Source organism: Bos grunniens, chromosome 4 (genome assembly GCF_055505025.1).
Source record: "Bos grunniens cultivar Pamir isolate PY7600 chromosome 4, Bosgru_T2T1.0, whole genome shotgun sequence".
Taxonomy (NCBI): Eukaryota; Metazoa; Chordata; class Mammalia; order Artiodactyla; family Bovidae; genus Bos; species Bos grunniens.
Window position 1 is genome coordinate 22232020 of NC_141168.1, and position 72089 is coordinate 22304108.

Below are 72089 nucleotides of genomic sequence, written 5' to 3' on the forward strand. Positions count from 1 at the left end.
TTGTTGAACCTTGAGGACATTATGCTAAGTGAAATAAGCCACTCAGGTCATCTCAGGAGGCAGAACTTCAGAAAACTAAGATCATGACATCCAGCCCCATCACTTCATGCAAATAGATGGGGAAACAATGGAAACATTGAGAGACTTTATTGTTGGGGGCTCCAAAATCACTGCAGATGGTGACTGCAGCCATGAAATTAAAAGATGCTTACTCCTTGGAAGAAAAGCTATGACCAACCTAGACAGCATATTAAAAAGCAGAGACATTACTTTGCCAACAAAAGGCCATCTAGTCAAAGCTATGGTTTTTCCAGTAGTCACGTATAGATGTGAGAGTTGGACTATAAAGAAAGCTGAATGCTAAAGAATTGATGCTTTTGAACTGTGGTGTTGGAGAAGACTCTTGAGAGTCTCTTGGACTGCAAGGAGATCCAACCAGTCCATCCTAAAGGAAATCAGTCCTGAATATTCATTGGAAGGACTGATGCTGAAGCTGAAACTCCAATAATTTGGCCACCTGATGTGAAGAACTGACTCAATGAAAAAGACCCTGATGCTGGAAAAAATTGAAGGCGGGAGGAGAAGGGGATGACAGAGGATGAGATGGTTGGATGGCATCACCAACTCTATGGACATGAGTTTGAGCAAGCTCTGGGAGTTGGTGATGGACAGGAAAGCCTGGCATGCTGCAGTCCATGGGGACGCAAAGAATCAGACATGACTGAGCAACTGAACTGAACTGAACTGAACTAAGGCAGTCACAAAATGACAAATACTGCATGTTTCTATTTCAATGAAGTATTTAGAGTAGTCAAATTCACAGAAGCAGAAACTAGAATGGTGGTTTCCAGGGGCTGCAGGGAAGGAGGGAAGGTTGAATGGTTGTTTAATGGGTACAGAGTTTCAGTTTTGCAAGATGAAAAAGGTTCTGAGAATGGATGGTGGTGATGAAAAGGTATTTAATACCACAGAACTGTGCACTTAAAAAGTGTTGAGATGGTAAATTGTGTGTGAAATACGTGTTACCACAATTAAAAATAAAATTAAAAAAATTTTAATTTGAATGTACCCAGAAACAGTTTACACCTTCCGATTCCCCCCAAAACTCAATACATTTTGGAGTTTCACACATTTACCTTGAAAATCAGTTTCACATTGACTTCACCTGTCTGGCCCCACATGCATTGAAATTTGTGAGCCCTAGCAAATGTATTTAAACTTTTTGACCCTCAGATTTTTTTGTAGGAATAATAATCCCTATCTCCCTCACGTAATTGATGGAGGGATAGGTGGGCATTTAGAGGCATTTAGAAACTGAACTGGTCACTGTGATGTGCTATGTTCATCGCAGGGAGGAGCTTATCAAAGTGTTCCACCAGGGGGGTTAGTAACATAGCTTAATGCCTGAGCCAGAGAAAAGGTCACAGAACCAGAGTAGGAAAATCAAAATGAAATGAGTCCATCGGTTTGTTTTATTCCCTTAAAATACTATCAGTTATCATCTAGGGGTGAGGGAAGGTGGAAGCATAGTAAGTAACTTAGAGACAAATCACATTTGATGCAAACAAGCATGATTGATTCTCTGACATCATTCTTTTCCTAAAAATGGTTTAAGAGTATCTTTTCCTCCACAGTCAGTGTCTCCCATCAGGAAGCTTCCATAAGCCTCTTATCCTTATCCATCAAAGGGCGGACAGAATTTAAACCACAATCACAGAAAACTAATCAAACTGATTACATGGACCACAGCCTTGTCTAATTCAATGAAACTATGACCCATGCCCTGATGAGTCATGGTGGAGAGTTCTGACAAAACGTGGTCCACTGGAGAAGGAAATGGCAAACCACTTCAGTATTCTTGCCTTGAGAACCTCATGAACAGTATGAAAAGGCAAAAAGATATGACACTGAAATATGAACTCCCCAGTCAATATGTGCCCGATATGCTACTGGAGAAGAGTGGAGAAATAACTCCAGAAAGAATGAAGAGACAGAGCCAAAGCAAAAACAATGCCCAGTTGTGGATGTGACTGGCGATGGAAGTAAAGTCCAATGCTGTAAAGAGCAATATTGCATAGGAACCTGGAATGTTAGGCCCATGAATCAAGGTAAATTAGAAGTGGTCAAACAGGAGATGGCAAGAGTGAACATTGACATTTTAGGAATCAGTGAACTAAAATGGAATGGAATTTAATTCAGGTAACTGTTATATCTACTACTGTGGGCAAGAATCCAGAAGAAGAAAAGGAGTAGCCGTCAATAGTCAACAAAAAGAATCCGAAATGCAGTACTTGGGTGCAATCTCAAAAATGACAGAATGATCTCTGTTTCCAAGGCAAACCATTCAATGTCACAGTAATTCAAGTCTATGCCCCAACCAGTAATGCTGAAGAAGCTGAAACTGAATGGTTCTATGAAGACCTACAAATGTTCTAGAACTAACATCCAAAAAAAAGATGTCCTTTTCATCATAGGGGACTGGAATGCAAAAGGAAGTCAAGAGATACTGGGAGTAACAGGCAAATTTGACCTTGAAGTACAAAATGAAGCATGGCAAAGGCTAACGAAGTTTTTCCAAGAAAATGCACTGGTCATAGCAAACACCCTCTTCCAACAACACAAGAGAAGACTCTACACATGGACATCACCAGATGGTCAATACCGAAATCAGATTGATTATATTCTTTGCAGTCAAAGATGGAGAAGCTCTATACAGTCAGCAAAAACAAGACCAGGCACTGACTGTGGCTCAGATCATGAACTCCTTATTGCCAACTTCAGACTTAAATTGAAGAAAGTAGGGAAAACCACTAGACCATTCAGTTCAGTTCAGTACAGTTCAGTCCAGTCACTCAGTTGTGTCCGACTCTTTGCAATCCCATGAACCACAGCATGCCAGGCCTCCCTGTCTGTCACCAACTCCTGGAGTTCACCCAAATTCATGTCCATTGAGTTGGTGATGCCATCCAACCATCTCATCCTCTGTCGTCCCCTTCTCCTCCTGCCCTCAATCTTTCCCAGCATCAGGGTCTTTTCAAATGAGTCAGTTCTTCACATCAGGTGGCCAAAATATTGGAGTTTCAGCTTCAACATCAGTCCTTCCAATGAACACCCAGAATTGATCTCCTTTCAGGTGGACTGGTTGGATCTCCTTGCAATCCAAGGGACTCTAAAGAGTCTTCTCCAACACCACAGTTCAAAAACATCAATTCTTCAGCGCTCATCTTTCTTTATAGTCCAACTCTCACATCCATACATGACCACTGGAAAAACCATAGCCTTGACTATGTGGACCTTTGTCGGCAAAGTAATGTCTCTGCTTTTTAATATGCTGTCTAGGTTGGTCATAATTTTCCTTCCAAGGAGTAAGCGTCTTTTAATTTTATGGCTGCAATCACCATCTGCAGTGATTTTGGAGCCCAGAAAAATAAAGTCAGCCACTGTTTCCCCATCTATTTGCCATGAAGTGATGGGACCGGTTCAGGTATGACCTAAATCAAATCCCTTACGATCAAATCCCTTACTGTATAAGTGGAAGTGACAAATAGATTCAAGGGATTAGATCTGATAGAGTGCCTGAAGAACTATGGACAGAGGTTTGTGACATTGTACAGGAGGCAGTGATCAAGACCATCCCCAAGAAAAAGAAATGCAAAAAGGCAAAATGGTTATCGGAGGAGGCCTTAAAAATAGCTGAGAAAAGAAGAGAAGCTAAAGGCAAAGGAGAAAGGAAAGATATACCCATTTGAATGCAGAGTTCCAAAGAATAGCAAGGAGATAAAGCCTTCCTCAGTGATCAGTGCAAAAAAACGGAGGAAAATAATAGAATGGGAAAGACTAGAGGTCTCTTCAGGAATATTAGAGATATCAAGGGTACATTTCATGCAAAGATGGGCTCAATAAAGGACAGAAATGGTATGGACATAACAGAAGCAGAAGATATTAAGAAGAGGTGGCAAGAATACACAGATGAACTATACAAAAAAGATCCTCATGACCCAGATAACCACAATGATGTGGTCACTCACCTAGACCCAGACATCCTTGAATGCGAAGTCAAGTGGGCCTTCGGAAGCATCTCCAAGAACAAAGCTAGTTGAGGTGATGGAATTCCATTTGAGCTATTTCAAATACTAAAAGATGATGGTGTGAAAGTGCTGCACGCAATATGACAGCAAATTTGGAAAACTCAGCAGTGGCCACAGGATTGGGAATGGTCAGTTTTCATTCCAATTCCAAAGAAAGGCAATGCCAAAGAATGCTCAAACTACCACACTATTGCACTCATCTCACATGCTAGCAAAGTAATGCTCAAAATTCTCCAAGCCAGGCTTCAACAGTATGTGAACCATGAAACTTCCAGATGGTCAAGCTGGATTTAGAAAAGGCAGAGGAATGAGAGATCAAATTGCCAACATTATTGGATCATCGAAAAAGCAAGAGAGTTCCATAAAAACATCTACTTCTGCTTTATTGATTATGCCAAACCCTTTGACTGTGTAGATCACAATAAAATGTGGAAAATTCTTAAAGAGATGGGAATACCAGACCATCTTACCTGCCTCCTGAGAAATCTGTATGCAGGTCAGGAAGCAACAGTTAAAACTGGACATGGAACAACAGACTGGTTCCAAATAGGAAAAGGAGTACGTCAAGGCTGTATATTGTCACCCTGCTTATTTAACTTATATGCAGAGTACATCATGCGAAATGCCAGGATGGATGAAGCACAAGCTGGAACCCAGATTGCCGGGAGAAATATCAATAACCTCAGATACACAGATGACACCACCCTTATGGCAGAAAGTGAAGAGGAACTAAAAAGAGCCTCTTGATGAAAATGAAAGAGGAGTGGGAAAAGTTGGCTTAAAACTCAACATTCAGAAAACTAAGATCATGGCATCTGGTCCCATCATTTCATGCAAATAGATGGGGAAACAATGGAAACATTGAGAGACTTTATTTTCTTGGGCTCCAAAATCACTGCAGATGGTGACTGCAGCCATGAAATTAAAAGACACTTGCTCCTTGGAAGAAAAGCTATGACCAACCTGGACAGCATATTAAAAAGCAGAGATATTACTTTGCCAACAAAGGTCCGTCTTGTCAAGGCTATGGTTTTTCCAGTAGTCATGTATGGATGTAAGAGTTGGACTGTAAAGAAAGCTGAGTGCTGAAGAATTTATGCTTCTGAACTATGCTGTTGAAGAAGACTCTTGAGAGTCCCTTGGACTGCAAGGAGTTCCAATCAGTCCATCCTAAAGGAAATGAGTCCTGAATATTCATTGGAAGGACTGATGCTGAAGCTGAACTCCGATACTTTGGCCACCTGATGTGAAGAACTGACTTATTTGAAAAGACCCTGATGCTGGAAAAGATTGAAGGCAGGAGGAAGAGGAGACGACAGAGGATGAGATGGTTGGATGGCATCACCAACTCGATGGACATGAGTTTGAGCAAGCTCTGGGAGTTGGTGATGGACAGGAAAGCCTGGCATGCTGCAGTCCATGGGGTCGCAAAGATTCAGACACAATTCAGATTGAGCCACTGAACTGAACTTTCCTGGTAGTGAGACCTACCATCTCAATTCAATAATATAATTTAATAAACATCAGTTCAGTAATAATGAAGAGGATTACTGGGAGGCACACAGATCAAAGAGACATAGTTTCTGACATCAGGAGCTCGCCCATAGCCCCTAGCAGGCAGGACTGTTTCTTCAGGCATTTAGCCTGATTTGTAGTTTCTACTATAGCCAGTACCATTTTCAACCCTTCCTCTGTTTTGTATCTAAGAGTTTTGTAAATAGGAGCTGGTTTTTCCAAAGGTCCTTCATTACTTCCTCCCTCCCTTTCTCCCCTCACTCTGTCCCTCCATTCCTTCCTTCCTTTCTACCTCCATCCATACGCATTGAGCATCTGCTATGAGCCAAACGCCATTGAGATATGGAAGGTATCATGATTGATAAGACAAAATCCTTAACTTATGCCACTAACACTCTGATTGAGAAAGTTTCCTTCCTCGCCAAAACTCTGTAGTACTCTGAAAAAGGTCATCTGTCTTTGAATAATGTCCTTGAAGAAGCTAGATGACATCAATGTATCAACACATTGGGCACTGCTTGACTCTGACCTATGAAACAAGTAACAAAAATATTTGACTTTATAAATAATACTGTACATATATTTATAGTGTGACTTTCCCATGCACAGCTCCAAGTGTCTCCGGATTTATGTAATGGAGGAGAAAATCATCCTCATATGAAAGATATGAAAACAGGTTTAAAAAAAAAACTCAAGTGACAGATCTCTGTAGGATTGTCAACTTGAGGACACTTGTCGAGGAGTATCCCACAGGAGTCATCTTACTTAATTTTTTGTCAACAAGTTGGTTAAGTGGTTTTAATAAATGATTCAAAATATGTCTGAGTGGCTGGAGCTAGAAGCACAAATGGCTTTTAAGACAACTTTGACAGCCTTTTCCTGCTGACACCCCAGGGGCAAAGATGATGAACATTCCCAAAACAATAGGTCCTCCTTGTAAGCGAAGTGGTTGGCATGAGGGTTTGAATACACTGAGCCCCGCTGCTGTCTAAGATGTTGCTATTCATTCAAAGATGCTAGAATTTGGAATGGAATGTAGAAAGGAGCCTGGGAGATGAAGCCTTGTTTGCACTTCATAACTTTGGTTTTATGATGAAACCATTAAAATACTGAAGTTGACATGACACCTAACAAAGTCGCAGGGTGTCCCAGGTGTTGACTTAGAGCCTCCCGGCTCCAAAGACTCCTCTCATGTTTCCTCTTGTGATTCTGGAGGTGGATCCTCTGGCTGTTTATCCTCTGCCAAGTGGCACACTGTGGACCTCAGTCACAATGGTGCTGTAGGAGCACCGCAGGAGGAAGGGCCTTGTCTTCCTGGATCTGGGGCTTTTTCCTCTCTGCTTGTTTCTACAGCACATGGGACATCCCGTGGCAGTGAATTCAGTGGTTCCATTTCAGGTGGTCACCAGGAAGTTGTCCAGAGCCCCAGCCTGGGTCTGGGTACTTTCTGGAAAGTACACCCCCACAGCAACTTCCCATGACTTAGCCAGTGCCCCAGCCAAACCCTAGAGGGTGGTTCATAGCTAGTTTCATCAGGACCTTAGAGAACCTCTCTGCTAGCCAGAGGGCTATATAGCCATGCCCTCTTCAGGAAAGCCTGAGTCTCAGTTTTCAGGAGAGAAGGCCCTCTCTTCTAGATTTGTTCCTTCCTTGGCGGGTCTGCTCCTGTCCTAGGTCGTACTTGTTATTCCTATAATCTTGGGAGTTTCTTAACCCCTTAAGGTAACGAATCCTCTGTTACTAGTTAATACTCTTGTATATTAAACTTTTCCTAAAGACCTTGATTAATTCACTGATACCCAACAGAAATGTGTGTTTATGTTCACCAAAAGTTATGTACAAGAAATTTCATAGTTGCACTTTCCATAGTGGCCAAAATGTCCATCACCAAGAAACTGTAGTACGTTAATACAAGGGAATGCTATCCAGCAATGAGAGTAAATGAACCACAAGTACATGCAACGGCACAGATGAACTGACGAACGATGTTAGGTGAAAGAAGCAGAAACAAAAGAAAATATTCTGTATGATTCCATTTATGTCAAGTCCCAAACCAGGCAAAACTAATCTCCAGTGCTAAAAAGTAAGAAACGTGGTTATTCCTGGAGGGGACAAATGATTCAAAGGAGGCACAGGGATCTTTGGGGGTGCTGGTAATGTTCTGTTTCCTGGCCAGGGTATTGGTTATATATCGTTTATGCAAATTCATTGAGTAGTGCATTTTTGACGTTTGTATTTTAGAAATGTTTCAAGCTGAAATGTATGATGTAGTTATTGAAATTATAAAGTGTGACTTATTTGACTCAAATAATGATAGTTCAGTTGGTAAAGAATCCGCCTGCAATGCAGGAGACCCCAGTTTGATTCCTGGGTTGGGAAGATCCGCTGGAGAAGGGATAGGCTACCGACTCCAGTGTACTTGGGCTTCTCTTGTGACTCAGCTGATAAAGAATCCACCTGCAACGTGGGAGACCTGGGTTTGATCCCTGGGTTGGGAAGATCCCCTGGAGAAGGGAAAGGCTACCCATGCCAGTATTCTGGCCTGGAAAATTCCGTGGACTGTATAGTCCGTGGGGTCACAAAGAGTTGGACATGACTGAGTGACTTTCACTTTCACTTCCCAATGAAGTCAAACTCATTCATTCAACAAAAAGTATATGTATGTATTACATACCAGTCACTGTCTATAATGCTAAGGATCTAGAGATGAATTAGTTATTGTGGTTCCTGTTCATAAAGGGGCATAGTATAAAGGAGGAGACTGACATGAACATGTAAACTACAGTGCAACATGATTCACGGGTTGGTTCGGGTATGTATGGGGTGCTAGAGATATAGAGGAGGAAGCTGTGAATGGCGCACTGAAAAACTACACACAGAAAGGTGATGTTTCAGCAGGGGACTTCCCCCCATGCACAGTGAAGTACCTACTCACTCCTCTGTCCTCCATTGCCATAAAGGGATGAGCAGGAGTTGGCCAAAGTGAAAAGGGTGTTCTGAGCAGGCCAAACAGCATGTGGAGATGTGAACTTTGAGTCTCCATAAACTCAGAGAACAGTGTTTAATGTGGCAGGAATCCAGGTAGTCCTGGAAAGAATGGCAGGAGAGGAAATTCCAAATGTAAACTGAGGCTTTGGTAGGAGAGGAAATTTCAAATGTAAACTGAGGCTTGATGGTGATACGTCTGTATGCCTTCTACAGAGTGTGAATTTCACACAAGGAGCCAAAAAACAACGTATAATTAGTCTTCAAAGGTGCCTCTCTACCCACACATAGCTGATGCTTTTGCTAGTCCCTTCTCATAATGAATCTGAGAATCATTCTTGGCCAGTGGAACCAATAGAATTTGGTGCAAGTGATATCTGAGACCACTTCAGCTTCTCTGACTTGATTTCCTGGAATGCTTGTTCTAGGGGGAGCTAGTTGTCTTGTAGGAAGTCTGGCTATTTTGAGTTCACCTTATTGTGAGGAAGCACAACCTAAGAGAGGCCATGAGGAGAGACCCTTCACCAGCCAAGACTTCAGATGACTCCCCCGTAGCTGACATCTGGCCACAACTGCATCCAAAACCCCAGTGGAGAATGGACTAGCCATGTGTCGGACGTTGTCAACATACAGAACTGTGAGTGAGAGACAATATTTTTGTTCTGTGCTGTCTTTTTAAATATTTATTTCTTTTGGCTGTGTTGGGTCTTCGTTGCTCTGCACCCAGGCTTTCTGTAGTTGTGGAGAGCGGGGGCTATTGTCTACTTCTGGCATGTGGGCTTATTGTGGCTTCTCGGCTTTTCTCATTGTGGAGCATGGGCTCTAGGCTTCTCAGGCTTCAGTGAGGATCTAGAGATGAATTAGTTGGGTTGCACAGGCTTAGTTGCTCCATGGCACGTGGGATCTTCCCAGACCAGGGATCGAACTGTGTCTCCTGTATTGGCAGGTGGATTCTTAACCACTGGACCACCAGGGAAGCCCTATACTATGTTTTCAGTCGCCATATTTTGGGGTGGTTTGTTACAAAGTAGTAGCAATTGGAAGACTTGTTGGAATAGCATTGTGACATAAAGAGTCTATTTTTGGGAGCAGTGTGGAGACAGCATGGAGGATGGGCTGAAGCTACCAAGAATGTGTTAGGAGGGGAAGTGTGCATGGATGTAAACAGAAAGCAAAGGCTGGAATCTAGAGATACTTGTCAGGTAGAAGTGTTGTGAAAAGAAGACTATGAATATCTTTCAGCTTTTTGCCCAAAGAGAACAGGTGGTGGATAATGTCCTTAATAGAAATAAGGGCCCTATTTGAGAGGGTAGATAATGAACTGTGTATATGTTGATGTTGAGGGGGTTACAAGGATTCATTGGTGAAAATGTCTGATAAGCAATTGGAAACTTTAAGGCACACAGGAGATTGGGGCTGCACGTGTACATTCATGTACCATCTCAATTAACAAACAGTGATGGCTGAAGTTATGGAGGCGAGGTCATCAATAGAAAGTATACACAGCAACAGGAAGAGGGACAGATAGTAGAGGTTTGTTAGGAGAATTCAGTGGACAGAGCAGGAAAAAACCAAATAAAAACTGAAAACAGATTAAGTCAGAGAAGTAGAAAATTCATGTCATACAAGCAGAAGGACAAGAGAATGTCAAGAGCATTGAGCTCTCATTATCAAAAGTCGTTGCAAGATTGAGTAAGGTGAGCTTGTGGTATTTGGTTTTGACAATTAAGCGGTCACTAGGTTTCTTAAATAAGACTGCTTTCAATAGGCTGGCTTCAGTTAGAGTAAAATGAAGAAACCACGAATATAGATTATTCTTTAAAGATATTTGGCGTTAAAGTGAAGGAGAAAGACATGGTAGCTTATTTGAGCATGATTGTAGGCCATGAGGGAAAAAGGAGCCTGGCTGGCCACCTGGAAGTGAAAGTCGCCCAGTCATGTCTGACTGTTTGCAACCCATGGCCTATACAGTCCATGGAATTCTCCAGGCCAGAATACTGGAGTGGGTAGCCTTTCCCTTCTCCAGGAGATCTTCCCAACCCAGGGATGGAACCAGGTCTCCCGCATTGCAGGTGGACTCTTTACCAGCTGAGCCACAAGGGGCACTAAATCCCTGAGCCAATGGAAGGGGTGGGATAAAAAGGTCTACAGAGTCAACTAGTTAATAGTCATCTAGGGGGAAAATCCCATAGACAGAAGAGCCTTTCAGGCTACAGTCTGTGGGGTTGCAAAGAGTTGGACACGACTGAACAACAGCACACACACTTCAAAGTGTGGTGGATGGATCTGTAGCATCACCACCGCCTGGGAACTTGCTGGAAATGCAGACCCTCAGGATCTGCACTTTCACAAGATCCCCAGATGATCATAGCTTTTAATCCTTACAACCACCAGGTAAGATGGGCATTGCTGTGTTCTGTGCTTAGTTACTTCTGCTGCTGCTGCTGCTAAGTCACCAGTCGTGTCTGACTCTGTGCAACCCTATGGACAGCAGCCCACCAGCTCCTCTGTCCACAGGATTCTCTAGGCAAAAATACTGGAGTGGGTTGCCATTTCCTTCTCCAGTACTGGGATGTGGGAGACCTAAAAGAGAAGGGCAACACATGTGGGGAACCAGAATCGTAGAGTAGAGTGTGGCCTGGTCAGGGTACAAGGAGGGATTGCTTGGACTCAGTTTTTTATGGTCTGTAAAATTGAGGGAGTTGAGTGATAGCCCCTTCCAGTGCTGATATAATGTACTGTTGTGTGTTAGTTGCTCAGTCATGTCCGACTCCTTGCAATCCATGGACTGCAGCCCACCAGGCTCCTCTGTCCATGGAATTCTCCAGGCGAATACTGGTGGCTTCAGTCGTGTCCAATTCTTGGTGACCCCCTGGACAGTAGCCCACCAGGCTCCTTCGTCCATGGGGATTCTCCAGGCAAGAATACTGGAGTGGTTTGTCATGCCTTCTTCCAGAGGATCTTCCCAACCCATGGACTGAACCCAGGGCTCCCGAATTGCCGGCGGATTCTTTACCATCTAAGTCACAAGGGAAGCAAGATGGGCATTACTGTTCCCATCTTTACGTATAATAAGAAACCGGTTGCCTTAGCTGAGCTGATTAGTGGCTAAGCCAAGATTGAGTACTAGAACTTCCTGAGTCCAAGTTCCGTTCAGTCTCTCAGTCGTGTCCGACACTTCGCGACCCCATGGACCGCAGCACACCAGGCCTGCCTTCCATCACCAACTCCCTGAGTCCAAAGTTCTTCTCAAAAGGTAGAGAAGGAAGTTCAGAAAATTTGCACTTTCTCCCAATTCAGGAGAATTGTCAGATCCTGCTGTTGCTGCTGCTAATTCGCTTCAGTCGTGTCCAACTCTGTGCGACCCCATAGATGGCAGCCCACTAGGCCCCGCCGTCCCGGGGATTCTCCAGGCAAGAACACTGGAGTGGGCTGCCATTTCCTCCTCCAATGCATGAAAGTGAAAAGTGAAAGTGAAGTCGCTCAGTCGTATCCGACTCTTTGTGACCCCATGGACTGCAGCCTACCAGGCTCCTCCGTCCATGGGATTTTCCAGGCAAGAGTACTGGAGTGGGTTGCCATTGCCTTCTCCGTGTTAGATCCTAGAACACTTCTAATTATCAGTCAATCACAGGTGTGTTGTTCTAGTGCCCTCAGCTGTGAGTTTGCCCTGAAAACGATGGACGAATCCTTTTCGTAGCCTTTGGCTGCCTCACGGGAAACAACATTGACAGCGTTGGAACTTCACTTCCCAGCAAGCCTCGCGGCTCGCTACGGCGCGAGGCATGACGGGCACCTCGCCTCTCTCTTCGATTGAGCTGCCCAGCAGAAGCGGAATACATTGCAGCTTGACGTACGGGCGCGCGGCATTCTGGGAAGTGTAGTCTAGCCCGGACTCGGACGACCCCTCGTATGAATGGGGCTCCGGTTGACGGCGAACTACAGCTCCTTGACCGGCAGCGTTGGTGGCAGCCGCTGAGAAAAGGGAGACCGTCACGGACCCGGGAGAGCGGCGCTCCAGGACCGTGGTGATGTTCAGTGCCACGGCGAGGCGGTAGCCGGGCTTCCTGGGGTAGTGGTCTAGTTGGGCGCTTCCTCTGCGCTCTCGCTCCCCTTCCCCTGTCTTGGCCATGCGCCCGGCCTTCGCGGTGGGCCTGGTTTTCGCAGGCTGCTGCAGTAACGTGATCTTCTTAGAGCTCCTGGCCCGGTGAGTGACCCCCGTCGGTCGCACAAAAGAAGCGGGAGGAGGGGCACCCCCGAACGCTGCAGCTCGGCGTCCCCCCCGCGCCCGCGCCCCGTCTTGTTGCCGTTCCCTCCTTACCCCGAGGCGCGCGCGGGCCGGGATGGAATCGCCTCCGCCCGGGTCTGCTCTGGACTACCTGGGACCTCTTTGAGTTGGCTGGTCCGTCATCCTATGCACCGTCAGCTCTCCTGCCCAACAGTTTCTCAGCATCCCTCTAGGGGAACCCTCGGGGTGTATGCTATCGTCACCCGCCCGTTTCATACCCTGGAGGATTGAAGTCTGTAGAGTTTCCACCCCGCAGGGTCGAAGGTAACTCGTGGCAGAAGCCAAGATTCCCCCCAGCTCTTCTCGATCCTGCTAATGCCTCTTGTATGACTTGAGCAAAGCTTGGACTTAAAAAGCAGTCTGACTTGGTTTACACTGCAAAGAAAGTTTCAGTTGTATTAAAGTAGGCTGCAGAACATTTGTTTTATTGGCCTTAGAGATGGTTATGATACTTCACCCAGCATACCTCTTGGGGATGTAGTAGAACGAATTCTTAGGCAGAAAGTTGTCTAATTGACCGGAGATAGATTTTCCAGCATTAAGATACTATTCAATAAATTAGGAAGCTTGCAATTTGAGGCGTAAACTTTATAAATTAAGAATGGTTATGACACTTTCCCAAAGGACACTAAGGTAGCTTTATTGAGGTGGCACACAAACAGTATTAAGTAACAATGTGCAAAGGTCATTGAGCACAAACTGTTACAGAAAAGGCGACAAGTGGACTGGAAAAGCTCAAGACTGAAAATCTCATGAGTTTCAGCCTTTGGCTCTGTCATTTGCCTGGCTGTGTGACATTTTCAAGTTATTTAGCCTCTCTGGGCTTCCTTTTTCCAGCTATAAAATAATATCTGTGCTGTTTAACACCTTGTTTTTAAATCTGCACAATTATCTCCATTGCCCATCACAACAATCTTATGTACAAGATAGGTCAACAATTATATTCTCTGTTTTACTGAAAGTGAAACACGTCCCAAGAAATTAGGTTCTCTTTTATCACTTGTAAGTGGCGGAACCAGAACTGGAACCCAAGAATCTAAACTCTTAGTCGAGTATCTTTTTCAGCCTTCCTGTTATTTTTAAACTGGAGTAGCCCATAGTTTTGGTCACCCAGTTCCTCGTGTGGTGCTTATTAGACTTGTATTTTATTTTCATGACACTATTGATTAAGTTATTCAGAAGCAACCAGTTTACTTAAGGGAATTCTTTGGGGTTAATTTTTGCAATTACAGAGCTTGAAATTTTATTATGCAAAAAGTGTTGATAAAGATCTGTCATTTGTCATTCTTGGGACTAAGTGGTGAGGGATATGAAAATAAAAGGAAAAGATGCACCCAGCTGTCAGCTGGTACACTTCAAAGGAAGGTCACTTTGGAAATTGGTTTAAAAATATAAAAATGTGATGAAATCAGGTCAGCCATGGAAATGAAGGTCAGAGAATAATAGTGTGTTTATGTTGAATATGCCATTAAATTAAATCTTGCCAAAGGCTGTATGACATCAGAATATGCTAGCAACTGAGAGCCTTTTTTTTTTAACCAGTTGTGAGCCCTTAGCTAAATTACTTGGTCTTTCTGAGTCTGTTCCTGAGCTGTGAAAGGGTGGCGATAGCTCTGCCAGCCTCACAGGGTTTTGAAGGATTAAATGAAATTCATGTGCAAAGCCTGAAGCTCATATTTGGTTCGTTCCCCTTTTAACAACTTTTGTTTCAGTATTTGTATACCCGTTTTATTGGGCTTCCCAGGTGGCTCAGTGGTAAAGTATCCGCCGGCAATGCAGGAGATGAGAGTTTGATCCCTTGGTCAGGAAGATGCCCTGGAGGAGTGCATGGCAACCTACTCCAGTATTCTTGCCTGGAGAATCCCATGGACAGAGGAGGCTGGTGGGCTACAGTCCATGGGGTTGCAAAGAGTTGGACATGATTTAGTGATAAACAACAACTCTGTTTTATTAACTGTTCCTGAAAAGTTATAGGTAAATATGACTGTACAGAATGTTTTTCTGCATTATTCATCTGAATGTTTGCATACAGTGGTAAGGGGTACATTTGCTAATTTAATGAGTGGTACCCCAGACTGAATAGTAGTTTTTTCCTAATTTTCTTGGGCAACTCCAACTTAATCATGTTTCAGATTGAGAAAGTAAGAACTGGTTGGACTAGATAGTCTTCAAGGTTCTTTGTAGATTTGGCTTCCCATAATTTGTAACTCTTGTCTTGGGACATCATGCTGCTGCTAAGTCGCTTCAGTCGTGTCCGACTCTGTGCGACCCCATAGATGGCCGCCCACCAGGCTCTGCTGTCCCTGGGATTCTCCAGGCAAGAACACCGGAGTGGGTGGCCATTTCCATCTCCAATGCAGGAAACTGAAAAGTGAAAGTGAAGTCACTCAGTTGTGTCCGACTCTTCATGACCGCATGGACTGCAGCCTACCAGGCTCCTCCATCCATGGGATTTTCCAGGCAAGAGTACTGGAGTGGGGTGCCATCGCCTTCTCCATAGTGGAAAGCTAATAAAATTTTGTAGAGCAGGTACTGTGCTTCTTCTGTGGTTTTCTTGAAATCATTAGGTATGGAACACCAAGTATGAATGGAAATACTAAAGTGACTTGTAAAATGAGCATTTTTAATCATTCTCTTCCAAATTGGAAAACAAATTTAGGTTTTTCTTTCTGATTTCATACCTATGATTGGGACCTATAATAAAATACAAAGCACCCATGCAGTGCATAGGGCAAGCATGAAGTATTGAATGAGTGCTTTGATCTTCCTTCTGAGAGAGTTCACCTTCTACTTCGGAATCAAGATATACATCAGTTCCCTGTCTAGGCAAAGTGTCTTAGATCAGGAAAACAATCTGAAACATTTTCTTTTCGGCATTTTATTTTTTAATCAAGTGCCTAATGTTAAATAAGGACATTTTCTAAAAGTAAAACTTTGGATTCTTGCCAAAGAGAATTGAAACAGAAATGATTTGCAGTTAGTGATTATAATTCCTGAGGAATAAAGTTCAAGAAAATAAGTGATTTAGGAGAAAAAGATCTAGGTTTGTACTCTGATGTTTTCAAATGAATTATTCAAGTTAAATTGTTCCATTGGTAGCTATACAGCATTGTGTTCTTAAAAAGTTCGGTAAATTGATTTCTTAAAAATTGAATTATGTGGGCACATTAGGGAGATATAAAAATCCTATGGAAATAGAGACAAAGTAGATTAGATTGTCAAGAGGAGGGGGACATGGGGACTGATTCCTAATGGGTATGGGATTTCTTTTGGAATGTCTTAAAATTAAATAATGGAAATGACTGCACAACTCTACATATACTAAAAATCACTGAATTAAAAAGGGACCTCCTTGGCAGTGCAGTGGTTAAGACTCAGCGCTTCCAGTGCAGGGGCACGAGTCAATCCCTGGTGGGGGAACTAAGATCCCACATGCTACGTGACAAAAAAGAAAAAAATAATAATAACAATGATAATAATAAATAGAATAATAATAAAATGGAAACACCATTTATTTGCCAGGTAGCCCTGAGAGACTTACCTAACTCAGTGTCATATGGCCCTCAGTGTCTTTAGCAATGAAATGGGCATAATAATACCTACTATGGAGACAGGTATTGTTATAAAATAACACCACGAAGCCATCATAATCAAGGTAATAAACATATCCATCACCTCCAAAATTTTCTTGTGTTCTATTTTGTGATAAGAACACTGATCATAAGATGTACCCTCTTAACAAATTCTAAAGTGTACAATATGGAATTGTTAACCATATGTACTTCAGTGCACAGGTATCTTTTGAACTTATTTGCTTTGTATAACTGAAAGCTTACACCCATTAAACAACAGGTCCCCGTTTTCCCTTCCCCCTTGACCTTGGTGGTCTCCATCTGTTGTCTGCTTCTGTAAGATTGATTTTAGATGCTTCATGTAAGAGGAGTCATGCAGTATTTCCCCTTTTGTGACTGACTTCATTTAGCATGTCTTCCACGTCGTTGCAAATGATATCATTTCCTTCTTTTTTAAGGTTAATAGTATTGTATGTTTATACCACATTTTCTGTATCTATTCACCTGTCCATGGACATTTCAGTTGTTTCTGTATCATCACCAGGTATTGCAAATAGTGCTGCAGTGAATACGGGGGTACAGCTATGCTTTCAAGATCTTGATTTCAGTCAGTTATTTTTAACATTTAAAAAACTTGAAATATAGTTGATTTCTAATGTGCCAATCTCTGCTATACAGCAAAGTGACTCAGTTATACACATACATAAATTTTTGTGGGGGTGGGGGAGTGCGTCCCTTGTAGCTTAGTAGGTTAAGAATGTTAACCTGCCTGCAATGCAGGAGACCTGGGTTTGATTCTTGGGTTGGAAAGATCCCCTGGAGAAGGAAATGGCTACCCACTCCAGTATTCTTGCCTGAGAATCCCATGGACAGAGGAGCCTGGCAGGCTACAGTCCATGGGGTTGCAAAAGTCGGACATCACTTAGCGACTAAACCACCAACCACCACCACATACATGTTTTTAAATATTCTTTTCCATTATGGTATATGGTGTATCCCAGGAGACTGCATAGTTCCCTGTGCTATAATAGTTTGCATCTGCTAACCCCAAACTCCCCAGTCCATCGCTCTCCTCCCCTCCCCCTTAGCAATCACAAATCTGACCTCTATGTCTGTGGTTCTATTTCCGTTTTATAGATGGGTTCATTTTTGCCATTTTTAGATTCCACATATAAATGATGTCATATGGTCTTTCTCTCTCTGACTTCACTTAGCATGATATTCTCTAGTTGCATCCATGTTGCTGCAAATGGCATTATTTTGTTTGTTTGTTTTTTTATGGCCGAATAATGTTCCGTGGTATGTATGTACTATATCTTCTTTATCCGTTCATCTGTTGATGGACGTTTGAGTTGTATCCATGTCTTAGCTATTGTGAATAGTGCTGCTTTGAACACTGGCGTATGTGTATCTTTTTGAGTTAGAGTTATCTCTGGATGTATGCACAGGAATGGGTTTGCTGGAACATAAGATAAGTCTGTGTTTAATCTTCTGAGGAACCTCCATACTGTTTTGCATAGTGGCTGCACCAATTTATATTCCCACCAACAGATAGGAGAGTTCCCTTTTCTCCACATCCTCTTCAGCATTTGTTGTTTGTAGACTTTTTAATGATGGGTCATTCTGACTGGTGTGAGGTGGTACCTCATTGTAGTTTTGATTTGCATTTCTCTAATACAGTGATGTTGAATATCTTTTCATGGGCCATCTGTATGTCTTCTTTGGAGAATTGTCTATTAAGGTCTTCTGATTGGGTTGTTTTTTTTGTTGTTGGGTTGTATGAGCTGTTTGTATGTTTTGGAGATTAAGCCCTTGTATGGCGCATCATTTGCAAATGATGCTACGGCTTTCATTCTATAGATTTTTTTTTTTTTTTTTTATGGTTTCCTTTGACTTCCCTGGTGGCTCACACGGTAAAGTGTCTGTCTACAATGCGGGAGACCTGGGTTCAAGCCCTGGGTCGGGAAGATCCCCTGGAGAAGGAAATGGCAATCCACTCCAGTACTGTTGCCTGGAAAATCCCATGGACAGAGGAGCCTGGTAGGCTACAGTCTATGGGGTCGCAAAGAGTCGGACACGACTGAGTGACTTCATGTGCTCTGCCAAAGCTTGTAAGGTCACAGTTGTTTATTTTTATTTCTGTTGCCTTGGGATATTGACCTAAGAAAACATTGGTATGATTTATGTCAGAAAATGTTTTGCCTATGTTCTCTTCTAAGAATTTTATAGTATCATGTCTTATGTTTAAGATTTTAAGGCATTTTGAGTTTATTTTTGTGCATGGTATGAGGTTGTGTTCTAACTTCATTGATTTATATGCAGCTGTTCAACTTTCCCAATACCACTTGCTGAAGAGACTGTCTTTTGCCCATTTTATATTCTTGTCTCCCTTGTCAAAGATTAATTGACTGTAGGTGTGTGGGTTTATTCTGGGTTCTCTGTTCTGTTCCATTGATCTGTACATGTGTTTTTGTACCAATACCACATTGTTTTGATTACTCTGTGTGTGTGTTAGTCGCTCAGTTGTGTCTGACTCTTTGTGACCCCACGGACTGTAGCCCGCCAGGCTCCTCTGTCCGTGGAATTCTCCAGGCAAGAATACTGGAGTGGGTTGCCAATGCCCTCCTGCAGGGTTTGATTACTGTAGTTTTTTATTAACAGTATTGTCTGAAGTCTGGAAGAGTTATGTCTCTTGCTCCCCCCACCCCACTTAGGTTTGCTTTGGCAATTCTGGGTCTTTTATGGTTCCATATACATTTTGGGGTTATTTCTTCTAGTTCTGTGAAAAATATCATGGGTAATTTTTTAGGGATCGCATTAAATCTGTAGATTGCTTTTGACAGTATTGCCATTTTAACAATATTAATTCTTCCAAATCAAGAGCATGGGATATTCTCCCATTTCTTTGAATCCTACTTGATTTCCTTTATTAGTGTTTTATAGTTCTCAGCATATAAGTCTTTTACCTCCTTGGTCAGATTTATTCCTATTTTTTTGTTTTGTTTTCTGGTGTGATTTTTTTTAAGTTTTTTTTTTCCCTACATTCTCTTTCTGTTATTTCATTGTTTGTGTAAAGAAATGCAACTAATTTCTGAATGTTAATCTTGTATCCTGCACTTTGCTGAATTCATTTATTAGATCTAGTAGCTTTTATGTGGAGACCTTAGAGTTTTGTATATATAGTTTCATGTCATCTGCATATAGTGACAATTTTATCTTTCCTTCTGATTTGGATACTTTTTTATTTCTTGTCTGATTGCTGTGGCTAGAACTTCCAATACAGTGTTAAATAAAAGTGGTGAGAGTGGGCATCCTGTCTTATTCCAGATTTTAGCAAGAAGGCTTTCTTGCTAAAAGTATTATATTGAGTGCTGCTGCTGCTGCTGCTAAGTCGCATCAGTTGTGGCTGGCTCTGTGCGACGGCAGCCCACCAGGCTCCTCTGTCCCTGGGATTCTCCAGGCAAGAACGCTGGAGTGGGTTGCCATTTCCTTCTCCAATGCATGAAAGTGAAAAGTGAAAGTGAAGTCGCTCAGTCGTGCCAGACTCTTAGCAACCCCATGGACTGCAGCCTACCAGGCTCCTCTGTCCATGGGATTTTCCAGGCAAGAGTACTGGAGTGGGTTGCCAGTGCCTTCTCTGATTATATTGAGTATTGAGTATTAAAATGGCTATGGGTTTGTCATAAATGACTTCTATTATGTTGAGATATGTTCCCTGTATACCCACTTTGGTAAGAGTTTTTCTTTTTTTTAATCACAAATGGATGTTGAATTTTGTCAAATGCTTTTTCTGCATCTATTGAGATGATCATGTGGTTTTTTACTTTTCTTTTGTTAACGTGTATTACACTGATTTTGCATATGTTGAACCATCCTTGTGAATTTGGGGTGAATCCCACTTGGTCATGGTGTATGATCTTTTCTAAATGTTGTTGGATTTGATTTGCTAATATTTTGTTAAGGGTTTTTGCATCTATATTCCTCAGAGATATTGGCCTGTAATTTTATTTTTTGGTGGTATCTTCGTCTGATTTTGACATCAGGGTGATGGTGGCTTTGTAAAATGTCTTTGGGAGTATTCCCTCCTCTTCAAGAAGAATCAGTATAAGTTCTTTTGTGTGTGTTTGGTAGAATTTACCTGTGAAGCTGTCTGGTCCTGAAATTTTGTTTATAGGGTGTTTTGTTTGTTTTTGTTTTTTTTTGTTACAGATTCTATTTCACTTCTAGTGACTGGTCTCTTCAAATTATCTACTTCTTGATTCAGTTTTGGTGGGCTATATGTTTGTAGAAAGTTGTCTGTTTCTTCTGGGTTGTTAACTGTGTTGGCATGTAATTGTTTATAGTATTCTATTAAGGTTTTTATGTATTTGTGTGTTATCAGTTGTGGTTTCTCCCTTTTCATTTCTTACTTGTTCTCTTCTCTCTTTTCTTCTTGGTGATCCTGGCCAGAAGTTTGTCAGTTTTGTTCACCCTTTCAAAGAACCAGCTCTTGGTTTTATTGACTTATTTTTTCTGTTGCCCTTTTAATTTCTATTTTATTTATTCCCTCACTAATCTTCCATGGTGGCTCAGATGGCAGAGAATCTGCCTGCAGTAGGGAGACCTGGGATCAATGCCTGGGTTGGGAAGATCCCCTGAGGAAGGGAATGGCTACTTATGCCAGTAGAATTTCTTGGAGAATTCCATAGACAGAGAAGCCTGGCAGGCTACCGTCCATGGGGTCTCAAAGAGTCAGACACAACTGAGCAACTTTCACACATAATCTTTATTATTTCCTTCCTTCTTCTGGCTTTAGATTTTGTTTGTTCTTCTTTTTCTAATTATTTTAGGTGGTAGGTTATTATTTCAGATTTTTCTAATATTTTGAGGAAAGCCTGTATCACTGGGAATGTCCCTCTAAGAACTACTTTTACTACATCCTATAGATTTTTGTATGGTTGTATTTTCATTGTCATTTGTTTCAAGGTATTTTTTAATTTCCTTTTTGATTTCCTCATTGACCCATTGGTTTTTTGTACGTTGTTTAGTTCCCATATAATCTTTTTTTTTTTCCCCTCATTTCTTATCCTGTATTTGATCTATAGTTTCATGCTGTTGTGGTCAGAGAAGATGCTTGAAGTAATTTTTTTTTCCCGAACAAAATTCTTTATTTCACTAGAAATAGCTTTATTGATGAAATCACCAGGAATTTTCAACACAAGATTTAACATCTTAATATCCACCAAGGCCTGGGCTCTGAGGTTTGCTCTGCTTCTCCCAGTCCTTAAAGGGATTTAGAGAGAGACATTGTTAGCAGAGATCAAGTAAGGTGGTTGGAGGTCCCCTTTCCCAGTCATTGGACAAGCTGCTCAATTCTGGTCCAGAGTAGGAAAGAGCCAGTATTTCAGAGTAGTCCAATAAGAATTTGACATTGCATTTTAATCTCTCATAACAGTTTCAGTTTATCAACAGTATTGGTCCAAACTTATTTGCTTCTGATCTAAGTGTTTTTCATTTTGCAATCTATTTTTGGTGTCTATGTAATTTTAATAAATAACCTCACTCCTTGTGAAAAAAATCAATTAACCCTGTGCTAAGAAAAGTATCTCAAACCTGAATAATCTCATCTTGCTCTTAGAAAGAGGAAATGGGGTTTCCTGCTCTTTTTCCACTCAAGAGATGAACAAATCTACCCCTTGGAAGTCCAAAAATGTTACTTCTGGCCTTGGAATCTGCAGTTTTTGATGGGCTGATTCAAATTACCTAGGAAGAGTAGCTGGAAGTACTAACCGGGCAGCCTTCTTTGGAAATTTCTTCCTAAAATCAACTGTAGAGAATGGTCCATGCTTGTGTACAACTTCTGCTGTTCCATCTCACAAGCCAGGCTCAGAGGAGGCACTGGTGTTCTCAGGAGCAAGAGCAGTACCAGTGGCCCCACAAGGCAGGACCTCAATAACGTGAGGCTTGTCAATGATCCAGGCTGTCTGGTTTCCCTTTTCAAGAATACTGACAATCCGGGCTTGACGACCCTCTCCATACTTTGAAGATTTGATTTCTGAACAAAAGTGAACTGTCTGTTCTCTTGGCAGACAAATCAGTAGCCCTCCAGAAGTTTCTGCTGAGGTTCCTTGCAGGAAACCAGAGCACCTGCTGGCCTGGCTGATGGCAGCCATCTTGGCAATGCTGGGCAGATTACAAATGACAAAGGACACTTCATTTCTCTGTTCTATATCAATAACCTCAGATATGCATATGACACCACCCTTATGGCAGAAAGTGAAGAGGAACTCAAAAGCCTCTTGATGAAAGTGAAAGTGGAGAGTGAAAAAGTTGGCTTAAAGCTCAACATTCAGAAAACGAAAATGATGGCATCTGGTCCCATCACTTCATGGGAAATAGATGGGGAAACAGTGGAAACAGTGTCAGACTTTATTTTTCTGGGCTCCAAAATCACTGCAGATGGTGACTGCAGCCATGAAATTAAAAGATGCTTACTCCTTGGAAGGAAAGTTATGACCAACCTAGATAGCATATTGAAAAGCAGAGACATTACTTTGCCAACAAAGGTCCGTCTAGTCAAGGCTATGGTTTTTCCTGTGGTCATGTATGGATGTGAGAGTTGGACTGTGAAGAAGGCTGAGCGCCGAAGAATTGATGCTTTTGAACTGTGGTGTTGAAGAAGACTCTTGAGAGTCCCTTGGACTGCAAGGAGATCCAACCAGTCCATTCTGAAGGAGATCAGCCCTGGGATTTCTTTGGAAGGAATGATGCTGAAGCTGAAACTCCAGTACTTTGGCCACCTCATGTGAAGAGTTGACTCATTGGAAAAGACTCTGATGCTGGGAGGGATTGGGGGCAGGAGGAGAAGGGGACGACAGAGGATGAGATGGCTGGATGGCATCACTGACTCGATGGACGTGAGTCTGGGTGAACTCCAGGAGTTGGTGTTGGACAGGGAAGCCTGGCATGCTGCGATTCATGGGGTCACAAAGAGTCGGACACGACTGAGTGACTGATCTGATCTGATCTGAGAGTGACCCAGAATGCCAAAGCCAGTGATATCTGTGGCTGCATGGGCATTAAAACGTGGGCTTTAGTCTGGCAGGTTCTTTGGAAGGAATGATGCTAAAGCTGAAAACTCCAATACTTTGGCCACCTCATGCAAAGAGTTGACTCATTGGAAAAGACTCTGATGCTGGGAGGGATTGGGGGCAGGAGGAAAAGGGGACGACAGAGGATGAGATGGCTGGATGGCATCACTGACTCGAAGGACGTGGGTTTGAGTGAACTTCGGGAGATGGTGATGGACAGGGAGGCCTGGTGTGCTGGGATTCATGGGGTCGCAAAGAGTCCGACACGACTGAGCGACTGAACTGAACTGAATTCTATCGAGGGTAGCCATGTTGAACATAGCTTCCTGATAGCCCAGTTCTACCTCTTCTCTGAAGAACACCATCTTTATCTTATTCCATCCTTCAGGATTATCCAGCCATTGGTGGGCATTGACAGGCAACTTGGGTTCCTAAGGGTTTAGTTAACACAAGCACATCCCCAACTGCCCCGCTGTCAGGCAGGATGAATTCATTTGGTTGGTATACCACAGTCGCAACTCCACCGATGATAATACCACCGTTTGCCCACCAGTCACTGCAGTCCCTCCTTCCTCGGCAGCATCCCGAAAGCCTTTGATCATGAGTGGTGTGATCTTTTCTCACTCCTCCTCAGGCATGCTCTGGCTGACGCTGATTAGCATCAACATGTTGTCACACTCAGTAATGCCCATGGCATAGCGGTCACTCAGCACGTTGGTGCATGTGATGGGCCCCATCACTGTAGGGATCTTCCACCGAGGGGTAAAAGAGGTCGGTGGTCTGCACCAAGGACAGGCCCCCTGTGCCTCAGGGGTATGATGCGGGAATCCATCCCAATGCCGAGGCTGGGGAAGGGCGGGCTGGGCTCTGCCCTCACCAGGCAGATCGGCTTCCTGGGCCATCTCTTCAAGGCCTCCGACCAGGCTCCGGCCCAGTGCCAGTCGCACTTCTGGTTGCGTCAGTCCCGCCTGGAGTTTGAGCAGCGTCTCCTGGGGGGCCTTGCAGGCTCAGCCTTGCATGCCGAAGCCAGTGAGCCGCCAGCTCCGGCTGCGACCCAACGCCTGGGGCTCGAAGGGCCTGTTCGACAGGGCCCGGCTTCGAGGCAAGCCTGCTGGGCCTGAGGAACCTTCTCCCCCGCGGCCACCTCAGCCATAGCCTCTCGCTGGCACCTGTCACTGCGGCTTGTGCCATCATGCCCGCCCGGCAGAGAGAGAAAAAAGAAGATGGAGGAGGAGAGGTCCTTTTTACTTTCCACTCCAGTTAGCAAGGCGTAACAGATATTACCGAAGAGTCTCTCTGGCACAACTCGCGCAGCCCAACTGCCACCACACCACACGCTCCAGGGCCTCCTTCTATACTCTTATATTTGTTGAAGTTAGTTTGTGCCCTAGTGTGTGGTCAATCCTAGAGAGTGTTCCATGTGCACTTGAAAAGAATGTGTTTTCTTTTTCGGGGAAGAAGGCGGTTATAATGTCCTGAAAAACGTCAATTCTATTGTATTATTTAGGATCTCTGTTGCCTTATTGATTTTCTGTCTAGAAGGTCTGTCCATTGATGTGAGTGAGAAGCTAAAGTCTCCTACTATTATATGCTCATCAATTTCTCCTTTTATGTCAGTGTTTGTTGTGTGTATTCGAGTGCTCCTCTATTAGGTGCATATATGTGGATGAGTGTAAAATACTTTTCTTGTATTGATCCTTTAATCATTATATAGTGTTCTTCATCTTTGTTTATAGCCTTTGCTTTAAGGTCTATTTTGTCTGATATGAGTACTGCAACTCCTTTCTTGTCATTTCCATTTGTATGAAATATGTTTTTTCCATTCCCTCACTTTCAGCCCATGTGTGTCCTTTGCCCTAAGGTGGGTCTCATACTGTAGGCAGCATATTGTAGGCTCTTGTTTTTAAATCCAGTCTGCCACTTTGTTCTTTTGATTGGAGCATTCAGTTCATTGACATTTAAGGTAATTATTGATACATATGTATTTATTAGAGAAGGCAATGGCAACCCACTCCAGTACTCTTGCCTGGAAAATCCCATGGACGGAGGAGCCTGGTAGGCTGCAGTCCATGGGGTTGCTAAGAGTCTGGCACGACTGAGTGACTTCACTTTCACTTTTCACTTTCATGCATTGGAGAAGGAAATGGCAACCCACTCCAGGGTTCTTGCCTGGATAATCCCAGGGATGGGGGAGCCTGGTGGGCTGCCGTTTATGGGGTTGCACAGAGTCGGACATGACTGAAGCAACTTAGCAGCAGCAGCAGCATGTATTTATTGTCATTTTAAACTTTGTTTTCCAGTTGATTCTTCTGTTTCTTTTTGTGGTTTGATATATTTTATGCTTGTGTTCTCTTCTTTTTGGTTTTTGAGAATCAATGTTTTCGATTTGTGGTAGCCCACCTTTTTTTCCCCAATTGTGTTAACCCCTTCATATTGCTTTAGATTGCTTCAGACTATAGGCTCAAACACTTTTTTTTTTTTTAAATCTGTATTTTCTTACTGTCCTTCCCTCTGATTTTGGTGTCTTTTTTTACATTTTCATGTTTATCTTTTTCTTGTTCCTTGTGTTGATCATCACTTTCACAAGTAGGTTGTTTTTTTTTTTAATCTGTGTACTGGCCAATTTAAATGATTTACTTTCCAATTGTGATTTCCTCCTTCCTATATGGTCTTGCTTTTTTTCTATTTGGAGAAGCCCTTTCAATATTTCTTTTGGGATAGTTTTTAAAGTTGCTCTATTTGTTTAGTTTTTGCTTGTCTAAGAAATTCTTTATTTCTTCTGAATGATGATCTTGCTGGGTAGAGTAATCTAAGCTCCATATTTTTCCCTTCCAAGACTTTGAATATGTTTTGCCACTCCCTTCTGACCTTCAGTGTTTCTGTGGAGAAATCAGCTCATAGCCTTATGGGGGTTTCCCTTATACTTAACTCATTTTAAAAAGTAATTTTATTTACTTATTTTTGGCTTTGCTGGGTCTTTGTTGCTGTGCGGGCTCTCTCTAGCTGCAGCGAGCAGGGGCTTCTCTCTAGTTGCGGTGCACAGGCTTCTCATTGTGCTGGCTTCTCTTGTTGCAGAGTGCAGGCCCTGAAGTGCGGGCTTCAGTCGTTGTGACCCTCAGGGTCTAGAGCACAGACTCAGTAGTTGTGGTACATGGGCTTAGTTGCTCTGCATCACGTGTGGGATCTTCCTGGATCAGTTGTTTATCACTGAGCCACCAGGGAAGCCCTATAGTTGACTGTTTGTTTTTCTTTCTGTCTTTAGAAATCTCTCTTTAGCTTTAGCCATTTTTATTAAAATATGTCTTGGCATAGGTCTGTTTGGGTTTATCTTGTTAGGTACTCTCTGTGCTTCCTGAATCTGGATATCTGTTTCCGTCTTTAGGTTTGGAAAGTTTTCAGCCATAATTTCTCCAAATACATTTTCAATCCCTCTTCTCCTTCTAGAATACCTATTATATATAGATTGGCATGCTTTATATTATCTCACAAGTCTTTTATATTGCTTTCATTCTTTTTTTTTTCCATTTGGCTTCCTGTCTGCTATTTTGATTGGGTAATTTCCATTATTCTGTCTTTCAGGTCACTTATTCTTTCTTCTGCATTATTCATCCTGCTGTCCATTGCCTTTAGCTCTACTTTTGTCTTGGCAAGTGAATTAAAAAATTTTTCTTGCCTCTTTATGTTTCTAGTTCTTTTTTACAGTAATTTGCATTTCTGTCAATAGCCTTTCTTAATTTCTTCAGTATTTTCATTACCTCCTTTTTGAACTTGGTGTCTTTTAGACTGAGGAGATCTATGTCATTGTTCCTTCAGGGGAATCTTCTTGGTCTTTTAATTGGGAGTATTTCCTCTGCTTCTTCATTTTGCTTATATCCCTCTTACTCTATGAGTTTTGAAAAAACAACTATCTACTGTAGTCTTGGAGGGCTATTTGTATGTGGGAGCATCCCTGCATAGCTTGTGTGAGTTTAATATTTTTTGGCATGAGGGCTGTTTTAGGTTTGGATGGTGTCTCTTTCCTTGGGACTCCTCGAGTTCAAGTAGCCTGTGCCCTGCCTCCTGAGAGTGTACTCAGAGAAGAAAGCTCCTATGGTGGGCCCACCACCTCCTCACGCACCCCGCAACAATGGCCTTGCTTCGCTGGTGGGCCCAAGCATCTTCCCATACTCCCTTGCCTGTGGCACACCACATCCTAGCCAGCCCTCTCAGGCTGTCTGCATGCAGCCAACCCCAGTCCTCTCCCCAGAGTCTGAGCTCTGAAACCCGAGCCTCAGTACCCAGCCCCCACCCACCCCAGTAGAGAAGCATCTCAGTCTGGGGAGAGCTGGGCAGCACTGACCGTCTATGCGGGTCTTTCTCTTTTCCTTTCACAGATGAGTTGCTGTGCTCTCCTCCAGGACTCCAAAGCTCCCTCTCTGTCCTGGCTGATCTCCCTACTAGAGAGGGCCATTCCCAGGGGCAGGAACCTTTCCTCCTTCACAGCTCCCTTTCGGGGGGTCAGGTTCCCATCTCGATTCCTTTCTCTTTTCTCTTTTTGTCCCACCCAGTTACATGGAGATTTCCTTGCCCTTTTGAAAGTCTGAGGTCTTCTGCCAGTGTTCAGTAGGTGTTCCATGAGAATCGTTTCACACGTAGATGTATTTTTGATGTATTTGTGGGAGAAAGTGAGCTCCACGTTCTACTCCTCTGCCATCTTGATCCAATCCTGTTATGATGCACTTTAAAATGTCCTGGATAGGATAGGAAGAATATACTTTTAAAGGGAATCCTTTTTTTTTTTTTTGAAGTAGTTTCTTTTTAACTTTCATACAATCCTAATATTCTAGGTCATGTTTGCTTCAGTTGCTTGAGTGAAGGCCAGACTCAGTGCCCAGAGACTGGAAGCATGAAGATGAACAGGACACCCTTTAACCATCCAGGAAGAAGGATCAGGGCACTGGGTTCCTTCTGCCTCTTACTCCATCCATGCTTGGCAGGGATCATGTCTCATTTCAGTTGGCAGCTCCCTCACAGCCAGCACTTAACTGCACATGCAGAATGTTCTCAATAATTATTCATTAGTTGAATTGGCCTAAGCCATTGATAAAGAGAAAATGGAAGGGAAAGCAAAAAGTATCATGAGCCCTTCTTGGACCGAGTCCTGTGATTGTTGATTTCTCATTGAATCCTCACTATGACATTAAAAATACATCACTTCTGTTTTACAGGTGAGAAAACCTGGTCAGTATAAATGTCTTTAAAAGAGTTACTATACTTAGGTTGGAGGCATCCTAGTGTTCTGCTCTTTGCCTTTTCCCTCCGTCAGGTGCATTTCAGGGACTGGCTTATTTACTCAAGGAGATGGGCACTAGTACTGTTCCCACTTTAAAGATAAGGGAACTAAACTTAGGGTAATTAACTTCCGCCGTCATCGGGTAAGTGGCAGAGCTGGATCCTGCATGTCACTGTGTGCTTCTAAGCCGTAGGGTCACAAAGAGTCAGATGTGACTGCAGCAACTTGGCATGCACAAGTTCTGTGGAGCACACGGACTCTCAGCCCCATGGCAGCCCTTAAGACTTGTGCGTCTTATACACACACACACTCCTAGACCTCCCAGACCTACCCTAGTGCTTCTCAGCTCTGGGTGCACATTAGGATCTAGTGGGAAGCTTTCAAAGTACACATTCCAGGGCCCAACCCCACAGAGGAGGGTGAGGCTTCTCAGGCTTACAGGTTTTTAAAGAGCAGCCTAGCCTGAGTCCCTTGTGGCTCAGCTGGTAAAGAATCTGCCTGCAATGCAGGAGATCTCGGTTTGATTCCTGGATCTGGAAGATCTACTGAAGAAGGGATAGGGGCTACCCACTCCAGTATTCTTGGGGTTCCGTTGCGGTTCAGCTAGTGAAGGTGAAGAATCTGCCTGCAATGCAGGAGACCTGGGTTAGGAAGATCCCCTGGAGAAAGGAAAGGTTACCCACTCCAGTATTGTGGCCTGGAGAATTCCATGGACTGTGTAGTCCATGGGGTCGCAAAGAGTCGGACAGGACTGAGCAACTTTCACTTTCATTTCAGCTGGAGTTGAAGAGAGCTGTGCTAAAGCTAAAGTTCCCTCTCCTGTCATTTATATTTAGGGTCATAGTCTTGATTAGTTCCTTGAATGAGGGAAATGACTTATATGATTATGTGTGAATTCCTGCAATGTTTCGCCCTGTCCCTCAAACATAAGGAGTGCCAAAATAGATTGTTGAATACAGAGCAGTAGTTTTCAAGGAAGCCTTCATAAGCAGTAGAGCCTAGAGAGGAGCAACAGTTCCGCTTCAGATGGAAAGCACAGCTCCATACAGGAATGGCTTATGCTTGGCATAGTTATTTTTATTTAGTGAGTTTAAGAATGAGATCCTTGGGATTGCTATTTTAATATTAATACCACCAATAGGGGCTTCCCTGGTGGCTCAGCAGAAAAGAATTCACCTGCAATGCAGTAGGTGCAGGAGATGTGGGTTCAGTCCCTGTGTCAGGAAGATCCCCTGGAGGAGGGCATGGCAACCCACGCCAGTATTCTTGCCTGGAGAATCCCATGGACAGAGGAGCCTGGCGGGCTGCAGTCCATAGGGGGTCAGAGAGTAGGACACGATTGAGTAACTGAGCGCACACACCACCGATAGAGAATGGAGTTGTTAATAAATAACGTTATTTTAATATATAATAATTGTTAAATCCCTCTAATCACTAGGCTTGAGTAAATGTCTTTGGTTAAGATGTGGATATAGAATTGGGAGGCTCTGTTTCATAATATGGGAATAATGGTAATGTGAGGACTGTGCAAGATTCAGGAAAACAAAGACAGCTGCTCACTTTGTCTTCCAGTGATGGGGCAGCACTACATGATGCTAAATGAAGCTGAAAACAAACCACACATATTGAGTAACTAACTTTCACAAAGTGCCTCAAGAGGAATGTCAGAGAATTTTACTACCTTGTAGATTTGTTCCTAAGCGTCACTATGGAAGATTCCGCAACCCTTGCATAGATGACTGAAGAGGTTCCAGTGAATTCCAGGATGTATGTTGAGTGCCTAGCACATTTGTGTTAAGGATGGTGGAGACTGGTAGACTGTAGCAGTGCTCCTCAGTCTTGTCTTCATCATTGCCCCTCCCCCAGTGCCCACAAAAGACCCTTTGTGGGCATATTTTTTCCCCTAGTCATCCCTCTGCAGATACACTATAAATGGACTTACATGCTGTATGTTTATCCTGTGCTTTATACTTAGAAAAAGAGTAAGATTCCGCGTCCCTGTCCCCCCAACCAGTTGTTGCCCGCATCGGGTCTCTGTCTAAGGTAGTGTTCTTGTGGTCAACATTGGACAGGAGTCTTTGATTGACAACAGTTTTGGAGATTCCTGGTCGGGAGGATATGTAAACATTACAGGTCAAAATGAAAGTGGCTCAGTCATGTCACTTTGTGACCCCATGGACTATACAGTCCATGGAATTCTCCAGGCCAGAATACTGGAGTGGGTAGCCTTTCCTTTCTCCAGGAGATCTTCCCAAACTAGGGATTGAACCCAGGTCTCCCGCATTACAAGTGGACTCTTTACCAGCTGAGCCACAAGGGAAGCTAAAACAGTACAGGAGACCTGAGCATATTTCTGTCCCTGGACTTTGTGTCCAAGCTGACAAGGATCTGGACTAAAGCCCTCTTGGTTAAGTGAGGATACCACTGAGAGCCTATGACTAACTTCCTACAGTTCACTGGGAAAGTTGTATCATAGTTCTCCGAATGAGCATTATCAGAGTGGTTCTTCCTCCTGGCCTGCTGCACCCTCGGAAGAGTGAAGGAAGAAAGCTGACGTTCTTCTCTGTGGGTCTGTTGCTGTGTTTGTGAGATCCATGGGATATGAAAACGCAGATAAAGATGGACAGTGGGTAATAGAAATCCATCTTCCCTGTTATTCTGAACTACCAGTAAAACAAGTCTCACTGCCCTTTAGCTCAGTTTTCTGTGCTTTTTTTTTTCTTTCTGTTATCCACTCCACAGGAAACACCCAGGATGTGGGAACATTGTGACATTTGCACAGTTTTTATTTATCGCTGTGGAAGGCTTCCTCTTTGAGGCTGATTTGGGAAGGAAGCGTCCGGCTATCCCAATAAGGTATGGCACGTTGAAGTCTTCTTTTAGCCCTTTTAAAAAACTTAACAGCTATTCTTCTCGTAACCATATAAAAGGAATGTGAGGCATCCTTTTTATAAGATTTATATCAAAGATATCAGTAGAATAATTCATTTTCTGAATTTAATATGTGGTGAAACTCCAGGGAGCCTGTTTTTAGAATACAGTTCCTGCCACAACACTTAAAGTAACTCGTGTGTGTGTGTGTGTCTGTGTATCTTCTGTGTCTGGCATATGGTCAGTTAAAGGCCTAGTGTGGTAGCCAGTTTTTAAGTACTTATGTGTGTTATCCTCGTGATGGTAACCAAATATGGTAAGAGTCGTACTGTTGTTACTTTTAAAAAAAACTAATGGCTTTTGGAGATGGGGGTGGTAGTTAACATAGGTACATAACATTGTAATATATTGGGTTGGTTTTTCTGTAACCCGAACAAACTTTTTGGTCAACATAATACTAAATACCACTGAATTGTTCACTGTAAAATGGTTGGTTTCCTGTTATGTGAATTTCGCCTCAATCAAAACAAAATGAATGGCAAGTTAAGGTAAGATTCTTATTTCCAGACCTCCATCCATGAGTCCAAATTTGTGTAATTATACTCATGGGGCCAAATACAAACAAGGCAGATCTTATAATAAACAATGTATTGAAAAACAGCATTCTTGCTATGAGATACTTGAAATCAAAGTGTATTTATTATTTTTTTAATTTGATTTTTATTTTATATTGGGGTGGCATTGATTAACAATGTATTTGTTTCAGGTGTACAGCAAAGTGATTCCGTTATACATATACATATATCTATTCTTTTTCAGATTCTTTTCCTGTATAGGCTATTACAGAATATTGAGTAGAGTTCCCTGTATACATTAGGTCCTGTTGTTCAATTAAATTAAAAAAAAAAAAAAGATACATGCACACAAAAACAAAGTGTAATCCATTCAGTTGTGAGTATTTAGTAGGATAAATACCCCCGTCCCCCAGTGGCTTTAGTATCTGTATGAAACTTTCTCATTCCAAGACCAACATTTACATCAGAGTAGGCGCCCCAACCTTTTTTTTATTCCTCTGGTCCTTCTTCTCCTCCTCCTTCCACTATTTCTTTCTACTCTGGCAGCCAGTAGCATACCTCAAGAACATTTTCACTCTTGCCTTAACTTTTATACTAATAGCCTAGCAGGCTGACCTCCTGCCCATCACCTGTTCATCCCTCCATGTCAGCTTCCTACCATTGTATCATAGCACCCACTCTCACAAGTGCTCAGAGTTCACCACTGGACTCAGAGTGAAGCCCAAACTCCCTAACCTGCCTTTGGAGGCTCCTCATGAACTTGCCCTAACAGCCGTGCTCCCATGTGTGCAGTTTGTGCTGGCTATTTTATTTTCTATCTGTGAAGAAGGCATCATCAAAATCTTGCTCATGTCATTCATCCCCACAAGCAATTTCTAGGCAGTGCAATATGTAGGCAGTGATGTGGAATGGTTGGAATTAATTATCCTGAAAGAACTTGATGAACTCTATCTCCAAATGGCATCTTTTCAAGACAGGACAAGGGAAATTGGACAAAAAAGCTTGTAAAATCACTAACAGTTTATTATTCAGAAGCTGTAAAATTGCTCTTAGCAGTAACTTTGTATGTCTGTATTACTGGGTTCTGCGTTCATTGTAAAGCTCTTCAAACTTCCCAGACTGGGTTAATGTTGCACTGGCATGGCTGCCTATGAGGGCAGAGAGCCCTCTACCTCACCAGGAACACAAAACTGGTTCTTGTTAGGGAAGGTAACTTGAGACTCAGTGTGTCCATTCTCCAGATGTGCAAAAGGGTAAAAGGATGGGATTCTGTGCTCAAACACGTCCAACACTTCCTGAAGAATATGGAACCACTTGTTCATGTTTGCCCTGAATTCTTTAGCTCTGCTTTGGGTTGGTTGTAAAGTTCATTCAGGTTTTTCTGTAACATCTTGCAAAAAAACCCCAAACAAACTTTTTGGCCAATCCAATACTTCAAATATGAACAAAGCTAGTGGAGGTGATGGAATTCCAGTTGAGCTATTTCAAATACTAAAAGATGATTGTGTGAAAGTGCTGCACTCAATATACCAGCAAATTTGGAAAACTCAGCAGTGGCCACAGGACTGGAAAAGGTCCGTTTTCATTCCAATCCCAAAGAAAGGCAATGCCAAAGAATGTTCAAACAACCACACAATTGCACTCATCTCACATGCTAGTGAAGTAATGCTCAAAATTCTCCAAGCCAGGCTTCAACAGTACATGAACCAAGAACATCCAGGTGTTCAGACTGGGTTTAGAAAAGGCAGAAGAACCAGAGATCAAATTGCCAACATTCACTGGATCACAGAAAAAGCAAGAGAGTTCCAGAAAAACATCTACTTCTGCTTTGTTGATATGCCAAAACTTTGACTGTGTGGATTACAACAAATTGTGGAAAATTCTTAAAGAGATGGGAATACCAGACCACCTTACTTGCCTCCTGAGAAATCTGTATGCAGGTCAAGAAGCAACAGTTAAAACCAGACATGGAACAACAGACTGGTTCCAATTTGGGAAAGGAATATGTGAAGACTGTATATTGTCACCCTGCTTATTAAACTTATACGTGGAGTACATCATGCAAAATGCCGGGCTGAATGAAACACAAGCTGGAATCAAGATTGCTGCGAGAAATATCAATAACCTTAGATACGCAGATGACACCAACCTTATGGCAGAAAGCGAAGAAAAACTAAAAAGCCTCTTCATGAAAGTGAAAGAGGAGAGTGAAAAAGTTGGCTTAAAACCCAACATTCAAAAAATTAGGATCATGGCATCTGGTCCCATCACTTCATGGGAAATAGATGGGGAAACAATGGAAACAGTGACAGACCTTATTTTCTTGGACTCCAAAATCACTGCAGATGGTGATTGCAGCCATGAAATTGAAAGACGCTTGCTCCTTGGAAGAAAAGCTATGACCAACCTAGACAGCATCTTCAAAGGCAGAGACATTACTTTGCCAAGAAAGGTCCATCTAGTCAAAGCTATGGTTTTTCCAGTAGTCATGTATGGATGTGAGAGTTGGACTATAAAGAAAACTGAGCCCTGAAGAACTGATGCTTTTGAACTGTGGTGTTGGAGAAGACTCTTGAGAGTCCCTTGGACTGCAAGGAGATCCAACAAGTCAATCCTAAAGGAGATCAGTCCTGAATATTCATTGGAAGGACTGATGCTGAAGCTGAAACTCCAATACTTTGGCCACCTGATGTGAAGACCTGATTCATTGGAAAAGATCCTGATGCTGGGAAAGATTGAAGGCAGGAGGAGAAGGGGATGACAGAGGATGTGATGGTTGGATGGCATCACCAACTCGATGGACATGAGTTTGAGCACTGTCTAGGAGTTGGTGATGGACAGAGAAGCCTGGCATGCTATGGACAGGGAAGCTTGGCCTGCTGTAGTTAGTTCTTGGAGTCACAAAGAGTCAGACACAACTGAGCGACTGAATTGATACTTCAAATACAGTTTTTCTCATTTTGAATATATTAGGTTGAATTGTATGACATTGCTGATGTTTAGCCTACCGAAAGAGAAAAGCATTTTTTAAAAAAATAAAAAATAAAAATAAATTAAAAAAAAAGCATTTTAAATGGCTTAAGCTGATTTATATGAAAGTCATCTTAAGTATTTTCTAGCTCAAAATGGGGGCATACAAATATAAAATTTTTTCATTTGTATTTATGCCTTTATCTAAGTGATTAGAGTCCCTAAATTTTTTTGTTGTTTTTTTATCATTATGGAAGAATATTAAAATAGTGTCACATTCAATAGTTCAAACTTTTTCTGTGTTAGTGTAGCTTTGTGAAGTATTTTCACATATACTTGGTATTTGACTTAAGGTGGTAGTGATACCGTCTTTTAACATAGAGAAGATAAGCACAATACTTGTAAAATCAAAAATATGTGTTTCCTAGTCTACTTGATTTTCCTGAAATTGTGGACCCTGTGTGACGATGAACTGCTGTCTCTGCCTCTCAGGTACTACGCCGTAATGGTGACCATGTTCTTCACCGTCAGCGTGGTGAACAACTATGCCCTGAATCTCAACATTGCCATGCCCCTGCACATGATATTTAGATCTGTAAGTCTCAGACTCACATGCATATGTTCCTCTGGAAAATGAAGTTCAGTGGGTCCATTAAATTCAAAGGTCCTATAGGAAGTAAAGTCTAGGGTGTAAGACTAGGTCTCATGGATGAATGAAAAGAGACTGAATTTCATCTGAGATGGAAGGCAAAAAGACAGAAATGTGAAGGTGGATGGTTTACTTTCATTTATCAGAGGGCTTATTGGCAGTTAATAAAAGAAAAGTTAAAATTTCCCCAGATAACAGATCTTGCCTTTAATTTTCTGGTTGGTTTTATATTCAGTCTTGCTATGAATGTTGTTTAACTATGTTCTCATCACTTTTTGTTTCTTCTGTAAAATTATATTTACTTCTAGTATGTGGTATAGATTACTTCTTTTTTCTGCTGGTTTTTGAAAGCAGAGACTTGAGATAATTAGCTGAAGGGATATTCTTGAGGAAGGTAGGGTTTCTCCTTAAGCAGCAGAGGTTTTCGTCTTTGCCTCAGGCATGGTGGGAGAGCTTCGTTTAGTCTGTGTATAAATAAGGACAGAGTGTTTCCGGAAGAACCAGAGAGAAACTCAAAGGGGAATGTAGTTAGGCTTGTAGAGGAATGCAAAATGGGTGAAAATTGGAATAATAACTTTTTTGTGTGGCCTGAGATTTTTGTGAGATGAAATGTGAGATTTCCCTAAAGGAACTTTCCAGAGCGGATTATAATAACTAAGATGACCTTCAGAGCATTGCGCACAGAGTAGACTTTCAATAAACACTTGCTGGCTGACTGATGCCTTTTGAGAGGACAGAGAGGTCCCTGCACAACTTCATTCAGTCAAATAGCTCAGGAGAAGCTTATTTAAGGCTCCTGTGAATTATATGGGTGTCCCAGGTGCCTCAGTAGGAAAGAGTCCTCCTGTCATGCAGGAGATCTGGGTTCAGTCCCTGGGTGGGGAAGATACCCTGCAGGAGAATGGCAACCCACTCCAGTATTCTTGCCTGGAGAATTCCATGCACAGAGGAGCCTGATGGGTTACAGTCCATGGGGCTGCAAAAGAGTTGGACATGAGTTAGCAAATAAAGAACAAACAACAACAATTAATTAGAAAATCTGCCAAAAATAAGTCTGTAATATTCCTGCTAGCCCTCGCTTCACCTGTGACCATGTTGGGAACTGATCGTTTTTATTCTTAATGTCATCTTTAAAAGGTGTTGTTATTTTCTGAGGTAGATTTTTATAGTTTGTCCTTTTTGCTGTCCTAAGAACAAGTGATTCTCACTAGTTATTAATCCTAACCTCCATCTTTGCAGTTGTTTCTCCCCCTTGTCTATGTTCATGTTTGTCTTGAATTACATTATTTTCTTTCCCTCATGCACTAAAACTGTTGTCTCTCTTTACAGGGTTCTCTAATTGCCAACATGATTCTAGGAATTATCATTTTGAAAAAAAGGTAAGCAGTGCTCTTTTATTTTGTATATAGGAAGGTTCACCTGAGCCCCAATTTTGTCTGGATCCCTTTTCTCATAGAGGTGATAAGTTTGCTCTTGGCCATCTGCCTTGCTTCTTGGTTCTGTCTGTGACAGTGAGGCCCACTCCTGAGGCAGTGGGTCAGGGAAGAGGCCCCGTCTGTGTCTTTGGAGCAGCATTTTCTCTGTGTAGAATTAACAGACTCTTGTCATTAAATCTTTAGTACCATACTAACGTGTGAAGCCAGGCTTCCCTGGTGGCTCAGTGGTAAAGAAATCTGTCTGCCAATGCAAGAGCCCTAGGTTTGATCCCTGGGTTGGGAAGATCCCCTGGAGAAGGGAAGGGCAACTCACTCCAGGCTTCTTGTCTGGGAAATCCCATGGACAGAGGAGCCTGGCAAGCTATAGTCCACAGAGAATCAGACACAACTTCGCAACTAGATAACAACAGTAACTTATGAAGCGAATTGATCTAGAACTTCACTGTCCCATGTGGTCATCACTGGCTACATGTGACTATTTATACTTAAATTTAAATATTAAGAAGTAAATAAAATAAAATATATACTTTCTCCACCTCTCTAGTCACATTTTAAATGTTCAGTAGCCATGTGTGACTAGTGGTGACCATATTGGAGAGCCCAGATGTGGAACATTTCCAGATTTACCAAAGTTCTGTGGGACAGTGCTCTTCTAGGAAGCATACAACATAGTGAACTAAGGAATAATCATACGCATTACAAAGAAGATTCCTAACAAAGGCCCAAGTGGCCAAGAAGAGGCAAGGAAAAGTTTTAGGACTGATCTTTGTGACTATCATGAGCAGCTCTCTCTGGGTACAGTTGGGAAGTATCAGAAGTACATGAGGGACTTTCCTGAATGTCCAGTGGTTAAGACTTTGCCTTCTAATTCGGGCAGTGTGGGTTCCATCCCTGGTTGAGCTAAGATCCCACATGACCCCAAAGCATAAAATAGAAGCAATATTGTAACAAATGCAATAAACACTTTAAAAATGGTCTACATCAAAAAACAATCTTTAAAAAAAAAAGTAGCAGTACCTGGGATGCTGTTTCCAGGGATTTGTGTCTCACCTTCATTCAGAACCTCACCCCTCACATCCAAGGAGGAGGGGCAAGGGGCAGAGACAGCACATACAGGTTGGAACATTTCTTAGGGAAAGTTCAGCCTCACTGTTAGGACCAAAAATGTGAGTTGGTGCCAGCTTTTCAATGTAGTCCATACCCAATCCCAGTACTGGAACTCTGTACCAGCTTGGAAAGTAGCTGTCAATTCAGCATGGGAACCTATGCTGAAAAGGACTGGGTCATGAAAAGGGTAATTGTCCTGTCCTGCTGGCTCCTGGTGATGAGCTCTTTATCTCCCGAGGCTCATATATTCCCCAGATGAGAGCACCCTTGTAGTGATTACTTTTTCAGGCTCTTCTGTTCAAGCATACAGAGATAATGCTCAAGGCTCATTACCTTTGAAGTGCCCCCTGTGCTTCTTGGTAGTGTAAAATTCACATTGGGACAGACCTGTGGTCTTCATAACCTTTGGTTTTGGTGCATAGCAGGGATACAGAAGAACTTACTATAAAAGGAATGCGTTAATATTCTGACATACCCCAAATGTCAGGGGCCTTTATCAAACATCTAATTTTTCCTTAAGAACCTGTTCTGAGTCTGTCATCTCTCTCTCTCTGTTTTTGACTCTGTCCAGTGGGTCTTACCCAGAGAGCAGAAACTTCTCTAAGCTAACTATCTATATCATGGATTAGTCATTTATCATCTCCTTTTGCTTATTTTGAGTAGCACCCCTTCAAGTTTATAGTGTGTTCCCCATTCCAGGATTTGAAAACCAAACCTCTCTTCACCTTAACTGTGTTCTTCATGATTGTTCAGACCTGAATTTTAGACCTCTCTCTGATCATTGCAGACTGAAGAGCTCCCGTCTGTTTATACATCTGCGGCAGCAGTGCCTGTCTCCTCACCCACCCCTCTTCTCTAGAGTTGTGCTTTTGGCTCCTTGCCCCACCCCTTAGCCAGTTCTTAGTCACCCCTTGGCCTTTTTCTGACATGCTGTGACCAGAACTATACAAAATATTTGAGTAGAAAATTTCAGATGTAAGGTTTTAATGTCTCTTTATTGTCGCCGGAGGCTTTTTGCTTCATCACCAAGAGCCTGAGAGGGATGTTAATTGATACTATTTTAGTTAATGTGAAATGCCACCATTATTCCTGCTAATAGTCCTATTGGTTTAGTATTACTCGCTTTATCCAACTATGCCAACATTTAAAAACAATATTTAAGTCATTAAGAGACATTAAGACAACACCCTCCCCTGAAAAGGGACAGTTGAATTCTTTTTTGAGTGTGGAATCCTGCTGCTTGTCCTGGTAGTCCTTCTGTCCTGTCCTTCCTCTGCAGGCTATGTCTCCTCACACTAGGTTTGGGCCCCAGAAACCAGGAAAAGCAACAGGAATTCTATATTAAGATCTGTCAGGCTTTCATTTAGACGCAAGAGCAGAATGGGCTGTCGTGCCTAATATGCCTTTTTTTGTTTTCTGATGAAACAGTCTACTGGTGTACCAAGTCTTGGACACCACCAGAAAGGGTGTGGTCTAGAAATGAGTAGTATCCTGATTTTTTCACGCACAGACTTAGGTGGACTGTGCTGAAAAGTGATCCCCTTGATCATGTCTTGGTGATCTGTACTTTCGTGAACCATCTTACTGTCAGCATCATGTGGAAATTCATATCTGTGCTCTTTTTATTATTTTTGCAGATACAGTATCTTCAAATATACCTCCATTGCCCTGGTGTCTGTGGGGATATTTGTTTGCACTTTCATGTCAGCAAAGCAGGTGGTAAGAGTCTGTTCACAAATGATTTCTATTCACTCCTCACCAGGGGTGCCCAGGTACTTATTAATGATACAATAAATGTAAGTGCTCATGTAATATAAGGATTTACATCTTCGAAAGAGAATTATGGAAGGAAATGGGTAACATAAATATTTTCCTTGTATCAAGGCCCCTTGCCTGTAGTTCTGGTCTCTGTACCTCATATGTTTTTTTATTTCCTAGACTTCCCAGTCCAGCTCAACTGAGAATGATGGATTCCAGGCATTTGCGTGGTGGTTGCTAGGCAAGTACAGTAATTACAGTAAAGCTAATTGCCTCTGCAGTTCTGTTTTCAGAGTTTTCTCCTAAGGGATATGTTTCTTGGCAAGAAGCTTCAACTCAACAGATTATGCCATGGAAGAGAGAGGCACCTGGAACTATATATCTCTGAATCTTAGGGTTGAAGAAACTAAAATGAAAATGTCTGTGTTCATGGTAGCGTGTTCTACAACATGGATGTTTTCCTGGTTGCCACTAGTATAGACAGAAAAGCCTGTGTCTAGTTGCCCATCACACTCTGTGGGAGCAATGGGAGTGTCATCCATTTCTTTATGATCTGTCTGCTGAGCAGAAGCTTCTACAAAAGGAGGGCACATTACAGCAGTTGACTCTTCAAATTTCTGTAGGACCCATTTCTAAATCTTAGATTTCTTTTCTTCATAAGCTCTTCCACATGGCAATGTTCCCAAACCTGACTGGTCATCAGAATCCTGGGTGATTTTTAAAAATACAGATATCTCTTTGTTTAATGAAACAACTCCTATAGAGCTTTGCCCTTGCTGTATCTTACAGGGAAGGGAGAGTCAGTGATAGCAATAAGAGATGGAGACTGACCAACTGGAAGAAAAGTGGCAGTGAAAGAACTGGATTCTCCTTGCTTCTTGACTTTGCAGCTTTATCCCTTTAGGTTGCTATTCTTAACGTAGGAAGATCTTTATGAGTATTAGGAAGATGCTTTCTCCAATAAGAATGAAAGACTTTAACACACAATTCATGGGCACAGAATTAATATTCAATAAACTTATGTTCAGCCTCACTGGTTTACTAAACAAAGAAATGCAAACTGAAACCAAAATGCAGTACCTTTTTGTTTTGGCCTATTATACTGGCTAGATATTGATTATTCTCACTGATGCTGAGGGTGCAGTAAGGCAGCCATATTCATATAGATTGTTTATGGTAAATTGACACAGACTCTCTGGGCAAAAAATTATGTATTTGAGCTTTTTAAATGTCTACAACCTTTGTCTCAGTAATCCCCCTTATAAGAGTTTCTCCTAAGGGAATAATCAACATTTTGTTTATTATTATTGTTTGGGATATATGTTTGGGAGTTTCTCCTAAGGGAATAATCAACATTTTGTTTATTATTATTGTTTGGGATATATGTTGATTTTAATGATGAAATAATTAGAAGTAATCTAACCATTCTTCTCTTGTAAGACATTTAAGTATGGTACAGTCCACATGATAGAACAGTATGCCGTTTTTAAATCATACTTTTGAAAACATTTTTAATGTAATGACTTGAAGGAAAATCCAGGAAAAAGATCATGTATAAAAAGATATGAAATTACATACTCATTATGATCCCATCTCAGCATAAAGTATCTATTGGGTTGGCCAAAAATCTCCTTTGAGCATTCTGTAAGATCTTAGAAAATCCCGAATGAACTTTTAGTTAACCCAATATCTAACATATATCTATCTAAGTAACATATACAGGGAAAGATAGCAAACTATTTAGGACTGGATGGTAATATGGTGGTTGATTTTTATTTCTTTTTAAATTTTGTGCATGGTCCATGTTTAATTTAGTGTGTAATATTTGTAGAACTGAATAAATGTTTTTTTTTTTTAAGAAAAGAATAAATGTTTTTTGAGAAGTTAGTTAGTATGGGCGTTTGTAATTCCATGTTTGCTTTTCAGGCATTGGGGCACTGACTTTCGCTCTTCTGATGTCCGCAAGGATGGGTATTTTCCAAGAGACTCTGTACAAACAATTCGGGAAACACTCCAAGGAGGCTTTATTTTATAATGTAAGCGATTTCTTGAACCTGGGGAAAAGGAAAATTACTGAGTTGTTTTTGTAGTATATTAGTTCAAGTATGATATACCATCTTTCTGATATAGTTGAAGGATCAATTTATTATCCAGTAAACTGCTTTGGGGCCCACTGACTTTGGCACTTTTAATAGCCTGCATGATTCTCTACAAGAAATGATTGTTATTAGTCAGTGTGAACAGAATGTGTCTGCCAGGAACAACCATTCCCTTCTAGGAACCCAATGTTCCTAAAGATGAAATCAAGTTAAAACCAATATGGAAACCTGGAAAGGGAACAGAAGTTCCAAAAGCCCTATGCCAAGGAAAAGATGTGCAGGCAGGAGTTGGGGAGAACTGGGGGGGTTTGAGGAGTAAGCCGCTCAGACAGGCTTTATTCCTTTGAGAGAGAGCTTAATTAGCTAATTATTTGCCCTTTTGCCTCTTGTTTGAAATTGCTGATCTAGAGCCACCTTCTCTAGCTTTCTTCTTTCTCCCCACTCTTTTCTGTTGCGATAACGCCCAACTCCTCAAGGTCTCAGGGATAACGTTGCCTCCAGGTTCAGTAACCTCAGGGAGTCCTTCCCTGGGAACCTTTTGAACTGAAGTTGCAAACAAGCAATTTGAGATATTTAATCTCAAGCTACAGTATGTGGCTGGGAGTTTAAAAAATAAAGGAGCATTCTGTTTGGTTCCCATGTTTCTTTTAGCACAGTACCTGGCAGATAGTAAACTGCTTGGTAAATGTTTCCTGTGATTCCTTAGTAAATGTTTACTGTGGTGGTGGTGGTGGTGGTGGTGGGTGGGTGGGTGTCAGGCACCTTAATATTTGCTTACCTATCGTTTCCGCTTCCTCTCCACTCTCTCTCTCTCCGTCTTCATTTCTTTTCCCCGACTTCATATTGTCCTCTAGTGTCTCTCCCATTAGTTTCACGAACTCCCTAAAATCTGCCTTCACGTTCTGTATAATTTTTAAATCCGTTATATTGTTTAACCAGTCTCAAAAATAGTAAGATGTAGGCAGATCCTTTGGGCAGAATGACTGTGTTTCAATTTCTCATTCCCTTTTGTTGAGGAAAGGATGCTAGCTCTATTGTTTTGTAATGACCATCAGCTTCTATGGGGCAAGAACTGTAATTCGCAGGTTGATATCATGCCATACAATGTCAAGACTTATTAAAAGTATCCAGTGCTTTAAAAGGCACTGCGTATGTGCCCAGTCGCTTAAGTTGTGTCTGACTCTTCGCGACCCCATGGACTGTAGCCTACCAGGCTCCTCAGTCCATGGATTCTCCAGGCAAGAGTACTGGAGTAGGTTGCCATTCTCTTCTCCAGTGGATCTTCCCAACCTAGGGAATGAACCCATGTCTCTTACATCTCCTGCACTGACAGGCAGGTTCTTTACCATTGGTGCCACCTGGGAGGCTATTAAAAGCACTGGATACTTTTAACAAGTCTGACTTGTTTATCTTGATATTGCTTGTTACACAACTTGTAAAACTTTCAATCATTGTAAAAAATACTCTATATTTCTGTAATGTTTTTGCATTTAAATTTACATGAAATGTTTCTTCCTGTAGCATGCCCTTCCACTTCCTGGTTTCATCTTCTTGGCTTCTGACATTTATGACCATGCAGTTCTGTTCAATAATTCTGGTGAGTTTGGGGTTATCCAGTAGAATTACCTGACAGTTTCAGAGGCAGCATCTCAGTTTTCCTCGTGACTTCACCTCTGCAGTTTCTGTCATATCCAGATCACCCATCCCCATGCCACCTTCCTGAAATATAGTGCCATTAATCAGTGGTTGCAGAAACAAAAGCTTTTGCAGGCACTTCTCAATTATTTGCCAATGAAGTAAGACAATATCTTCAAATTTTCTGTTTTGCTTTGGAATTTGTGTGCTGTTTGCATTTGAATAGGGATGTATGATCTGAGAATGCAAACAAACAGTAATAATACTGCAGTGACTGGAGCCATGAGAAGTTGGACAGCACTCCAGCTTCTTTCCTCCTGTTCCTCCCTCTGCTAGGAAAGGCACATCTCACAGATACAGGCTGAGCTGCCTCCAAGCAAGGAGGCACAGAAATGACAACAGGGTAGATAGGCTGCAAGAATAAGCAAAATCAGTTCAGGTGGCTACAGTGCGAGCTGGCTATTACTTTTTACAGTGGCCGTTTAGTACATTAGCTAATAATTGCTAGTTAACTTAAAAGAAATTACCAATGTTAGGTTGGCCCCAAAATTCCTTTGGGTTTTCCCATAAGATGTAATGAAAAATTTGAACAAACTTTTTAGTCAACCCAGTATAATCTCATTATCTACTAAAAGACAGAGCATGTTATACAGACAAATGAATACACAGGGAACAAATATTTTTAAAATTAAGGCTTTATGTTGCTCGGACCTATAAAATGGTAAGTATGTTTTGCAGAATGACAGTAGGGGCTCAGTAAACATTTGTTTGCTATCTGGTCACAAGTTGTGAAGTTTGACTGTTCTCTGAGTCTGCAAAGTTGTATCTCCCATTTGCCTACAAAAAAGTGTGTGATGATGGCATGTAAGAAAGTTTTTAAGGCTCTGAATTATTCAATTGGTTCTGACTTTTTAAAAAAATTGAGATATAATTGACATATAGATGATTTTTAACGCAGTGTTTTCTAAGGTCTCTTAAGAGGCTCCATATAGCAGAGGGCTATTGAAATAAATACATTATCAAGTTCCTTGAGATTGATACTGATTTAGTTACTTGAATGCTCCTTCTAGAAGTTACAGGGATGGGTATTTTTATAAAAAAATCTTTTAAGGTCTGCCTTCAACTTCTTTAAAACCATTCCTGAGTATACATTTTTTCGTCTCAGATGAACTTGTTATTTGCAAGGAAACTGAACATCCGTCTAAATACTGTACATCATATGGATTGTCTTTCCCCAGCAAGCTGATACAGTGAATCTCTTGAGTTATTATACAGTAGTAACATTTGTTGACTTTCTTTTCATTTCAGTACTTGCTAAGTATTTCAAAGACAATAGAACACTAAATTATTGGGATTTCCCACTAGTCCAGATGTAGAATTTCAGAAATTATTTATATGTATATAAATTTTTATTTTTTGCAAAAGAAAATTAATGTTCATGTACTAACCATGTTTCAGCATCACTTTGTTAGACTTCACTCAGTTATGCTGTATAATTCAAGTGAAAGTTTTAGTGGCTCAGTCATGTCTGACTCTTTGTGACCCCATGGACAGACACCTCTGTCCATGGCATTCTCCAGGCAAGAGTACTGGAGTGGGTAGCCTTTCCTTTCTCCAGAGGATCTTTCCTGACCCAGGGATTGAATTCGAGTCTCTCACATTGCAGGTAGATTCTTTATTGTCTGAGCCACCAGGGAAGCCCGTATAATTCAAGCCTTCCACACAATTTAACAATATAAAAAGACTGATCCTTCAAGGATTACTATGTCCTTATTCTCTTTGATCTTGAATATTTTATTTCCTCCCACATATTTGCTGTGCAAGCCTCATTATATAAAACTAAACATAAGAATGTATTTCAAGGAAGGAAAGTTACAGTTCTGTTGCCCTACACATGAGCTAATTTCGTTTTACCAGTTTCCATCCTGACACTGTTTACATATATTGTCACACAGTCATAATCCTTGTGTAAATATAATTTTACACTTTCTTTTTCACTTTTGTTCTGCGTTTTTTATGTGACTATATATAATCTATGTGATTTTTTTTTTTTTTTTAAATCAAGTGTATAATGTCACATCTAGTTAAAGTACCTTTGCTTACATAGTCCTTGCTGTTATCACTGGGCGTTGTGACTGATTTAGTTTTTCCTTTATTGTAAACACCACCACAATGTATGTTGAATTTGTTTTTCTTTTGAATTAACTAGGACTAATTCCTGAGAATAAGAATCAATGCCTTTAGGACCACTTAATACCTATTGTGAAATTGATTTTGAAAACACCAATTTATACTACCACCCACTGAATGACTGCTAGTTCTGCCACCACCTTGCCAGATCAGGATATTATTATAAGTGTTTAATTGCTAAGTTAATAGATATAGAATGGTATGGCCTTGTAATAATTTAGAATTCTTTGATTACTGGTAGGATTGAACATATTTCCAAATGGCATTTATTTAGGGCTTGTCTCTCAAGACAAGTATCTTAAGACAAGTATACTTAAGACTGTATCAGTTTGAACTTCTCTGTGTTGCACAATCTTTCTCTGTAAAGTGGGGTCCTAGTCAGGTGAAAGGTAAAAAGTTTAAAGTTAAAATACAATTTGTTTTAAGAAACCAGTGTAATGACTCTTGAGGACAATGTAGCCTGGAATCAAGGCAAGTAAAGTATATGACCCAAGTCTATTTGCAAGAGAAATAAGGTTGCTATCTCTACTATGTTCATCTGTGTTACTGTGTTCAAAGGGATGAAAACATAAGCTATCCAAAGTGATACGACTGTCTCTCAATCTCTGCAGAACTGTATCAGGTTCCAGTCGTTGGTGTGACAGTGCCCATCATGTGGTTCTACCTCCTCATGAACGTCATCACTCAGTATCCTTTGCACTCCTCTGCCATGTGGTCTTTGCTGTGCTCTTTTGCCACAGAAATGTTTTTTCTTCTAACGGTGCAGTGATATGAATTTCGCTTTTGCTCTGATCTTTTCTGCAGTAAATAGGAGACAGGCCCATCCAGTGAACTCCTTTGTTGCAGGGAGAGAGGGGCAAAGAGATGCTGGCGGTGTGGAAGGTCAGTAAGTCATAAGACACCAGGAAGGAAAACCTCTGGGTGGGGGGATAGAAGTCAATGGGTAACTAAGAATTAGTATGTGACAGAAATCCTCTATGATTTCTACATGGAGTTTTCCAGTATCCTAGGATATTTCACAAGCTGCCACAAAATTCTGCAAGAGATTTCCAATTAAATAAGGCCTAATTTTTAAAATGGCTCTTTTGAACCACCTTGAAAGTTGCTCAGTCATGTCCAACTCTTTGTGACCCTGTGGACTAGACAGTCCATGGAATTCTCCAGGCCAAAATACTGGAATGGGTAGCCTTTCCCTTCTCCAGGGGATCTTCCCAACTCAGGGATCAAACGCAGGTCTCCCACATTGCAGGCGGATTCTTTACCAGCTGAGCCACAAAGAAAGCCCTCTGAACCACCTTACGCCCATTAGAAAAACCCTTGAGCCTTTGAAACAGTGGAACAGATTGTAGTTGATCTCATTCCTCTGAAGTCACCTCATATGCTTGCCCTACGGAGTTCCTTTTTGGAGATGTCATCAGCTTTACTGACAGTGTTACCTTCTGTCATTACTTGGGAGGTGACCTTCACTGTAAACTATAGGAAGAATCCAAAAAAAATCCGAAACGACTATCATAGGAAGTTTTCAGGCAGCTTCAGGTTGGGATCCATAAATGGTGTGGCAGGACAGTAATTCTGCAGGGTATTCTATCAAGGAGGAGCCTCAGGGCAGCCGTGGCCGATACCCTGTTTTCTGGTTCCTGGAATATGAACATTGAAGCTACAGACCTTGCCAGAAGGTTCTCCTGCTAATCTCTGGGTTGTTTACAGAAAACTGCCTTAACCCCGCTCCTCCAGGTACGTGTGCATCCGGGGCGTCTTCATTCTCACCACAGAATGCGCCTCCCTCACCGTCACCCTCGTCGTGACGCTGCGCAAGTTCGTCAGCCTTATCTTTTCCATCTTGTACTTCCAGAACCCTTTCACCCTGTGGCACTGGCTGGGCACCTTATTTGTCTTCATTGGGACTCTCATGTACACAGAGGTGTGGAACAACCTGGGGGCCACCAAAGGCCAGCCTCAGAAGGAGGAGAAGAAGAACTGAGGCCGGCCTGCAGTAGAGAGACCAGAGGCTAATGGGCTGGGGCCTGGCCACCAATTCACCTTGGTTAATGCTGAATTACCAGCCGTGTACCAGGGAATCCTCAGAGGGAGGGACTTCTCAGATTTCTCATGGCTCTGCAGACCCACATTTGTGGACCCTGAGTAGAAGCCCCTCTACCCTGAAGTAGAGAAGAGAACGGTTCTCCACTATCGGGTAGCCCTGTTCATTTGTTATCTGTTTTGTTTACCAAACACTGTATTCAGCACTGTACTGGCTTACTGAATTCTGAGTCCCCAGAGCTATTAGTTTTATATCTATGGTCTCAGACAAGATTCTCCCTGTTCTGATGATTCTCTTCTGTAACAGCCATCCTCCTCCTGGGGCCTCGTCCCCTTACTCCATCACCCTGCCACCCTCAGCTGCACTTTTCAGTCTGATGCTCCAGGCACCCTCACCAGGAACAACTGAATGGCCGCGAGAACGGAGGTTCTGGAGATGGTGGGGCTGGGCTTTCTCCCCAAGGTTGGGAAAGAAGCGGGTGTCGCTGTGTGCCCTGGGGACACTGGGGCAAGACTGGTGGGGATCCTCTCCCACATTTTTCCTTTTTTCCCCCTCTATGCAACAGTTATGTGCTTTCATACCTTTTGCTTTCTGTACTTAGAACAAACTGCAGCAGTTCTTTGTGGCACAGTGTTAAAGAGAAGTTGTGTATGAATTGGGAAGGAGAGACTTTTACTCTGTCTTCTCTTAGTTGTCTGAGTCATTTAGCCTCAAGGTTAGATGGTGATGCCAGGAGGACACAGGAGAAACTGGCCAAGAGGGCACTCAGAGAGCCTCGGGCTCTCCCGCCTCTACACCCAGCCAGGCATTCAGGGCGGGTTCCACATGGGAGAGAGGTTAAGTCTTTGAAATGCTGCTTAATTAGGTTCATCTCTGCCTGGCAACTCTTTTCAGAGTTATGACCAGTCAGGCTAATGGGTAAACCAATATATTCAGTACGTGTGGGTGTGGTGTATCAGGCCAAACTACAACTGAAATAGGTTTTTCTTTTTTTAAACAAGGCGTCTTAATGTTCTTGCCCGGTTTGGGGGTGAGTGTGTTTTTTTATATGTAGAAACCTGCCCCCCCGCCCCGCCCTTTTGCTAATTGTTTCAAAGGTCTGGTTTCCTCCCATGGGATAATCTTGAGAAAGAACAACAGTGTTAGGGTGGTGTGTGTAGGGGGTGGGTATGCTCTTGTGTAGTTTGTGATCACTGGTGAGAGGAGAACATGAAAATCAGTGTTCTATTTCCTCATCCTTCAACAGCCCTGACCTGTATCGCCTCACCACGGATGTGCTTTGGGGGGGTCCATCAGACTTACCAGCCTGTCTCTTTTTGCACATAGAGGCCTCTCCTTCTGTGCTGGGCACAGATTGTGTTCTTAAATAGAGAAGTGGCTCTCCAGGTCTCCTGGGCTCATCCAGGGTATGATGTGTTTATTCCACTATCAGGAGCTGTTCTCTGATGGGACCTAAGATGAGTGTCCTAGAAACCCTGGGTCACTTTGGGGGAAGTCAGTTAAGCTGCCTCGGGTTTTTTGTTACATACGGTATGGATACTGTTTCTCCATCTAAGTCCCAGGGTTTTCAGATCGATTTGTTGTTCTGGACATTGACATCTGTGCTGTGCCAGTGAGAGTCTATACTGAAAGATGCTGAATTAAGTGTGAATTTGTTCATGGCCTCAAAAGGTATTTAATTTCTTTGAACTGTGTAGAGTTTCTCAGACTGGTGGTGCTATAAATACCATGTATTAAATAGCCTCTTAAGAACAAAAGCTACTTTTCTTACTGTATAATAAAAGAACCTGTCCCCAGGGGCTGTTTGATTGCTACATGTCTGGAGTCTTGACAGGATAACTATAGAGCTTTACATGAAATAGTATAACTTTTTTTTTTATGTGGATGGGAAATATTACAATTTTTAGTAACTGAAACAGTGTTAATGTACACAGACAGCATTTAACTGGGTTCCTGAGGTTTTAGGTTTTGGCTTATGGAGCGTGTGTTTCTCAGTCTAAACACTTCTGCTGGTCTTATTCATAGGAGGAGCTTAGGGCACTCACTCAATGAAATGAGTGCATGTAAGAACATAATGCCCTGGGAATTGGTTTTTCTTTCCAGTAGTTGCATATAAGGAAATAAATCTAATAGATCCTAGTTCATGGGAAATAGATGGGGAAACTGGAAACAGTGTCAGACTTTATTTTTTTGGGCTCCAAAATCACTGCAGATGGTGACTGCAGCCATGAAATTAAAAGACGCTTACTCTTTGGAAGGAAAGTTATGACCAACCTAGATAGCATATTGAAAAGCAGAGACATTACTTTGCCAACAAAGGTCCGTCTAGTCAAGGCTATGGTTTTTCCTGTGGTCATGTATGGATGTGAGAGTTGGATTGTGAAGAAAGCTGAGCGCCCAAGAATTGATGCTTTTGAACTGTGATGTTGGAGAAGACTCTTTAGAGTCCCTTGGACTGCAAGGAGATCCAACCAGTCCATTTTGAAGGAGATCAGCCCTGGGACTTCTTTGGAAGGAATGATGCTAAAGCTGAAACTCCAGTACTTTGGCCACCTCATGCGAAGAGTTGACTCATTGGAAAAGACTCTGATACTGGGAGGGATTGGGGGCAGGAGGAGAAGGGGATGACAGAGGATGAGATGGCTGGATGGCATTGCTGACTTGATGGACGTGAGTCAGGGTGAACTCCGGGAGTTGGTGATGGACAGGGAGGCCTGGCGTGCTGTGATTCATGGGGTCGCAAAGAGTCGTTTGCGACTGAACTGAACTGAAAAACAGTTTATTCCCCTCCTTGGTTAACTGTTTTTTCAATCCTGGTTGAACTTGATTTCAATCCCTGTTAAAAGGGCAAATAAACCATTTTATAGAGGATCTGGCTCATCTGTAACTGGAGAAGAAATGTCTGTTAAATGCCTCTCCTCTTTCTGTGGATCAAGACCATGTAATTTTGTGCCCCAGAGAGAGAGGGTATGGTTTGTTTACAAAAGAGATTGATGTTTAAGGCATCCAGAACTCTACCTTTAGAGCAAAGATCAAATAGCAAATGACTAGCTAGAAAACACAAGTTTTGTGTGTGTGAATGTACCTGTGAACTCACTTCATAGCTTGACCAGGGTCATAAATGAGGCAAAAGGAGAAAACTGGTGATATTTGAGTTATTGCATTTAATGTCTGCATATCCTTTACCATAGTTCCATCGTTGTATTATAAATGCTTTTTTATTTTTTTGTTAGGAATTTATTTTTGATCTTTTACTTTCTTTTTCATCCAGCTGAAACCATTAATCCATTTAATAAGTTTCTGTCAAGTTCTGAAGTATTTGGACACAGTCTAGATAGTATTTTCCTTCTTTCTGCATAGTTACCCAAAATGAATACAGTACCTGAAATTTGGTCATTGCATCCTGTGAAGAAAAACACAGAAGCTGAGTTAATCTCTGCCAAGCTCACCAAACTCCTTCCATTCTTCTGGGAAGATTACCTGGTGTTTTGTAAGGATGATAATAGCTTGTGTCATTCCCTGAGCACCTTTCCTCCCTTCTGCATATTTTTTTTTTCACATCCTAACCCCTACCTCCAATTTCTTCAGCAGCCTCTGGTTACTCGCGTAGTTTTCTACTGAGCGACACATATAATGTTGTATCTATTTATGCCTCTATTCTTTGGGGCCTCTAGGTGTCTTTTGTGGATTTTTATAGGATATACATATCTGTGTAGCATGTATTTTGTTATACATTGTTTTAAGCACTGATACTAGGGGTGTGTATATATACAGATGCAAATATTGGGCAGAGCGAATGTATGTGTAGACGAGTAAGAACAAGAACGGTTAAAGTACAAATGTTTATATACCGTTACAGCTCAAAGTGGGGTGGAGAATCCTATCAGTCCTACCACATTCTTGTCTGTATTTGGGAAGCAGTAGTTTTCATCTTTTGCTCTTTTTACCCTACCTCTAGCTGACTTCCGTTGCAGTGCCAAATGTCTATGGTGAGGGGAGGTGGGCCGCATTAGGTCAGGAGTAATTATAAACCAGTGAATTAGTTCTGGGCTGGGCGACACACTTACTGGTGGGCTAGCACACAAGCCGATGTAGCAAAGACCTGAGCATCTCCACAAATGCACGGTGAAAGGCACCCTAACATGGAGATGGGAAATCAAGACCCTACATTTGCTGTGGTCTGTTTCTCTTTGGCTAGAACTATGAGCATTTTGGTCTCAATAGTTTTATCCTGAAAAATGTTCATGGAAGTTACCTATGAGAGTTCAGTCTTAGGGTGGAAGAACTGTCAATATAGATAAAATCCATTTTTATTACAGATGTGTGACCTTTGGAAATGAATATAAACAGTAAAATTAATAATAAGCATTAGCATCCATGTGGTGTGTAGCAGGCTGGGCTGGGAGACACTATAGCTGTGTGTGCTCTCTGGCGCCTTCCTTACAGTGGGCACTGCAGAAGAGGGAGGGACCAGGATCTGACTTGCATCCCATGAATGCATAAATCCTCGCCAAGATCTCTTACTCCCTCGAGTTTCTGAGAAAGCTTCTAATGGTTCTTGATACCCCTTCCCACCCTTCATCAGTAGGTCAGCAAGAAAGCAAATAAGACAACATTCCTGAGATTCTAAGGAAGGGAGGGTGCACGCCAGGAGTTGTGCAGATGCTGCTTTCTGCTGTCCAGGTGCCAGTGGGAGGAGGGCAGAGCATTACATATTTAGCACCTTGCATCATTTGATGCTCAGCGCAAGCAGAGGCCCTCAGGGTACCATTAAAGATGCTTAAAAGTTTCTGAAGTAGGCTGCTTGGGGTGTCCCCTACATCTCCAAAGCTCGTATAGTGGGTTTGCATTGGCTGATGCCTTAAGCTCATTGTCTTTTGTCTCCTCAGAATCACGTGGAGATTTACCTACTTAAGTCACTCAGCGTTCTACCAAACGCCCTCAATTTCAATCAAGTAAGGCAAGCTGCAAGGGTACCAGAGATAGGTGGGTTGGGGGGAGGAAAGCTTGGTCTCCATTTGTAAGACTCATACTTTTTAAAGTAAACGTTGTAATGGTTCTTTGGCACATTGAATTATTTATAGCTTTTGAGATGTAAAGAAGACTCCCGTGAACCAGGAGAAGCAGTAATTATTCCCCGACGTGATAAAAGTGTTCTTTGTGTGTCACTTGCAATCACAAGTCATTTCTGTGCTAGTTGCTTTCATTCCAGAGAATGGCATCATTCTCCCCAAAAAGAGGATGATTTTTAAAGTAGGATTTTCTAACAGATTATGTGGCATGGGGCTGGGGAAGGATGATGGGGATTTGATTTATCCAGCCTCTGAGCTCTTCATTCATATTGTGATTTAAGAACAAAGATGGCGGCGGGGGGTGGGGGGCGGTGGCTAGACAGTAGTAGAGTATGTAGAACAGCTAAGACATTAGTGAGTATCCAGATTTTGAGCTGTGTAAATATCAAATGTCAGCTTCCAGCCTTCTGAGTTATTTGAGCAGAGAGTTATGGAGAAAAGGGAGATTTTGTGAATAAAATGTTTTTGCCAAACAAACTGAATGAGTCTTTTTACCATGATTTCTTATAAAGAGCAAATTTCTGCCTTCTGAAACAACTCATCAGACACCTGGTTTTTAATCTTGAATTGTACAGTCATTGTTTCTTAATAAAAGTGATAAATATCTTGCAGGTGTTTCCAATCACCATTACCTTTCAAGTGCTTGGGTGCCGTTTCAAAAGCTCCGCAGTGTTTGCCTTGTACAGTGGTGGGACATCTTACCACAGTCGTAAGCAACCTGTCTTCTGCTGCCTGGCAGCTGGGTCAATCCCAAACCACTTCCCCGGCTACAGGTCAGTTTCCACTTCAGAAATTTAAAGAGTCTTGGCTTACTTTGGGAGGTTTTAGAGGTTAGTGGCAGTAAGTTTCTGTAGCAAATCTCTCAAAACCTCTTTGCCTTAATAGAAACACATTGATTTTTGTAACATTGCAATGGCCAGCTCTCTTCCTCTTCCATCTGTTACTTTTAAATGAATCTTAATGTGGAAGCAGCTTTCAAAGCAGTTTACTATACTCAGTCTTTTTTTTCTTTTTTATTGCAGTATAGTTGATTTACAATAATACTGGTTTCAGTGTACAACCTGGTGACTCAAGTTTTATAGATTATACTCCATTTATAGTTATTATAAAATACTGGCTATATTCCCTGTGCTGTAAGCAATATCCTTGTAGCTTATTTATTTTACACATAGAACTCTGTATCTCTTCATCCCCTACCTCTATCACGCCCCTCCCTGCTTCCCTCTCCCCACTGGAAACCACTAGTTCTCTATATCTGTGAGTCTGTTACTTTTTCGTTATATTCACTAGTTTTATTTTTTAGATAATATATAAAAATAGTAACATACAGTATTTGTCTTTCTCTGACTTTAAATTTCACTAAGCAAATTTAACCCTCCGAGTCCATCCATGTTGTTGCAAATAGCAAAATTTTGTTCTTTGCTTTGGCTGACTACTGTTCTGTTGTATTTATACATATCTTTATTCATCAGTTGATGGACATTTAGGTTGCTTCAAAGTCTTGGCTATTGTAAATAATGCTGCTGTGAACATTGAGGTATGTGTATATTAATGTTTTCGTTTTCTTTGGATATATATACCCAGGAGTGAAATTACTGGATCATATGGTAGTTCTGTCAATATCTTTAGTTTTTTGAGGAAAGAACCTCTATACTGTTTTCCACAGTGGCTGCAACAATTTACATTGTATGTACTTCGGTAGTTCTTTTTTAGTGTTTTATGTTTGAATTCCTCTGTGCATGTACTACAGATTTTTGGTTTGTGGTTACCATAAGGTATCTGAATCTATATATGTGCACATGTACACACACATATATGTATACACACATACATATGATTAAATTGCTGACTCCTTAAACATTTTAATAACACTGCATTTTACTCTCTTCCCCTCATAATTAGTTTTTTACATTATATTTTATATCTGTTTTGCATATCCCTTAATTCCTTATTATGGATATATTTTACTACTTTTGTCTTTTAACTTTCCTACTAGCTTCATATATGGTTGACTTTCTACCTTTACTGTATTTTTTTTTTGCCTTTACCAATGAGCTTTTCCCTTTTATGTTGCCTTTGCTTAGAGAAGTCCCTTCAACATGTCTATTAAACAGCTGATTTGGTGGTGCCGGACTCCTAGTTTTTGCTTATCTGTAAAACTTTTGACCTTTCCATCAAATCTGAATGAGAGCTTTGTCAGAGTATTCTTGGTTGTAGGTTATTATTCCCTTTCGTCTCTTTAGATATATCATACCACTCCCTTCTGGCCTACAGAGTTTTTGCTGAAAAGTCAGCTGATCGCCTTATGGGAATTCCCTTGTAGGTAACCTGTGGCTTTTCCCTTACCACTCTTTAATATTCTCTTTAATTTTTTGCCATTTTACTTATAGTGTGTCTTGATGTGGTCCTCTTGGAGTTGATCTGGTTTGCAACTCTCCATGCTCCTTGGACCTGGATATCTGTTTTGTAGGTTAGGAGTATTTTTAGCTATTATTGCTTTGAATATGTTCTCTGCCTATTCTCTCTCTCTTCTCCTTCTGAGAGCTCTATAATGCAAATATTAGTATGCTTGATGTTTTCCCAGAGGTCTCTTAAACAGTCGTTTCTTCTTATTCTTTTTGCTGTTCACCTCCAGTTATTTCCACTACTCTGTCTTGCAGCTCACTGATTCATTCCTCTGTATCATTTAGTCCTCTGTTTATTCTTTCTGTATTCCTAGTGTATTTTTCATTTCACTTATTCTTCATCTAGTTTGTTTTGTATATTTTCTAACTCTGTTAACAACTCAAAACTTTTCACTCATTATTCTCAAGAGCTTTATCTTTGACTCCTAAACTCTTTTTCAGGTACATTGCTTACCTCTAATTCACTTCTTCTGGGTTTTTTCTATCTTATTCCTTTATTTGGAACATGTTCTTCTGTCACCTCATTTTGCGTGACTTGCCGTTTTTATTTTACTGTATGTGGCAGGCTGGTTATGTTTCCCAACCTTGGAGAAGTGGCCTTTCATAGGAGACTTCTTATGAGTCTGCGCAGCACAGTGCTCTTTGGTCACCAGAGCTTTATGCTGTAGTGATGCCCCATCTGAGGGGTGTATGGATCCTTCTTGTATAGTGAGCTGACTACTGTGAGAAGTCTGGTAGGCATGGCTTGATCCTACTCTGGTTTCCAGGCCCTTCCTCATGTGGTGGAGGCTTCTAGCCACTGGCTGGCAGGGCCAGGTCATGATGCACCTGCCTGTGAGATCCCTGACAAAGTGAAAGTCACTCAGTTGTGTCTGACTCTTTGTGACCCCATGGACTATACAGTCCATGGAGTTCTCCAGGCGAGAATACTGGAGTGGGTAGCCTTTCCGTTCTCCAGAAGATCTTCGCAACCCAGGGATTGAACTGGGGTCTCCCGCATTCTGGGAAGTTTCTTTACCAGCTGAGCCACAAGGGAAACCCCAAGAATACTGGAGTGGGTAGCCTATCCCTTCTCCAGCAGATCTTCACAACCCAGGAATCGAAGCGGGGTCTTCTACATTGCAGTGGATTCTTTACCAACTGAGCTATCAGGGAAGCCCTGAAACCCCTGAGAGCCCCAGGGCTAATGCTGGTATTCTGGTGAGTGGATTTGGGTTCCAGGAGGAGATCTTAGGACTGGTGCCCACCCACTGGTGTGAAGTCATGTCCTGGGGCTAGTTCCAGCCTACTGATGAACAAAGCTAGGTCCTGAAGTCTGGCTACAGGGTTTTGGGTGTTCTAGAGCTTGGCCTGCTGGTAGGTGGGGCCATGGCCTAGCAGGTCTCAGAACTTTTGCCCCGTTAGTAGATGAGGCTGGTCCTGACAGTAGAGGAGGTTTGCTGGTGGGTGAGGCCAAGGCCAGAGCTCAGGCAGTTCTGAATCTAGCACCTGAGCCCTTGTGTGTGGCAGCGGGTCCTGGGCCTTCTAGTGGGCAGGGCTGTGTCCTTGCCCAGGTAGTTGCTGGCCTGAAGTATCCCAGATCTTGTGCCTACAGGTTGGTAGGTAGCACTGAGGTTAGCTCCTGAGGCTCATAAGCTAGAGGGAGGATTCCAAAATGGTGGCTGCCAGTGCCAGTGTCCACATGGTAGAAAGAACTCACCAAAATGACTGCCACCAGTCTCTGTCCCCAAGGTGAGCTCCAGTCGCCTCCTGCTTCTCTAAGAGACTTCCAAGATCAGCAGCTACGTCTGCCCCTTTCAAATTACTGCTGCTGCTCTGGGTCAGTTCAGTCGCTCAGCATGTCCAAATCTTTGTGACCTCATGGACTGCAGCACGCCAAGCCTCCCTGTCCATCATCAGCTCCTGCAGTTTACTCAAACTCATGTCCATTGACTCGGTGATGCCATCCAGCCATCTCATCCTCTGTCATCCCCTTCTCCTCCTGCCTTCAATCTTTCTCAGCATCAGGGTCTTTTCAAATGAGTCAGCTCTTCGCATCAGGTGGCCAAAGTATTGGAGTTTCAGCTTCAGCATCAGTCCCTCCAATGAACACTCATGACTGGTCTTTAGGATGGACTGGTTGAATCTCTTTGCAGTCCAAGGGACTCTCAAAAGAGTCTTCTCCAACATCACAGTTCAAAAGTATCAATTCTTCGGTGCTCAGCTTTCTTTATAGTCCAACTCTCACATCCATACATGACTACTGGAAAAACCATAGCTTTGACTAGACCTTTAATATGCTGTCTAGGTTGGTCATAACTTTCCTTCCAAGGAGTAAGCGTCTTTTAATATCGTGGCTGCAGTCACCATCTGCAGTGATTTTGGAGCCCCCAAAAAATAAAGTCAGCCACTATTCCCCATCTATTTGCCATGAAGTGATGGGACTGGATGCCATGATCTTAGTTTCCTGAATGTTGAGCTTTAAGCCAACTTTTTAACTCTCCTCTTTCACTTTCATCAAGAGGCTCTTTAGTTCTTCGCTTTCTGCCTTAAGGGTGGTGGTATCTGCTTATCTGAAGTTGATATTTCTCCCGGCAATCTTGATTCCAGCTTGTGCTTCATCCAGCGCAGTGTTTCTCATGACGTACTCTGCATATAAGTTAAATAAACAGGGTGACAATATACAGCCTTGACATACTCCTTTTCCTATTTGGAACCAGTTTGTTGTTCCATGCCCAGTTCTAACTCTTGCTTCCTGACCTGCATACAGATTTCTCAGGAGGCAGGTAAGGTGGTCTGGTATTCCCATCTCTTTCAGAATTTTCCACGGTTTGTGGTGATCCACACAGGTTTTGGCATAATCAATAAAGCAGAAATAGATGTATTTCTGGAACTCTCTCGCTTTTTTGATGATCCAGCAGATGTTGGCAATTTGATCTCTGGTTCCTCTGCCCTTTCTAAAATCAGCTTGAACATCAGGAAGTTCATGGTTCACATATTGCTGAAGCCTGGCTTGGAGAATTTTGACCATTACTAGCGTGTGAGATGAGTGCAATTGTGCAGTAGTTTGAGCATTCTTTGGCATTGCCTTTCTTTGGGATTGAAATGAAAACTGACCTTTTCCAGTCCTGTGGCCACTGCTGATTTTTCCAAATTTGCTTCATATTGAGTGCAGCACATTCACAGCATCATCTTTTAGGATTTGAAATAGCTCAACTGGAATTCCATCACCTCCACTAGCTTTCTTTGTGATGCTTCCTAAGGCCCACTTGACTCACATTCCAGGATGTCTGACTCTAGGTGAGTGATCACACCATTATGATTATCTGGGTCATGAAGATCTTTTTAGTATAGATTTTCTGTGTATTCCTGTCACCTCTTCTTAATATCTTCTGCTTCTGTTAGGTCCATACCATTTCTTTCCTTTATGGAACCCATCTTTGCCTGACATGTTCCCTTCGTATCTCTAATTTTCTTGAAAATATCTCTAGTCTTTCCCATTCTATTGTTTTCCTCTATTTCTTTGCACTGATCACTGAGGAAAGCTTTCCTATCTCTCCTTGCTATTCTTTGGAACTCTGCAGTCAGATGCTTATATCTTTCCTTTTCTCCTTTGCTTTTCACTTCTCTTCTTTTCACAGCTATTTGTAAGGCCTCCTCAGACAGCCATTTTGCTTTTTTGTTTTTCTTTTTCTTGGGGATGGTCTTGATCCCTGTCTCCTGTACAATGTCACGAACCTCTGTCCATAGTTCATTAGGCAGTGTATCAGATCTAGTCCCTTAAATCTGTTTCTCACTTCCAGTGTATATTCATAAGGGATTTGATCTAGGTCATACCTGAATGGTCTAGTGGTTTTCCCTACTTTCTTCAATTTAAGTCTAAAGTTTGCAATAAGAGAGAGCTTCAGAAGATGGCGGGAGAGAGCTTCAGAAGATGGCGGAGGAGTAGGACAGAGAGAACACTTTCTCCCCCACAAATTCATCAAAAGAGCATTTAAACGTCGAGTAAATTCCACAAAACAACTTCTGAATGCCGGCAGAGGACATCAGGCACCCAGAAAAGCAATCCAACTCTTCGAAAGGAGGTAGGAAAAAATATAAAAGACAAAAAAAGAGACAAAAGAGGGAGGGACGGAGCTCCGTCCCGGGAAGGGAGACTTAAAAAGAGAGAAGTTTCCAAACACCAGGAAACCTTCTCACTGCCGAATCTGTGCCGAGCTTTGGAAGCACAGAGGGCAACATAACAGGAAGAAAAAATAAATAAACAATTAAAACTCGAAGATTGCGAGTCCTACGGTAACTCCCCCAGTGGAGAAGCAGCGCAGACGCCTGCAGGCGCCATTAACAAGCGGGGGCTGGGCAGGGAGGCGCAGCGCGGGCTGCATCGCTTAGAGTAAGAATCTGGCCTGAATACCCTGAGCACTATCTGAGCGAAATAATTTGGGCTAACAAACCAGACTGTGGGATATCTACTACGCGAAAAGCCAGCCCCAACCTAAGACCACCAGGCCCGCGCACGGAACAAAGAATTGAACAGAGATAGCCAGCTGCAGACCTTCCCCCTCCGGTGATAGGCAGCCAGAGCCGGAAGGGGGCAATCGCAGCCCCAGAGAGACATTATTTATAAAACTGTAAGCAGGCTTCTTTGCTAACTAAAACTTCTTGGGGGTCTGGACGGTTAACATCTGCCTAAGAAGGTGCGCCGGTTTTGCGCCCAGATATCCGAGTGGCGGGGAGGCGATAAGTCGCAGCATTGGCGCTCGCCAAACACCTCATCACTTGAGCTGCTCGGACCTGGGAAGAGCACAATACTCAGGTCCAACTGAGTCTGCGCCTCTGAGGACTATCCGAGCGCATGAACCTGAGCGGCTTGGACCTGGGAGGTACATGCAACCCAGGGCCAGCCTCGGATTGTTCCCGGCGGAACAACCTAGAGCCCGAGCAGTGTGGGCAGGGAGGCTACACGCGCAGTGAGCGGGGGCAGACCCAGTGTGGCTGAGGCACTGCGAGCGCACGCCAGTGTTATTTGCTTGCAGCATCCCTCCCTCCCTCCCCACAGCGCGACTGAACAAAGAGAAGAAATACAGTTCCACCCATCAGAACACTGACACAAGCTTCCCTAACCAGGAAACCTTGACAAGCCACCTGTACAAACCCACACACAGTGAGGAATAGCCACAATAAAGAGAACTCCACAAACTGCCAGAATACAGAAAGGACACCCCATACTCAGCAATTTAAACAAGATGAAGAGACAGAGGAATAGCCAGCAGATAAAGGAACAGGATAAATGCCCACCAAACCAAACAAAAGAGGAAGAGATAGGGAATCTACCTGATAAAGAATTCCGAATAATGATAGTGAAATTGATCCAAAATCTAGAAATTAAAATGGAATCACAGATAAATAGCTTGGAGACAAGGATTGAGAAGATGCAAGAAAGGTTTAACAAGGACCTAGAAGAAATAAAAAAGAGTCAATATACAATGAATAATGCAATAAATGAAATTAAAAACACTCTGGAGGCAACAAATAGTAGAATAACAGAGGCAGAAAATAGGATTAGTGAATTAGAAGATAGAATGGTAGAAATAAATGAATCAGAGAGAATAAAAGAAAAACGAATTAAAAGAAATGAGGACAATCTCAGAGACCTCCAGGACAATATTAAACGCTACAACATTCGAATCATAGGGGTTCCAGAAGAAGAAGACAAAAAGAAAGACCATGAGAAAATACTTGAGGAGATAATAGTTGAAAACTTCCCTAAACTGGGGAAGGAAATAATCACCCAAGTCCAAGAAACCCAGAGAATCCCAAACAGGATAAACCCAAGGCGAAACACCCCAAGACACATATTACTCAAATTAACAAAGATCAAACACAAAGAACAAATATTAAAAGCAGCAAGGGAAAAACAACAAATAACACACAAGGGAATTCCCATAAGGATAACAGCTGATCTTTCAATAGAAACTCTTCAAGCCAGGAGGGAATGGCAAGACATACTTAAAATGATGAAAGAAAATAACCTACAGCCCAGATTATTGTACCCAGCAAGGATTTCATTCAAGTATGAAGGAGAAATCAAAAGCTTCTCAGATAAGCAAAAGCTGAGAGAATTCTGCACCACCAAACCAGCTCTACAACAAATACTAAAGGATATTCTCTAGACAGGAAACACAAAAATGGTGTATAAATTCGAACCCCAAACAATAAAGTAAATGGCAACGGGATCATACTTATCAGTAATTACCTTAAACGTAAATGGGTTGAATGCCCCAACCAAAAGACAAAGACTGGCTGAATGGATACAAAAACAAGACCCCTACATATGTTGTCTACAGGAGACCCACCTCAAAACAGGGGACACATACAGACTGAAAGTGAAGGGCTGGAAAAAGATTTTCCATGCAAATAGGGACCAAAAGAAAGCAGGAGTAGCAATACTCATATCAGATAAAATAGACTTTAAAACAAAGGCTGTGAAAAGAGACAAAGAAGGTCACTACATAATGATCAAAGGATCAATCCAAGAAGAAGATATAACAATTATAAATATATATGCACCCAACACGGGAGCATCGCAGTATGTAAGACAAATGCTAACAAGTATGAAAGGAGAAATTAACAATAACACAATAATAGTGGGAGACTTTAATACCCCACTCACACCTATGGATAGATCAACTAAACAGAAAATTAATAAGGAAACACAAACTTTAAACGATACAATAGACCAGTTAGACCTAATTGATATCTATAGGACATTTCATCCCAAAACAATGAATTTCACCTTTTTCTCAAGCGCACATGGAACCTTCTCCAGGATAGATCACATCCTGGGCCATAAAGCTAGCCTTGGTAAATTCAAAAAAATAGAAATCATTCCAAGCATCTTTTCTGACCACAATGCAGTAAGATTAGATCTCAATTACAGAAGAAAAACTATTAAAAATTCCAACATATGGAGGCTGAACAACACGCTGCTGAATAACCAACAAATCACAGAAGAAATCAAAAAAGAAATCAAAATTTGCATAGAAACGAATGAAAATGAAAACACAACAACCCAAAACCTGTGGGACACAGTAAAAGCAGTCCTAAGGGGAAAGTTCATAGCAATACAGGCACACCTCAAGAAACAAGAAAAAAGTCAAATAAATAACCTAACTCTACACCTCAAACAACTAGAAAAGGAAGAAATGAAGAACCCCAGGGTTAGTAGAAGGAAAGAAATCTTAAAAATTAGAGCAGAAATAAATGCAAAAGAAACAAAAGAGACCATAGCAAAAATCAACAAAGCCAAAAGCTGGTTCTTTGAAAGGATAAATAAAATTGACAAACCATTAGCCAGACTCATCAAGAAACAAAGGGAGAAAAATCAAATCAATAAAATTAGAAATGACAGTGGAGAGATCACAACAGACAATATAGAAATACAAAGGATCATAAGAGACTATTATCAACAATTATATGCCAATAAAATGGACAACGAGGAAGAAATGGACAAATTCTTAGAAAAGTACAACTTTCCAAAACTCGACCAGGAAGAAATAGAAAACCTTAACAGACCCATCACAAGCATGGAAATTGAAACTGTAATAAAAAATCTTCCAGCAAACAAAAGCCCAGGTCCAGACGGCTTCACAGCTGAATTCTACCAAAAATTTAGAGAAGAGCTAACACCTATCCTGCTCAAACTCTTCCAGAAAATTGCAGAGGAAGGTAAACTTCCAAACTCATTCTATGAGGCCACCATCACCCTAATACCAAAACCTGACAAAGATGCCACAAAAAAAGAAAACTATAGGCCAATATCACTGATGAACATAGATGCAAAAATCCTAAACAAAATTCTAGCAATCAGAATCCAACAACACATTAAAAAGATCATACACCATGACCAAGTGGGCTTTATCCCAGGGATGCAAGGATTCTTCAATATCCGCAAATCAATCAATGTAATACACCACATTAACAAATTGAAAAACAAAAACCATATGATTATCTCAATAGATGCAGAGAAAGCCTTTGACAAAATTCAACACCCATTTATGATAAAAACTCTCCAGAAAGCAGGAATAGAAGGAACATACCTCAACATAATAAAAGCTATATATGACAAACCCACAGCAAACATTATCCTCAATGGTGAAAAATTGAAAGCATTTCCTCTAAAGTCAGGAACAAAACAAGGGTGCCCACTTTCACCATTACTATTCAACATAGTTTTGGAAGTTTTGGCTACAGCAATCAGAGCAGAAAAAGAAATAAAAGGAATCCAAATTGGAAAAGAAGAAGTAAAACTCTCACTATTTGCAGATGACATGATCCTCTACATAGAAAACCCTAAAGACTCCACCAGAAAATTACTAGAACTAATCAATGATTATAGTAAAGTTGCAGGATATAAAATCAACACACAGAAATCCCTTGCATTCCTATACACTAATAATGAGAAAACAGAAAGAGAAATTAAGGAAACAATTCCATTCACCATTGCAACGAAGAGAATAAAATATTTAGGAATATATCTACCTAAAGAAACTAAAGACCTATATATAGAAAACTATAAAACACTGGTGAAAGAAATCAAAGAGGACACTAATAGATGGAGAAATATACCATGTTCATGGATTGGAAGAATCAATATAGTGAAAATGAGTATACTACCCAAAGCAATTTATAGATTCAACGCAATCCCTATCAAGCTACCAACAGTATTCTTCACAGAGCTAGAACAAATAATTTCACAATTTGTATGGAAATACAAAAAACCTCGAATAGCCAAAGCGATCTTGAGAAAGAAAAATGGAACTGGAGGAATCAACCTACCTGACTTCAGGCTCTACTACAAAGCCACAGTTATCAAGACAGTATGGTACTGGCACAAAGACAGAAATATAGATCAATGGAACAAAATAGAAAGCCCAGAGATAAATCCACGCACATATGGACACCTTATCTTTGACAAAGGAGGCAAGAATATACAATGGATTAAAGACAATCTCTTTAACAAGTGGTGCTGGGAAATCTGGTCAACCACTTGTAAAAGAATGAAACTAGAACACTTTCTAACACCATATACAAAAATAAACTCAAAATGGATTAAAGATCTCAACATAAGACCAGAAACTATAAAACTCCTAGAGGAGAACATAGGCAAAACACTCTCTGACATACATCACAGCAGGATCCTCTATGACCCACCTCCCAGAATATTGGAAATAAAAGCAAAAATAAACAAATGGGACCTAATTAAACTTAAAAGCTTCTGCACATCAAAGGAAACTCTTAGCAAGGTGAAAAGACAGCCTTCAGAATGGGAGAAAATAATAGCAAATGAAGCAACCGACAAACAACTAATCTCAAAAATATACAAGCAACTCCTACAGCTCAACTCCAGAAAAATAAATGACCCAATCAAAAAATGGGCCAAAGATCTAAATAGACATTTCTCCAAAGAAGACATACAGATGGCTAACAAACACTTGAAAAGATGTTCAACATCACTCTTTATCAGAGAAATGCAAATCAAAACCACTATGAGGTACCATTTCACACCAGTCAGAATGGCTGCGATCCAAAAGTCTACAAATAATAAATGCTGGAGAGGGTGTGGAGAAAAGGGAACCCTCTTACACTGTTGGTGGGAATGCAAATTAGTACAGCCACTATGGAGAACAGTGTGGAGATTCCTTGGAAAACTGGAAATAGAACTGCCTTATGATCCAGCAATCCCACTGCTGGGCATACACACTGAGGAAACCAGAAGGGAAAGAGACACGTGTACCCCAATGTTCATCGCAGCACTGTTTATAATAGCCAGGACATGGAAGCAACCTAGATGTCCATCAGCAGATGAATGGATAAGAAAGCTGTGGTACATATACACAATGGAGTATTACTCAGCCATTAAAAAGAATACATTTGAATCAGTTCTAATGAGGTGGATGAAACTGGAGACTATTATACAGAGTGAAGTAAGCCAGAAGGAAAAACATAAATACAGTATACTAACGCATGTATATGGAATTTAGAAAGATGGTAACGATAACCCTGTGTACGAGACAGCAAAAGAGACACTGATGTATAGAACAGTCTTATGGACTCTGTGGGAGAGGGTGGGAAGATTTGGGAGAATGTCATTGAAACATGTGAAATGTCATGTATGAAACGAGATGCCAGTCCAGGTTCGGTGCACGATGCTGGATGCTTGGGGCTGGTGCGCTGGGAAGGCCCAGGGGGATGGTATGGGGAGGTTGGGAGGGAGGAGGGTTCAGGATGGGGAGCATGTGATTTTTTTTTAAATAAAATTTTTGAAAAAAAAAAAAAAATAAATAAAGTTTGCAATAAGAAGTTCATGATCAGAGCCACAGTCAGCTCCCAGTCTTGTTTTTGCTGACTGTATAGAGCTTCTCCATCTTTGTCTGCAAAGAATATAATCAATCTGATTTCGGTGTTGGCCATCTGGTGATGTCCATGTGTAGAGTCTTCTCTTATGTTGTTGGAAGAGAGTGTGTGCTATGACCAGCACATTCTCTTGGCAAAACTTTGTTAACCTTTGCCCTGCTTCATTTTGTACTCTAAGGCCAAATTTGCCTATTACTCCAAGTGTTTCTTAACTTCCTACTTTTGCATTCCAGTCCCCTATAATGAAAAAGACATCTTTTTTGGGTGTTAGTTCTAAAAGGTCTTGTAGTTCCTCATAGAACCATTCAACTTCAGCTTCTTCAGCATTACTGCTTGGGGCATAGACTTGGATTACCATGATATTGAATGGTTTGCCTTGGAAATGAACAGAGATCATTCTGTCATTTTTGAGATTGCATCCAGGTACTGCATTTTGGACTCTCTTGTTGACTATGATGGCTACTCCATTTCTTCTAAGGGATTCTTGCCCACAGTAGTAGATATAATGGTCATCTGAGCTAAATTCACCCATTCCAGTCCATTTTAGTTTGCTGATTCCTAAAATGTCAACGTTTACTCTCACCATTTCCTGTTTGACCACTTCTGTTTGCCTTGATTCATGGACCTGACACTCCAGGTTCCTATGCAGTATTGCTCTTTACAGCATCAGACCTTGCTTCTATCACCAGTCACATCCACAATTGGGTGTTGTTTTGCTTTGGCCCATCTCTTCATTCTTTCTGGAGTTATTTCTCCACTGATCTCCAGTAGCATATTGAGCACCTACCGACCTAGGGAGTTCATCTTTCAGCGTCCTATCTTTTTGCCTTTCCATACTGTTCATGGGATTCTCAAGGCAAGAATACTTAAGTGGTTTACCATGCCCTTCTCCAGTGGACCACGTTTTGTCAGAACCCTCCACCATGACCCGTCCGTCTTGGGTGGCCCTACATGGCATGGCTTAGTTTCATTGAGTTAGACAAGGCTGTGGTCCATGTGATTAGATTGGTTAGTTTTCTGTGATTGTGGTTTCAGTCTGTCTGCCCTCTGATGCCCTCTCTCAGTGCCTACCTTAGCATGTGAGATTTTTGTGTGCCCTTTCAAAGTGAAGTGTCTATTTCCCACAAGCCATTGGGTCTCCTGAAAGTAAGTCCCAGTGGCCTTCAGAGCTAAATGTGCTGGGGTCTCATCTTCCCAGGGCAGGACCCCCAGAGTGTGGAGCCCTATATGGGAATTACATCCCTTGCTCCTTGGGGAGAACCTTTGCGATTCTAATTATTCTCCCACTTGTGGACTCCCTACTCAGGGGTATGGGTCTTGACTTTACGATAACTCCACTCCTCCTACATATCTCAGTGTTATTCCTTCTTTATTTCTTTAATTGTGGAAGATCTTTTTTGGTAGGTTCCAATCTTTAACACTGATAGTTGTTCTGTAAATTGTTTTAATTTTTAGTGCAACCATAAGAGGAGGTGAGCTCAGGGTCTTTCTACTCTGCCATGTTGAGCCTTTTCCCTAGTCTATTTTTAATTATGTTATTCAGTGGCCCTTAGGTACACAACACTAAAGGAAAAGAACAGGTTAACACTAAATATAGCATAATTAAAGTTTCTCTCTAAGAATCACAGCACAGATAGGGGAGAGAAAATGGTGTAATAGAATGATGTATGCTCACCTCCTCTCAAGAAAACACCAAAAACAGAACTAACTGCTGGAAAACTATCAACAGCTACAAAAGAAAACACTGAAACCTACCAAAAACAATACCCTGCGTCCACAAACAGAGAGGAAGCCTCAGTGAGACAATAGGAGGGACACAATCACAATAAAATCAATTTATTGCAATCGCAATAATATCACCCATAGCTGCTAGGTGGTCTACCCACAGACTGAAAAAATAATTATATTGCAGAGGTTCTACCATAGGAGTGAAAGTTCTAAACCCCACATCAGGGTCACCAGCCTGGGGGTCTGGCATGGGGAGGAGCCATCGGAGCATCTGGCTTTGAAGGCCAGTGGAGTTTCACTGCAGGAATTCCACAAGATGAAGGGAAATAAACTCGATTCTTGGAGGGTGTACCTTAGGACCCAGGGGAAAAACAATGACCTCGTAGGATCCTGGGTCAGACCTACATGCTGGTATTGAAGAGTGTCCTGCAAGGAGCAGCTGAGGCTAACTGCAGACACAAGGACATTGGTGGTGGTAGTTGTGTAAAGTGTTCACTGGTTAAGTCTGCCTGCAAAGTACTATTTTCTCACCAAGACCTGGCCCAACCCAACAGCCTATAGTTCTAATGCTGGGATGCCTCAGGCCACAAAACCAACAGCAGTCTATCTGCCTGGAGCCTAAGCAGCCTGCTAAACAGATCCCTTGACATGGCCCTGCCCAGCAGAGGGACAAGACCCACCAGAGGAAAGGAAACCACCTACCAGGACGTCTGCACAAGCCTCTTGGCCCAGCCTCATCAACCAGGGGACAAACAGCACAAGCAAGAAGGACTACAGCCCTGCAGAACAGAAATTGCAATCACAGAAAATCAGACAAAATGAGACAGCAGAGGAACTTTTCCCAGACAAATAAACAAGTAACACTGACAAAGAACAACTAAGTGAAGTGGAGGCAGGCATTCTATCCCAAAAAAGAATTCAGAGTAATGATACTAAAGATGAGCCAAACCTTGGAAAAAGAATGGAGGTACACACTGAGAAGACACAAGAAATGTTTAACACAGAGCTAGAAGATCTAAAGAACAAACAAGCAGATGAATAGTACAATACCTGAGATGAAAAGTTAACTAGAAGGAATCAAGAGCAGAATACATGAGGCAGAAGAATGAATGAGTGAGCTGCAAGACAGAATGGGGGGGATTACTGTCACAGAGCAGAATCAAGAAAAAAGAATGAAAGAAATGAGGACAGTCTAACAGACCTCTGGGACTACATTAAACACACCAACATTTGCATTATAGGGGTCCCAGGAGGAGGAGAGAGAGAGAAAGGACCTGAGAAAATATTTGAAGAGATAACAGCTGAAAACATCCCTAATATGGGAAAGGAAAAGAAGCAAGTCCAGGAAGCAAGAAGAATCCCAGGCAAAATGAACCCAAGAAGGAACATGCCATAGTGATCAAATTGACCAAAATTAAAGACAAATTTATATATATGACAAATATATATATATGACAAATATATATAAAGACAAATATATATATGACATATATATATAAGACAATTTTATATATATATATAAAGCAACAGGGGGAAAGCAGCATACAAGGGAAATCCCATATGTTATCAGCTATTATTTTAGCAGAAACTCTGCAGGCTGGGAGTGGCATGATATATTGAAAGTGATGAAAGGGAAGAACCTCTAACCAAGAATACTCTACCCAGAAAGGCTCTCATTCAGATTCAACAGAGAAATCAAAAACTTCACAGCCAAGCAAAAGCTAAGAGAATTCACCACCACCAGACCAGCTTTCCACAAATGCTAAAGGAACTTCTGATGGAAAAGAAAAGGTCACAAACAGAAACAAGAAAATTACGAATGGAAAACTTCACTGTTAAATGCAAACATACAGTAAAGGTAGGAAATAATCCACACACCAATATGATATTAAAACTAGCAATTGTAAGAAGAGGATAGTGCAGGATATTGGAAATGCATTTGAAATGAAAAAAGTAAGACAAAATATTCTTGTTTTTATAGACTGCTGTATCAAAACCTCATGGTAACCACAAACTGAAAATCTGCGATAGACACACAAAAAAGGAATCCAAACACAACAATAAAGTTAGTCATCAAATCACAAGAGAACAAAAGAGAGGAAGGGGGAGAAAAAAAGACCTAACAAAACAAATCCAAAACAATTAACAAAATGGCAGAAAGAACATATATATTTCCAAGTGGTGCTGGTAGTAAAGAATCTGGCTGCCAATCCCGGAGATGTAAGAGATGCAGGTTCAATCCCTGGTTTAGGAAGATCACCTGGAGAAGGAAATGGCAACCCACTCCAGTATTCTTGCTTGGAAAATCCCATGGACAGAGGAGCCTGGCAGGCTACAGTACATAGGGTCACAAAGAGTTGGACACGACCAAAGTGACTTGGCACGCATTGATAATTACCTTAAACATAAGCGTATTAAATGTTCCAACCAAAAGATAGACTGGCTGAATGGATACAGAAGCAAGATCTGTCAATATATGCTGTCTATAAGCTACTCATTTCAGATCTAGGGCCATGTACAGACTGAAAGTGTGGGGATGGCAAAAGGTATTCCATGCAAATGGAAATCAAAAGAGAGCTGGAGTAGCAATACTCATATCAGACAAAACAGACTAAAGAATGTTACAAGAGGCAATGAAGGGTACTAAGTAATGATCAAGCGCTTGATCCAAGAAGAAAATATAACAATTATAAATATTTATGCACCCAACGTAGGAGCACCTCAATATACTAACAAATACTAACAACCATAAAAGAGGAAATCAAGAGTAACACAATAATGGAGACTTTAACACCCCAATTAAACCAATTGACAGATAAGGCAGAAAATAAATAAGAAAACACAGGCCTTCAATGACCTTAATTGATATTTATAGAGCATTCCATTCAAAAGCAGCAGAATACACATTCTGTTCAAATTCACATGGAACATTCTGCAGGATTGGTCACATGCTGTGCCACAAAGCCAGCCTGAGTAAATTTAAGAAAATTGAAATCCTACCAAGCATTTTTTCTAACAACAATTCTGAGATTAGAAATCAATTATAAGAAAAAAAAAAAAAACACTGCAAAAAACAAATACACGTAGGCTAAAGAATGTGCTGCTACTAAATAACCAATGGATCACTGAAGAAATCAGAGGAAATAAAAAAATACATAGATACAAGTGAAAATGAAAGCATGATAATCCAAAACCTATGAGATTCAGCAAAGCAGTTCTAAGAGGGAAGTTTACAGCAAAGAGTCTAACCTCAGGAAACAAGAAAAGTCTGAAATAAAACACCTAACCTTACACTTAAAGCAACTACAGTAAGAAGAACAAACACAACCTAAAGTTAGTAGGAGTAAAGAAATTATAAACATCAGGACAGAAATACAGACAGACAAAACAATAGAAAAAAAATCAATGAAACTAAAATCTGGTTCTTTGAAAAGATAAACAAAATTGATAAACCTTTAGCTAGACTCATCAAGAAAAAAAAAAGAGGGCTCAAATCAGTAAGATTAGAAATGAAAAAGAGTAAGTTTTAGTGGACATCGCAGACATACAAAGGATCATAAGCGACTACTACAAAAAACTAACAACTATATGCCAGTAAAATGGACAACCTAGAAGAAATGGACAAATCCTTAGAAAGGTATGATCTCTCAAGACTGAAGTAGGAAGAAATAGAAAAAAATATGAATAGACTAATTAAGTACTGAAGTTGAAACTGTCATTTAAAACTCCCAAGCGGGACAAGGAGCTGGTGGTACAAACGGAGAGAGTAGCACTGACATTTATACACTACCATTTGTAAAGCTGATGGCTAGTGGCAAACTGCTGTACAGCACAGGGAGCTGCGCTTGGTGCCCCGCGATGACCCAGAGGGGCGGGATTGGGAGGGGGCGCTCAAGAGGGAGGGCATATATATACATGTATATACTGACAGCTGATTCACACTGTTGTATAGCAGAAACTAATACAACATTGTAAAGCAATTATACTTCAATTAAAAATAAATTTAAAAAATGAAAAAATAACAACAAAAAACTCCCAAGATATGAAAGTCCAGGACCAGATGCTACACAGGCAAATTTCTAGCAAATATTTAGAGAAGAGTTAACACCTATCCTTCTGAAACTTTTCCAAAGACTTGCAGAGGAAGGAATACTCCCAAACTCATTCTGTGAGGCCACCATCACCCTGATAGCAAAACTAGAGAAAAATACAACAGAAAAAGAAAGTTACAGTCAAAATCACTGACGAACTTAGAGGCAAAAATCCTCAACACGATACTAGCAATCCAAATCCAACATTACATCAAAAGGATCATACACCATGATCAAGTGGGATTTATCCCAGGGATGAAGATCTTTTCAATATCCA

General features: G+C 41.6%; 1 protein-coding gene and 1 pseudogene across 2 annotated transcripts; one reads left to right on the plus strand and one right to left on the minus strand.

The window, feature by feature from the left end:
• Window positions 1-12126: 12126 nt before the first annotated feature.
• Window positions 12127-53802, plus strand: SLC35B4 (solute carrier family 35 member B4). 2 transcript variants are annotated; one of them, XM_086395573.1, is made up of 10 exons: window positions 12127-12795; window positions 31533-31646; window positions 35699-35801; window positions 37185-37234; window positions 40036-40117; window positions 40337-40397; window positions 42083-42192; window positions 43777-43852; window positions 46692-46767; window positions 47815-53802. In XM_086395573.1, exons 1-10 carry the CDS (start codon window positions 12719-12721, stop codon window positions 48059-48061), a joined length of 996 nt encoding a protein of 331 aa, XP_086251699.1. In that variant the 5' UTR covers window positions 12127-12718; the 3' UTR covers window positions 48062-53802. The 2 variants fall into 2 exon arrangements, with proteins under 2 accessions (XP_086251699.1, XP_086251700.1); XM_086395574.1 differs by lacking the exons at window positions 31533-31646; window positions 35699-35801 and having other exon boundaries at window positions 12430-12795; window positions 47815-53670.
• Window positions 22301-24709, minus strand: LOC147373774 (selenide, water dikinase 2-like; annotated as a pseudogene).
• Window positions 53803-72089: the final 18287 nt, after the last annotated feature.

Coding starts and splice junctions, on each gene's coding strand:
- SLC35B4 (XM_086395573.1), top strand. CDS start 12,719: ATGCGCCCGGCCTTCGCGGTGGGCCTGGTTTTCGCAGGCTGCTGCAGT. Junction 12,796..31,532: donor TTCTTAGAGCTCCTGGCCCG/GTGAGTGACCCC, acceptor TCCACTCCACAG/GAAACACCCAGGATGTGGGA. Junction 46,768..47,814: donor CTCATGAACGTCATCACTCA/GTATCCTTTGCA, acceptor CCGCTCCTCCAG/GTACGTGTGCATCCGGGGCG.